Here is a 70,480-nt window from a genome sequence, read left to right on the forward strand (position 1 = left end):
TATGATTTGCTCGTTATAGATCAGTTTTTTAATCTTTTAGTTAAACTACGGCTCTGCTTCCTGGTCTGGACCCTGTCATGAATGATGGTATGCGGCTAAACATGTCATCACTGGTCAGATCAGGCAGGGGACCACAGAAAATTACGGAGTCCGACATTGTTTTAGTAAACTCGCACACCGAAGCAACACCAACTTTAGTGACCGCCGATCGGCATAACCGGGTGTCATTACCGCCAGCGTGAATAACAGTTTTACTGTATTTATGCTTATCCTTAGCCAGCAGTTTCAGGTAGGATTTGATGTTGCCCATTCTGGCCCCTGGCAGGCATTTGACTATGGTCCCTGGTGTCTCTAGTGCCACGTTTCTGACTATAGAGCTCCCAATCACCAGGGTCGGCTTCTCAGCGGGTGTGTCGCTGAGTGGGGAAAATCTGTTAGAAACGCAGACGGGTTGGTGGTGGCCTTGGGGCTGGAATCTAGAGCTATGCTTCATGCGTATTGTCTCCCAGCCGGCCATGTTACCCAGCACCTTGGGTACTGCTGGAGGACCACTACGTGAAGCTAATCTCTGTGGCTCCGCGCTAGCTAAGGGACAGCTATCTGCTGGTTTTTCAACACCATGGATCCAGGTCTCCAATTTTGTCACCCTCGTCTCCAAAGCTACAAAAACACTACATTTATTACACGCAACCTTATCTCTAAAGGAAGCAGAGGAATAACTAAACATCAGACACAGAGAGCAGGAGAGAGGAGTAGATTTAGACAGAGATGGAGAAGCTGATGGCTAGCGACCACTTACCATGCCGAGATAAGCAAACTGTGTGACACACGAGGAATTCCCAATTGTGAAGTGCAGAAACACAGAATGTGTTTTAAATGTGCTTATGTGTTAGAAACAGAAGATGTCACGGCAAAGAAATTTAAAATAAAATCGAGAGAGTCTGGAACACCAAACCACAATCCACACCGCAGCAACAGAAAACAGGAAACAGGAAGTTACGCAATATGCCTTACTGCAACCTAAACATCAGACACAGAGAGCAGGAGAGAGGAGGAAACTGACCGTAGTCAAATGCCTGCCATGGGCCAGAACGGGCGACATCAAGTACTACTTGAGACCCCTGGCTAACACATAGAGTAAACTATTTCAAGCTTTTATTTCTTGTGATTTTGATGATTATGGCTTACATGTGAAGAAAAACCCAAACTTTTTGTCTTACAAAATTAGAATAAGATAAGATAAGAAATCCTTTATTGTCCCAATGGGGGAATTCGGGTATGACAGTGGTAAAGTCACAGAGATACACACTGTTTATAGGTGTCGAAAAACAAGCTGATCTAATCTAAAGTGAGTTCTAAAGCGGCAGAAGGTTAGGTTTATCAGAAACGGCAAAAATAAAAGTATCAAAATAAATGCCAGAGTAAATATTGCACAATTATTGATAATATGGCATACTCAGGTAAGAAAAAAAAATATTCAAGCTCACTTTGGAAATGGACACCAGTCTATGTATTCTTCAGAACAATATTAAACAATATGCAAAATGCATGATAGTGCAGCAGCATTTCAAAGTAGCTAAGGCGTGTGTACAAGTATGAAGAACGACCCTGATTGGTCAGAAAATGGATAAACGGCAGAATAGAGAATGAGTAGAGCAGAAAATTAGCCCTGACGTTCCCACTTTCAGTAGCCAAGAATGTCAGAAGGTTCTTCCAGGCTGATTTCAAAAACATAGGCATGAGTCTTAATAAAAATTATCTAGTTTTTGACAAACAAAAATATGCCGCAATTGTTTGGATATCCAATTTTCAAAGCAAATAGTTCTGTTTTTTCCATCACTTTAAAATGTACTCAAAGTGCAACCTGCTAATGTCAATACCTTGTTTTTTAGCTTCACAACTAGTTCATCTCTTACTACAACTATCATTATTGATCAGAGGATTCTTCCCTTTCTGTCTTTAACACACAGCCACACTGCTGATTACAGCATAAAGTGTGTGTGACCCATTTCATCAGTTGCCCCAGAAACATGTTCAAGGTTCAAAGGGTATGTGGTCGATGCAGATGTGCAGCTGAACTACAGACGGGGTTAACAATGTACAAGTTAAAATCTCCAAGAAATAACATGCTCTACCATTTGATGAGTGAGATTAAAAAGCCTGTAATTCAAAAAGAAAAGGGCCATTTGGGACCAGGGGGCTCATAAATCTAAATAATTACAATAAGTGCATTTTCCAAAATGAAACAGCACTCAAATATAGTAAATGAGCCATTTTCCCTCAGAACAGATGTACTGCAAGACATCCACCACCACCTGACAGGCGTGGTGTGAGAAAGACAGAGCAATATGGAGGACAAGGGACACAGATTAGAGGAGAAACAAAGCAATTGTTGACCTGTTGAAGGTAAAAGTAGTTCTAGAAGCAGCTCTGGTTAAGCAGTGGAATCACTTTAGTCAACCTGTAAGCTGATCCCACCATATGAGCTACAGATCTTTGCTGCTCCTCCAGAGTTACCACAGGCCTCTTGGTTAACCAAAGGGGAGAGCAGGGGTTCCCTAACCTTTGTTTAAACTCCTCAACAACACCCTCCCTGACTTGTCTGCCGTGTTCCTCGGTCTTCACGATGACGCTGGTTGTTCTCTAATGTTCGCCAACGAGCCTCTGAGGCGAGAAACCGAACAGCTGCATTCGTACTGAGATAAATTACAAAGTGGATTTTCACTTCTGAAGGTCTTCCCTTGCAAACTTTTCAGATATTTATTTGTCAAAAATGTTTTGAAATCATGCATCCCTTCCTTCCCACGTTACAATTACGTGGTGGCCTGGTGGTTAGAGCATTGTGCTTGTGTCCTGACCCTCGACCCCACTGCTCCCGAATGGGGATGGGTTAAATGCAGAGAACAAACTTCATTGGAACGTATGTTGCGGTGGCAATAAAGGTTGTTATTACGTGGTTTGGTCTATGATGTGAATTCTTAAGAAACTACATTAACCTTTGGTGTGACAACATGATATTTGAAAGGTTCAGTGGGAATGATAATAGCTAGATCTGAAGAGGTAGAAGGCTGAACACCTTATTCTAACGAACACACCCGATGCTGCGTTGTTGACACGCCATCATTCCCAACTCACCACACGCCACAGTCACCAGCCTTTTAACGTCTGTTTTTATCACTGTTGTGCACCTTAGTGTTGGCCTCCTTGTCTGCAGAAGCTGCGTTCTGTGTAGACTTTGCACGTTCACGTTGTGTATGTGATGATCTTCTTGTTTATTCTGCTTTCCTCCCACAATCCAACAGCATGCGTGTTTTTCTTCACGAATTCTTCCCTCCTCTAAGTGGCCTCTGGCTGGCAGGGCAATGTTGACTCACTCTTTGCTCTCGCAGTGGCTGGCCAGGGTGATGTCTGAAGCTGCGAGGGCTCCAGCGCTGTGGGTTCTGCAGAGACGGCCCGTCTCTTGACACGCTGAGGCTCACTGAGGGCTGCTTGAGTCTGAACAGGCGATCCTTAGAGATCACAGTTAAAAGTCCAGTCACAAATAAAGCAAACTTCCAAGTGATGCAACAATAAACCAAACTAACAGACGTGTCATGAAAGAAAGGGGCTAAAAAAAATCTCCCAGCTCTTTTTATTACAGTTAATTACAGTTTTATTACAGTTTTATTACAGGTTTTTTTTTTTTGAGAGTGTGCTGGTACAAGGTTTGTGAAATAAAACCAACTGATCTGGATTCTAGCAACTGTCCCCACACTGCTTACACCTGAATGGTGATAGTCAAGTGTCTTTATAGGGCGAGTCCAGTTACACGGAATGTGCTGCAGCTTTTTGGGGGCATGAACTGAGGCGCTGAGAGAAAGCCACTAGCTAACAGGAAACAGAACAGAACCCAAGAACCAGAACACAGACAGAGGCAAAACCAATCTCCAGGGTCCATGATACAGAAAAAGGTTTTAATATTCAAAATGGAACATATTTCCAGTTAGATTGAGTTATATGTGTTTACCCCAATTCGTACTTTACTTATTCTTACTTAGTTCTTATTTTAGTCTGTTTTAGCCTGAGTTTGTTGAGAACCTCTTTCTAACGGACTGATTCAAGAATGAAGTAGTTGTTAAGGGTGCTTTCAGAGATGTTTTGTTTCTTGTTTTTAATCCTCACAGATTTTTTCATAGGAAAACCAAATGCTCTCTAACCCTTCAATTACATTAAGGGCAGAATAATTTAGGAAAAAAAACAGTTCACTAATAATGATATTCTGTGGACCCTTCATGAGAGGCAGTCATTGAAACTAGTCTGACAGTTAAATCACAAATTGGAGAAGTTGAGGAGTCAGCCGTCTGTAGAGTGGTCCAGTTGTTAGCCGGGAAAGTGTTGATACAGAAGTTTGAACTTTTGCTTTTCAAGTAAAAAAAAAAAAGACAATAAATTATAAATTGTCGAGAAGTGAATAATAAATTATTTATGTGTACTTCTAAGGGTTTGTATTTTAATAAATGAGTGACAGTACTGTAAAACTTCTACCTGTAACCATGTACATCGCTTTGATAGCTAGTTAGTCTGCTCTCTGAGCACGGTTTCTGTGACGCTCCACGCCGCACATGTCTCTTTTGCTGTGTTCACAATGATTATTTAAAGCGGCCATGTTGGATTTTCAGGTTGGAGACGGTGGGACGGGGCTATTCAGGGGATATTCTCTTTGATTTGACAGACAGTAAACTTTACCGTGAGATCGTGCTTTGTCCATGTTAACAAACTAAAGAAGTTACACAAAGGACTTCTACTTAAACTCCCGCCCCATTAGAACCTCTTTTAAATAGAGTGAACCAACAGGTTCAAAAAGAGGAAATGTATTACCTAATTTTCACCATTGATTAAATTCCTCAGTCTGTTCATTTTTTGATGGTTTAATAATCAGTGTGACTGTATATTTTGTTGTCATTTGAAGGTACTTTTACCATAATCCCCTTGTACTTTTGTTGTTTTCCATTTTTGAAGATTTCCACCTGCCAGATTCAGCAGCCTAAATGTTGCCCACCTGTGTCGACGGTCTGCTCAGGGGTGGTTAGAAGCTGCTGCGAAGCTTCGCGATGCTTGTCCAGCTCGATCTGCAGCTGCCGGATCAGATCGTCCTTGGCGTCCAGCTCCAGCTCCAGCTCATCGATGAGAGCGTCCCTCTGACGGAGCTCCTCGATCTTCAGCTGCAGAGCCAGCTGAAGGTCCCGCAGGGTGCCCCGGCTCCTCGGCACGGCCATGGATGGAAACTTGGAGATGACACAAAGGAAAGGTTTTCTCGGAAATTCGACAAAGAAGCATCTTACAACTAAGTTCAGGCAGACAAACTCACCATCAGTCCATTCATTTCACTGAATCAGAAATACTCTCACCCCTTAATCTTGGTAACATTTCATCACATTACAAACTTGTGATGTAACCATGTGCTTGCACAAAGTATTGATTCAGAGGCACGCTTTGATTAAGTAAAAAAAATATTAAAAATAATGAAAATCAAAAACAAATGTGTCATTTTCGCTTTAATTGTACAACGCTGAACTACTCTGTGTTGTTCTATATTAAAAGACATTAACGTACAGTTATCTCTCGTTTCTAAACATTATCTCATAACACGCTTTCCATTTGGAATACTAGGGATTTATTATTTCATACTCACTGTTTCAGTCAAATATCCCTGCTCTTTTCTTCCAGGATGTCCAAGGAGTCCCAACTAGATGCCGATCCAGTTCTCAGCCTGTTTTTCAGGCTGAAGAATCAAGTAACAAATTAGGTATCATCAGCCAAATCTCGCTGCTCTGCTGAAGCGCCGGCAGCCGCGAGAGATCAGGGTCAGGATGAGACGAGCTTGTGAGCGGCAGAGGAGCGCAGCAGAGGAGAGCTTCTACAAAATAAAAGCCACTGCATGCTTTTATTTTGGAAAAGATATAGAACAAAGAATACAAAACAAACAGAAGCAATTGTTTAGGATATAATAGAAGTGACTACTTGCTCCTTAATTACTCCTTAACTACTTGCTCCTTACACACACACATACATATACATACATATATATATATATATATATATATATATATATATATATATATATATATATATATATATATATATATATATATATAAAACCAATACACACAAAAATGTGTTTGTCTTTTCAAAACTATGTAATCACAATCTTGTGTCGTTTTAGTTTTTGAACCCGAAGAGATTTAATACAAATATTAATACAAATATTAAATAATACACAAAAGTGCTGCACCCTTTAATGAAATTTTGTCCAGCCAAGCCTTTTTTCCATTTCAGGGTTTCAAAATATATTCTGAACAAATAGTTGGGCCCTTGCTAGTTAAAAAGGAAAGGTCGTATTTAGTAAATCCAGCCTCAGAAGAAAACACCTTCAACTAGATATTTATTTATTTGTTAAGTATTTTTGTTTCAATACTGTTTTGATTATTATTAAAACCTAATTTAATTATCATTAGTAGTAGTAGTTGTAGTAGTAGTAGTAGTAGTAGTAGTAGTAATAGTAGTAGTCAGCAAAGAAGAAGATGTGTCCATGGGCAGAGAGAGAAGAGGAACTGACAGTCTAGGACTGAGAGTAGGGACTTTGAATGTTGGGACTATGACAGGAGAAGCTTGAGGGTTGGCTGACATGATGCAGAGGAGGAAGGCGTGTATACACTTAGAGCAGGACTCAAGCTGTTCTACCATGGTGTACATGGGAAAAGAAATGGCGTAGGAGTAATCTTGACAGAGGGGTTTGTCAAGAAGGTTCTGCAGGTGAAAGCATGTCAGATAGGGTCATGAGTCTGAAGTTAGAAATTGATGGTGTGACGTTCAATGTATGCCTGTGGGGCATAGCCGCTTATTTGCAAGTTCAGTTAACGTGAGTTGGCAACCCCATGCGATGTGCACAGTGAGAAAACGTCGCTGTGCACCTTCCGTGTCTTGCTCCCAATGTGATAGTTCTTTGATTTGTTTAAAATTTAGTACAAAATTTCAAGTCTCTAGTGTGGACGCAATATGTCTAGTTTGACAACTTACCTATTTAGACTGGTGAGAGGTAACCGATTGTTCTACAAGACAATGAAATCTAAGAGATATTTTAGAGTTGTATATGGAGTTGAATAGATAGATAGATAGATAGATAGATAGATAGATAGATAGATAGATAGATAGATAGATAGATAGATAGATAGATAGATAGATAGATAGATAGATAGATAGATAGATAGATAGATAGATAGATAGATAGATAGATAGATAGATAGATAGATAGATAGATAGATAGATAGATAGATAGATAGATAGATAGACCACTGACATCACAATCACCTTCCTGCAGTGTTTTGTGCAGTCTGATTGAACGAATTTTGATCCATGGCAGGGTTTTTTTTATTTATTTATCAGATTTGTATTCACAACGGACATTTTAAAAGTTTTCTGTTGAAAAAGACTGCCAACAAAACATTCAGTTTGTTCTCTTCCCGTATGTGTTGTTGTGTTACTGTGCTTCACCGCTGGGGGCAGCAGCGCGCCACCATGCACGTGGAAACGCTTCTTCTTCTTCTTCTTCTTTGTCTTCCAGTTCAGCCCCTTCCACACAACAGCGATGGCGACAGAAACTAACCCAGAAACAGGCAAGCTGGAGTTGTATCCTTTTATTTCACACGTGGAATGTAACGGTGGGGTTGCCTGAGAGTTTAAGGTTAACTTCACTTAAATGTTTGCAGTTTAAAGGCGGGTGTCTATGTTCCGTTTAATAAATAGTTCTGTTCTGGTAGTCTGGACTGCTTCTGAATGGAGGAACTGTTTCTCACTGTCTGAGCAAACTTTGCCTGTTTTAAGCCAGTTAGGATCTAAATGCCAGAATAACGTGAGATAGTTTTTAGCGCGATCTGTCAGAAGTTTATATACACTGAGATTACCTATATTGCCTGTAAACAATCTGGGATTATCCCAGGAAAGCCCAGAACACTGACCCACTGTCACTAATAGGGATGGGTTTACATCTGAAAACAGTCATGTCATTTTGAGATGATGAAAGCCAATTGTGTGTGTCTCAGAATATGTATACTTATATATACATATTATGAAAAAGTGAAATGGTGTGACGTCCTAAATGATTATATGCAGGTTTAAACCAGACATCATCCTGGTCAGGACGGAGACATGTTCTGCTCTCTCAACTGCAGTCTCACTTGTAGAATTAGACCTTTTACAGATTACAAATCTATATTAGTAAAATAAATTTACTGTCTCGTCTTATTTTTTAAAGCATGTTTAATGCAGTCAGAATGTTTAGTTATTAATTAAGTGCTTCTAAGCTAAAAGCACTCAATGAACAGTCCTTACTTCCATTATCGTCCAGCGTTGGTGGAAACCTTTGCACACGGTAATCTTTAGGTTGGCCTGATGTCGTCCAGTCTTCCTTGACCGACCGAAGCTTCCTGGACGTCCCCTTCCCATCGTCCCGCGAGGCCACCATTGCCCTGCGGTCGCTGTCCCCCGACCGGGAGCCGAGGAGAGGTGGCATCAGCAAGCAGCTGAGCGTGTCTGGTAGCACGCTGTCTGTGTGAGAGCTCCGAGCCGTTTCTGTCTCGTTTCAGCCGCTGGCCGGCTTGGCGCCCGTCTGACTGGAACGTCTGTCGCTGTGTTTTCAGCAGGTGGAGCGCAGACGAAGCTCGGATCCTCAGAGTGTCCGTCAACTCGTTCCTGGACCATCTGTCGCTGGTTGTGGAGACCATGGAGGACTTCGGGCCTCCCGTCGACCTGTGACTCAGGACTCAGAGATGTTGGGTGCTCTCAGTTTTCCCTCTTGGGAAATGAATGGATTCAGCATATTTGACAAAAGACACGTTGAACTCTGCTGGATTTTTCAAAACAATGGGATCCGACTTGCAGTTTTTAATTCAGAGAGCCATTTCAGAGATGCTGCTTCTCACTAAGTTGTGTCTTTCAGTGAGTATTTATTTTGGATTTTCTTTTAACCAAAAAGCCCGGCGGAAATACGAGAGGAGTTTTTGTTTGAGGTTTGAATTAATATACTGGTGAAGTTCCAAATTCCTGTGGAATGTATTTCATAAAATGTTGGACATGGTGAGTTTTGTAAAGATATTTCACCAGTTTGTGATTTCTAAATAAAAAAAGAAAATTCAACGTTTAGCTATTATTGAAGCAGTCTGCCTTGATCAAAGGTAGATGTTGAATGAAAGTCAATCCAGGGTAGACAAAATGCTTGCCCGACTGACAAGGCAGTTGCAACTGCAATAAAGGTGTAATAAACCATGCGTAAACTAACACTTTGAATCTGAATCCATTACACCACTGTGTCACTTCTGGTAGATGTAACACTTGCTCCTGCCTCACTTTTCTTTATCAAAGTTCTCCAATCAGATTTCATTTTGTGTTTTTTTTTTTTTAACAAGATGCTGAAAATAAATTATTATTTACCTTCACCATCTAACAGACAGGAGAGTTGTGAACCCCAATAAAAAGAAATCCTAACCAAATTGATAAAATTCTTAGTATAGAATGCAGACGTTGATATATGTTTAAAAAAAAACAAGAAATAAAATAGGTAAGCATAAGAGTATTAAATCTCAGAGTAAAACAAATTCACAAGCAGCTTTGGAGGACAGCTAAAGCCCAGTTTCATCCTGGCCTTGATCAGAAGACTTTTAAGGGTTTAGACCTGAAAGGTTGTAGATCATGTGGTTTTTGACGTTGTCTGTGAAACCAGATTAGATCTTTTTTTGAATTTGCATTTGAAGCCACCAAAGAAACACGAGAGCAGAGGCAACATGAACACAGGACAGGGTCTTGGAAAACAGTCTTGCCACAGTAGTTTGGACCAGTCGGAGCCAGAAGACCGGATCTTGGCTTCAAGAGTAATAGAGAGTGATGCCACGGTGTCGGCATGGTGAGACAAACGCATCAACTACCGGTTGTTGCTGAGCGGATAACCAAGGGAGCATTTTAGCTAAACTACTTGTGTAGAAATAGCTGGACGGGTTGAAAAACGTAACAATTCAAAGTGGATTTTCAAAGATAAATTCAAGGCCATCAGTTTTGTTGCTAAATAACTCCAGCATGTTTCTCGCAGACAGCTGCATGGATATTTCTACATAACAATGGTAGGACTGCACATATCTTTTATCACGGTAGGAAAAATGTGTCCCAAACAGATTTCATGGGCCACTATTATCATTACTGTGTGTATATTGTTCTTTCTGTCACTGGCAGTGTTGTTTTTGGCGACAAAGACTGAACTTTTTTCCCACAAAACTTTATTTTCTAAATTTTAGCCAGGGCTGGGTGTGTGTAAAAGAAGAAGAAAAAAAAGGCTTCCTTCTGGCACTCCTGCTCCTTGGTCTGATCAGTTTCTGTCTTTTCAACAGAAAAAAAAAATAAATCAATCAAAGCGAAACCTCTGCGATTTGTCTCTCCAAATGAGAATTGTAACATTAAACTTTTTTTTTTTTTTTTTCATCCTTCAAATCAGAAATGTGAAATTCTGTACAAGAGTCATGGACGTTACAGAAAGTAGATGTAAACTGATAAATAATGTTTGATCAAATTGGCTAGAAGTCAGCTAAAACTAATGATGTCAATTCAACATCCATTTTGATCCCCTTCCCAGCTGCTTTTTATTCCTCTGAGTTCTCCTTCAACTGTTGCGATGAAAAGAGTTCATTTTTTTAGCTTGATTTAGAATAAGTAGTTTCTCTTCTCCATAAGCTCTTCTCTAGAAGGCCAGCAGATGGCGCTGTGTACAAACACTTTCGGCAAACATCAGCTTTTCAGTATGGAAATCCCGACTGAATGGAAAAGAAATCAGCGCCAAGTTTCTGCAGACAACCAAATATTGATCGTTTTAATACTTGCCAGGTTTAACAAAATTTCTGAACTTTACATTTTGCTGGTGTTTTATACTTTTTTTGGAATGAACTTTACATTGCATGGTGTGGAGGCTGGCATCTAGGCCTCAAAAAGCATCAACACCTTTCAGAGAGAGAAAGAGAGAGAGCATTGTGCTCATAACTCTGCTCCCTTCAGCGGTCCAAAGATGATAACTATAAGAAGACATCAGCTAGCTGGTTGTAAATGGTGTGGCTGCAGGTGCAGAAATGCTCCAGCTCCCGGCTCTCACCTGCTTGGTCATTATTTCAGTCTTCTAGCAGGGCTCCACCATGCTGTGAAATGCACAGATGCTCACCAAAAGTAACCCAACACATATTTTGGGATGTTTCCCTGTTAGCAGCAGTACCCAAGACTTAACATCTCTGGACACGCTTCTCAATTCAGATGTGCCACGTAAACAGAGCAGGGTTTATGTTGGAATATTTAAATGATGCAGAAGAAAAGCTGTTTCTGGTTTCCTTCTGCGTGGACACTTATTTATGGTACACCACACGCACTGAGCACACTGTTCAAAAGGCCAGAATGAGCCACACATAAATTATACTGACAACAGGCTGGGCCAGTGCTGCTCCTTCGGTACCAGGAGGAGCCAAGGCTAGAAAAAGCTTTTTTTTCCCTTTCTTTTTTTTTTTTTTTTTTTGCTCTCTGGGTCTTTTGTCTTAGGTTCCTGTATCTTGTCTGAGCTGTAGCCAGAAGAACCCAGCGCTGATATTTAGTGACATTTTCCAGCTAAATTCTAATTAATAATTGATTCTTATGTAGTTGTAGTATGATATTTACAGAACTATTTAAATATAAAAACCTTCCCCTGGAGTAAAGGACCAGAGACAGACGTTTGAAGAGCAAAACACTTTGGACCAGGATTGTACTTCCCTGTCTTGTTCATTCTGTAGGATTTTTAGATTCGATTTTTAAGAATTGCTGTGTTAGTTCCAAAGAGAGCCCAACAGATTTACTTTCACAAGTCATTACTGCTTGTGCCATACTGCTCCACTTGATATATATGCAAAAAACTTTATTAGATATTATTCTGGGATTCTTTCAAATTCAATGGACACTAGATTAATATTTACTTTTAGCTTCCATTTTCCTGTTTTATTTAGTCTAAATTTTCCTATAGTTTATTCCAACTGTTTTTTTTTTGTTGCTTTTTTTCTGTCTGTATTTTCCAATATTTTAATCATGTAAAGCACTTTGCATTGTCCTTGTACTGAAATGTGGCATATAAATAAATTTGCCTTACCTTGATGGCCGCACACTATCCAGCAGAATGTAATGCGTGCAATTCAAGTATTTTGATTGGACTAACCGAGCTTGGGGCCAGAGGATTTGTGCCCCACGGATATACTGAGAGCGCGTTGGGCATGCGCGCCGCAGTTTCAGGTGTTCATTAGTTAAACAAACATTGTTATATAGACACAGATGTTCCCAACAGAATTTTATTGGTAAGGGAATCGGTCTTTTTTACAATATTGCTCTGTAAAAATGATCATGTCTCGCTGATTATTGCGAACATAGAGCTCCACAGCGACACCTGGTGGGGCCTGGCCCCAGATGCAGAGATGCCACAGTTAGAGATACTCGTGTCTATGCATTCACCCTCACTGCCCTCATCCTCGCCATTCTCACTCTCTCCTGGAAACCTTTCCTACAGCTCATCCTCTTCATCGCCACTTAATTCTAATTCATTATATTTTCACTATATCAACCTAAATGTGCTGTTTTGGTGACCCCATAATTAATCATTCTTGCCTCGAGACAACTTGTGCAGTTTCCAATAGTGGGCCGTTGTTGCGTTTCCAATCAATTAATCAGCTAATATGTCGCTTTAGAAAGAAAAAACGAAGTGTTCCTCTGCTATCAGTGTCAGTATACGTACACCAGACATAAAACAGTCAGGTGTGATGGATAGAGGTTTTCCTCCATTCTCACCCATTACTGCACAGTTCCTCTACCCGCTCCTCCAACCCGATCCGTCCTCTCCTTTCCCAAAATGCCCTGAAAGTTAGTTGATGTGTTAAAGCACTGTCATTGGTTCCCTATGCGCTTTCTGTTTTTAGTACTGTAAATTGTGTCATTTACAAGGATGTACAGTGAAGTTTTTGCTAAAGGCAACACGGAACCGTAATGGTTGAAAGGGAGGACATAATGACAACATAGCTCGCTCTGACTTGGGGATTGTTATAGATTGGTATGTTTATTGGTCTATTATTTATTTGATTTTCGTTCATTCGACGTATTTTATTGTGAAAGGATAAGCTGTCTTCCTCTGAGAAGCATGCAGTTTGGATGAAAAACCTTGTGGGTTAACAGAGGAGTGAGGTTCCAGCCAGCTCACACGCTGTTCCACCAGTCAGCTTTGATACGGTGCTTTAACACGGCATGTTTTTCTTATCCCATCATTCCAGGTCATAAGACCGGATCATTCGCCGGGGGGGAAAAAAAGATGCCGCTCCCCTTTGAGGGAGGGTGACGATCACATGCTTTTTTTTTTTTTTTCTCCCACAGTGACCAGAATCCATTAGCTCCGTTACATGCTGTGGAACCCAGGTAGAAGTGGTGAGGAGGATCTTTCATAGTAAAAATAGACCAAACCCTAGGAGGTTTCACCTTAAACCACAATTATCTCATTTATTATGTTCTTAACCTCTGACAACATAAATGTGCAATCCTGAAGTAATACTTGAGATCACCTGCTGGTCAATGACTGCATCATATTCAATTGGCTCTTTTATCATATTCATTTGATTATTAACCCTTTTATCTCTGCCTCCAATCAAACCTGTCAGTGACCTGTCACGTGATCAAGATGGCCACTCTCGCTGCTGACTTTTTTTTTTCCCAGCAGCCCTTCACTCAGAGGCCTTTGGCTCTGGTCATCACGGCCCACTGTCCTGAACGTTTGAGGTGTTTACCTGCGGCCACACTTGACTTCAATGAATGGGTGAATTAAAAAGCTTCTGCTACTCCTAATGGAGACTAAACACAATTATTTGAATCAGTAGTGTTATACGGAGGACCAGGGTTGTGGACCACTGCCCTAAATCACAGCAGTTGCTCACTAATAATATAAGGAGAGATGTTTATAGGCAAATATCTGGATGTTTTACTGCCAGAGACCTTAAAATGCTAAATGTGTTAAACACAAATCACAATTGGGTGTAAAAATGTTTTCCTCTTAAATCCTCCAAAAAACGTTTGTTGGTTAATTATTAAATTGCCCCGGCCCCTGGTATGACCAGAGGTGGGTAGAGTACCCCAAAACTGTCCTCAATGAAAAGTAGCACAACTTCAAGATATTTCTAGTCGAGTGAAAGTAAAAAGTAGCAATCGAAGAAAGGACTAAAGAGTGTGACAATTTTTTTTGATAAAATGGTTTCTCTAGTACTGAGAATCATAAGCTCCGATTTAATATTTAAAAATGTAATCATAACAAAGTCGGGCCTGTTCCTGGTGTGACTCCGACAGGGCTGCCCATTGTCACCAACCCTGTGTGTGCTGTTCATGATCTCAGGATCTCATGTTTGTTTTTTGCAGATGATTTGCTTCTGTTGGCTTCTTCAGGACACAACCTCCAGCGTGCACACCATCGGAGCACGCCCACAAATAACATAATTGCAGTATAAATTTCTCTCAGGGTGGCTTCCTCCCACAGTCCAAAAACCTGTTAGGCACATTGGTGTCTCTAAATTGCCCTTATATATAAGTGTGTGCTTAGCCTGTGATGAACTAGCGATTTATCCATGGTGTACCCTGCCTCGCACCCAATGACCGCTGGGGTTAGACCCCCCCACACACACACACACACACACACAGGACCCTGCAAGGTCAAGCAGATATAGAGATTGGATGGATAGACAGAGTGGTCTTGGGCCTAAATAAATCTCAGTTGCCTTGTTTTTTATATTTTTCTGACCAAAACGTGCTCTGGATTATAACGCACACTAAATATTCTTCCCATGTGTGTAATATCACTCCACCCCTTCACGTCCACAGCTCTCTATCCATTTCTGTAGGGAGGACAGAGTAGTTGGGACTACACTGCCGTTTCTAACATAAAGCCAAAATAAACGTAACTTTTATATTGAATTGACTTACTAGGTTTATTGTTGCTAGCGCGTACTCCGAGTGCAGGCTGTCTAAAGGCTCCCAAGAGGGATGATATTTCTCCAATTTTAGCTTCCCTTCATTGGCTTCCTGTTAATAATCAAGCTCCATCATATATCAGAGCTCTGATTACCCCGTATGTTCCTAACAGAGCACTTAGTTCTCAGACTGCAGGTCTGCTGGTGGTTCCTAGAGTCTCTAAAAGTAGAATGGGAGGCAGATCCTTCAGCTATCAGGCTCCTCTCCTGTGGAACCAACTCCCAGTTTTGGTCCGTGAGGCAGACACCCCGTCTACTTTTAAGACTAATCTTAAAACTTCCTTAAAAAAAAAACAAAAAAAAAAACTTTCCTTTTTGACAAAGCTTATAGTTAGAGTGGCTCATGTTACCCTGAGCTACCTCTATAGTTATGCTGCTATAGGCTTAGGCTACTGGAGGACATTAGGGCCTATTTTTCTCACTCTACTGATTTCTACTGTTCTCCGGCTTTGCATGACTGTCGTCATTTCAGCTTTTAAATTTTTGCTCTCTCTCTTTTTCTTCATAGAAGGTACACCTGGTCTGGCGTTCTGTTAACTGTGACATCATCCAGAGAAGACGGCTCACCCGCTAATACCATCTAATGTAGAACAGATTACTGGATCAATGTGTGCTTCTGTGCTTTTTTGTCTCTCTTGTTGTGTCTCTGCTCTGTCTTCTGTAACCCCAGTCGGTCGAGGCAGATGACCGTTCATACTGAGCCCGGTTCTGCTGGAGGTTTTTCATTCCCGTTAATGGGAGGTTTTTCTTTCCACTGTCGCTTCATGCTTGCTCAATATGAGGGATTGCAGCTAAGCCATGGACAATGCAGACGACTCTCCCTGTGGCTCTACGCTTCTCCAGGAGTGAATGCTGCTTGTCGGTGTCAGGGTTTTGTTTACCGATGAACTCAGGACGCACACACGGAACTAAAAGTTTGAGTCTTTATTGAAAGAAGTATGCTGGGTGATGAGTGATGAAGACTGGAGGTTCAGGACTGCAGAAAGTCAGGGATGTAGATGATGGCAGGAGCTGATGGCCCGGAGACAGAGTCCACACTTGCTAGGTGCTGCTCGGCTAGCAGGTCTCATAGCACTCAGGTTAGCAGTTCATTGTAGACACCAGGGCACAGAGCTGAGCTTCACCAGGGCGGCTAGTCAGGTTAGCAGAACTTGAGAGACACCAGGACACAGAGCAGAACCTCTCCAGGAACAAACAGTGACCGAACAGTCTTTAGAGTGACTGGCAGGACTAACCTTACCAACAGGAGCAAAACAAAGCTTCCAAGGCAAAACGGGGACTGGCATGGAGAGGTGTGGAATGATGACGGCCCAGTGCTGAACTGAAGGCAGAGGGAGGTTTAAATAGAGCACTAACAGGTGAAACAAGGGTCTGGCTAATTAACTGGTAAATGATTATCAGGTGTGACTGACTGCTGAGGAGGTGAAGTGGAAATGACAGAAAATAACTGATGACTGAAAACTAACAAATAAAGTCAAACCTAACCCAAAAGAGATGAAAAAATGAAAGTAACAGAAAAACAAAGCCAAACCAAAACTCAACCATGACAGTCGGGACTTTGATGAAATCAACTGGTTCCCTTATGTAGGACATTTTTGACCAATCTGTATAATCTGATTGAACTTGACTTTGTAAAGTGCCTTGAGATGACATGTTTCATGAATTGGCGCTATATAAATAAAATTGAATTGAATTGAATATACTCAGGCGCACTGTGCGCATACTGTGAGCTTGGTGGACTCAGCGGACGTTTTACCCTTCATAGCTGAGCCTACTGTTGCCCACATTTCATGTGGCGATTCCCAGACTTTCTGCCAGAGGGACAAAATGGCAGAAGAGATGGTAAAATGTGTGATTAGCTAGCTGAGCTCCTAGAGCCGTTTCTTTTCCAGCATCATTCATCTCACCTGTCAGTGAGAACAGAGGGACTGTGATGCTGTTGGGTCTTACGACCGCCTGCTTGGAGCAGCTCAGTGTATCAAGACTTCTTGCCTCTGAGAAGTTTATAGTGTGACACGGCATACTCGGTCGTAAAAATTGAGCTCTGCACGTAGTACCTGTATGCGCAGTCTGCGCGAACCTCCATGGAGTGAACTACTGCCGAGAACGTGGAGGCCTTTATATGATCAGGTAGTGACACAGTGTACCGTAATGCTCAGAATGTCCATTCAGCAAAGCGACTTCATTGTTTACCAAAGTCAGACTTGCACATTCCAACAGAATTTTAGAACATTGTACCACAAAAAAAGGTCAGTAAGCACAACTTCAGGATTGAAAGTGCGCCTTATAGTCCAAAAAATACGGCACTAGTAATAATAATAATAATAATAATTCAGAAATATATAGGTAAAAAAAAGTCTATCACAACTTTTAATGTATTGGTATAAGCTCAAAGCATGCATGTTTAGCCTTTTGTATGATGTCTACAAATATTTATTGTTCATTTGCCCATCACTACTTAATTTTAAATTAGCCACATTAGAGAAATGCGAAAACAAAATCCATTTATCCGTTTTATTTGGTTCATGAAGCATACACTAATGAGAACATCATACAGGCAAACGGATGATGCAGGAGACATGATTAAATGAAACACATCCAGCATGACACTCAAGCTAACAGTCTAGTTGGGACGGCCTAAAAACAACACTCAAAGCCCGTTTTGTTTCTGCATCACGGTGCGGTCCAGAGCAGACGGCGTGCGACGGAAGGCATCACTCTTAGGAGCTTTTCTTCTCCTCGAACATCAGATTTGCTGTTGCTTTCTTAGCTGTGGAGAAATCACAAAGGATAATATTTAAAACCCTGCAGTTCTTATCAGTGGAGTCTGTTGGTAAGGATTTCCAACTCAAAACAAATATTGAGCAACAACTTCACTCAGCTCCATTTTAGATATCTGGAATCCAGATTTACAGATTTACAGTTTACACTGTCTGCTTATTCCTTATCCCCCAAAGTCCAAACCAGTAATTCCTGACTGAAACAACAATTACAGGATTTTTTTTTTTTTTTCCAAAAAGGGGAAAAAATAGGGATCCTAGGGAACAGCTGCTGTGTGACCTGATCATTGGCTGAAAACCAGCCCTAAATGTGGCGTCTTGTTCAGAAAACCTATTTTATACAAGCCAGAGAGTTATACATGCTGCTTAAAGACAGAGAACCTTTGCTTTTCACTCAAAATAAATCATTTGATTCATTGTTTGTACTTTTCCAGAGTGAACGTGCCAATTTGAAAGTTTAAACAATCTTTTGATTCATAGAAGCCCAAACCCTCAAATCAAAATCAAATGTATTAGTACTCTCGTTGTCAATAAATATAAAAAATGTGGATATATGGTCAGTGTTAGGGAGGCCTTTTATGGGAGGCCCCTGAGCGTTTGGGGGCCCTGAGCAGCAGCTTAGTTCACCAAGCCGGCTCTGATCGTACCGTTCAGGAAGGAAATGGGTTCTGTGTGCGAGAGATAAACAAGTTTTGGTGTGAAGTTTGCAAATCACCCCACAACAAAAACAGAGATGGTGTGGAGATGTTATGCGTGTTATGAAAATGATGATTGTCAATTTTGTTTTACAAATACTCATGAAAAGTCTCATTTGCATCTAGCCAACTCCCTTTCTTCTGATCCCCGTAAAGAAAACCTAACGCAACCAGTTGCCTTCAGAAGAAGCCTAATTATTAACTAGAAGCTTCAACGTGTAGTCTGACCTCAGTGTACGTCCAGCTGTTCTGAGAAGGCCTCAGAGAACAAAGCTGAGCATCATGGAGGCCAAGGAACCCAGCAGACAGGTGAGGGAGGATGTTCTGGTTCAGTTTAATGCAGGCTCAGGTTCTACAACGATCTCCTAAGCTTCGAACATCTCCCAGAGCTCTGTTCACTCCATCATCTGGACACGGAGAGAGGGCGGACCGCCTGCTGATCTACCAAGACATGGACGCCCACCCAAATGAACAGGCTGAGACCCGGGAGGAGGTGATTCTGGGGGAGCTGCAGAAATCCACTGCTCAGGTGGGACAATTTGTTGACAAGCATGCCCTCCACACACTTGGCCTTAATGAAAGAGTGCCAATAAGAAGCTAGTGCTTAGAGGAAACCGTGCAGCAGACAGGGCAAACGTGTAGAAGGTGACTTTGTCAGATGAGAGGAAAACGGAACCTTTTGCTGACTTGCAAATGCTGTGTGGCAGAAAATCAACACATCATGGCCACTGTGAAACATTGTGGTAGCAGTAGCGTGCTGCGGGGATGTTGTTTTTTTGTTTTAAATAAAGCATAAGGAAGCTGGTCAGAGTTGATGTGGAGCTGCATGGAGCTCAATACAGGACCTACCCAGAGGACAGCCAGGTAGACGCCTCAAACGTTTTGAGACTGGGGCAGGGGGTTCACCTTAAACAACCCCCGACATACAGCCAGAGCTACAATGGAATGGTTTACGTCAATGTTTATCTGTGGGTTTGAACGGTCCAGTCAAAGTCCACCTGTACATCCAGATCAGAATCTCTGGGACAATTTGAAAATGGGGCAGGATGTTGAAGTGTGAATGTATGCAAGGCACTGTCGCAACATCTTACAAAACGAAGGGGGGTCTTCACAGTGTAATTTAGAAAATATGACAATGCCAAAAACATGCCTCCTGACCAAGAGGAACAGTGAGAAGAAAGGAAGGAGTAGAAAAGTTTTCAGCAGTCATTTTCTATACGTACCCTCATCTTTGAATTTGTCGGCTGCCTCTGACGCCCTGTCCTTAATGTTTTTCACCGCGTCGTCGATCTTGACCTCGTGCTTGAGGAAGAGCGGCCGAATGATGCGTTGGTAGATCAGGATGGAGCCATTAGAGGGGGTAGGAGCCATGCACCACACCAGGAAGGCACACTGGGAATGAAGAAAGAGATGCTCCAGTCAGCCAGTAGACGGGATGCCTCGATGGAGAGCAACGGAACAAACGAACGGGAGGCACAGGATTACCTTTCCGATATAGTAGAAAGGGAACCAGGAGAGGAAGATGTCGGCAAAGAACTCCGCCACACTGAAGAGTCCGTACACCACCCAGTAGGTCAGCCACTTTGTATCGTCGTCTTTGGTCGCACTTTCAATCGCCTTAATCCTGCCGGGAGACACGAGACGTGAAAATGTTCTCTCAGCCAAATTCAGTTTTAGTCTGCTTTTTTTTATTCTTGTATTTTACATCAATAAACAGATTTGCATCAAATTTAATTGATCTGTTTACCCTGTTAAGCCCCTTTCAGGTTGTTTTTTTTTTTTTTGTTCCATGATCTATGTGTGTTCTTTTGCACGTCCTAATCAACTGAAAGCTCCAGACATGGATGGGGAGGGGTGGGATTTGACCAAACCAATGTTACACCCCTGATCCAACTCTGGAGGTCGCCACAAAGTCGGAATCTTTATGAACTAATCTCTATATTAGGTTTTCTTTTCCCTTTTACTTCTTATGTCGGCCTACCTGTACAGCATAACGGTTTTTAAAGCGATTTATGAATTAACGATGATGATGATAATGATGTCTACAGGTCAGAGTCTGGGTTTTCAATTCCTTTATGCATTATTTTTTCCCCCCTCCAGTGAAAGTTTCATGAATCATTATTTTGTAAATGATTACAGAATTTCCCTGCATCATTCTCTACTGTCCTATTGTTGCATCTGCAGGTGTTGGGGGGGACAGTCGTGCGCCCGCACATCTAAGCTGTCGAGGGTGTTGGATTTCGTTATCACGCGTCACGGTTTAATCAGATTGGATGAGGACCGACACAAAAAGCACTGATTGGCCTCGGACGCAGGGAGCCGCACCCCGAGGAGAATCTGATCGACCAATGAGAGACCGACGTGAAGTTGCGTGAAGGCCAACAGTATAAGAAGATGCATACACGCTCATCTGTCCAGTGTTCCTCGCCAATGACATTTATGGTTGGACAAAAAAAATAACCCCAAATAAACCCAACATAGAACAGGAATTTAAATAAAAAAAAAACAGATGTGAAAATTACTCTATTTTGTAATTTTTTTTTACTATCTACATTTTTTTCCAGCCAATTTGACGGAGCTGCGCCCTAGCGTTATCTAAACAGCGTGCTCCGTTTAGATAACAGAGCATGCTCCATGATCGCATGGTTAATGCAGAACTTGGAGCTTGAAAGGGCCTTTAGTCTACTAGCTGATAAAGTCATATTTCAGAATGTTTACACGCAGACGATTCATTACCCTCACGTTGAATAACACGCTATTCCAGTTCCTGTTTTTGCATGAGCCGCATTCTAAAAGTTCGGTTTTATTCGCCAAGTAGGGCGGCCTGGTTAACGGCTCATCGCTACGCGTTTCCATTTGTTGCCATGCACCGCAGGGATATTCGCGGCCAAACCATTACATCCGTATTCTTCAGGTCAAAGAGTAATACTCTACCGTCCCCAAGTGTGTTTTTTTTTTGTTTTTTTTACCCATGAGCATCATGTTTTTGCATGTTTAGCATCAGTTACAAGAAATGCATAAGAGCTGTCAAGCGCCAGAGTAATTGCTATTAAAAAAAAAAAAAACATAATAAGGATAATGCCTTTTCACACATCTCTTTACAACCACGAACTTCGAGGCACTGCAGCGCACGAAAGGAGCCAACAAACGTGCTGCCGTTTGCATAACGGAAAGCATTTCTGTTTGCCGTGGAGCGTGGAACCTGTACGACTGGTAGGGCCGGTGCAGTGATTAAACATCGTTTGATGAAGCTCAATCTGGACGCGTCAGCAGCAAGTAACTGCAGGTCCACACCTCACATGACGTTTTAGGCAAAGATCCCTGAAAACAAGGCGCGGATCAACAAATCGATACTAGGCAATCGTTTTTAATACATTCCAGGAGGGTTTTCCCTGATCCACGTCACATTACAGGCTCTGCTTTGATTAGAGAGGAAGTTTATAACCATTCATCAGGAGCTTGAGCGTCATTATATTTGTTGCAAATTCTCTTTGGTTACTCAGAGCGATTATACAAAAAAAACTGAACACTGCAAAAAACGGAACTAGAAATAGGTAAAATATTCTTTAAAATGAGTGTATTTGTCCTTGATTTAAGCAGGTAAATAAGATGATTCGCCAATGGAATAAGATGTTTGCACTTTAAATAGGAACAATTCATCTCCATCATCTTATTTTAGGTGCAGGATGTCTAATTATCTTATTTTAGGGCTCAAAATACTCATTCCGTTGGCAGATAATCTTATTTACCTGCTCAAATCAAGGATTAAAACACTAACTTTAAGAACATTTCACTTATTTTTAGATCCGTTTTTGCAGTGAAGGAATTAAAGAACAAAATCTGGGAGCACCTTTAATTTTAGTATGGGGTTTCTCTCATGCATAAGGTGTCTTAATTATACCAAACAGGCTAAAATATACAAATACCCCCAACATTAAGAGTCCATCATTTTCCAACTGGGTCGAGGTCGAGGCTTTGGGAAGGTCATTCTAGTCGGTTAATGTTAGACAGCTACACCCATGCAAACATCAGTCTCTACGTCTTGCTTCCTTCTGAGCAAGGCAAACATTAATATATAGCCCTAAAGTGCATGTTTTTGTACATTAATAAATACAATACACTAGATTGCCAGAGGTGTTCGCTCACCTACCGTGACTCGCATACGAACTTAAGGAAACCCTGTTCTTATTCCATTGGGTTCAATTGGTTGATCCACCCTTAGCAGCTAGAACAGCTTTCACTCTTCTGGGAAGGCGGTGCCCACAAGGTTCTGGAGTGTTTTTGGGAATTTTTTAAATCACCATTTTCCCAGAAGCTCAATCGTGAGGTCAGACGAGAAAGGCCTGGCTCCTAGTTTCCACTCTAATTCATCCCAAAGGCGTTCTACTGCCAGTGTTGTAGTACTCGAGTCTGAGACTCGAACTCGAGTCCGAGTCATTAGCTAAATTTAGAGACTCGTGACTTGACTTGGACTTGAGCACTGATGACTCGAACTTGGACTCGGACTCCTACATTCAGATCATTCTGACTCGGAAATTGAGAAAAAGACTAAACTTTTTTTTATCATTAGGCTATAACTTTAATATGTCATTAGAATATTATTTGGTGTATGATTTTAATATCTAAATTATTAGTCCAATGTGGTGGAGTGTGGATTTTTTTTTTAGTTTAAAAACATGTAGGCTATGCTTACTTTAGTGCAGAGCTTGGACTCGACTTGATCAATAAGGACTTGACTCGGATTTTTTTTAATGACTTGGACTTGAACACTGGAGACTCGAACCTGGACTTGGACTCGAGGCATAGTGACTTGACTACAACACTGTCTACCGCGTTGAAGTCAACGCCATCATGGCCGAGCGCTTCGCGGCTGTCGTTAACGATCGCTTTCATTTTGTTAGAAAAGCGCTGACAGTTGACTGTGGAGTAAGTGAGGAAGTTTCACTTGTTGTACAGGTAGGTAGCATCCTTCCAGACAACCACGCTGGAGTCCATGGAGCTCCTAAGAGGGACCCGTTCTTCCAGAAACGGTCGTAGAACCAGCTTGCGTGCCTGGGGGCTTGATTTTTTTTTAAACGCCTGTGGCCTTTAAAATGACTGGAACACCTAGACTTGATTATTTGGATGCGTAAGCGAATACCTTTGGCAATGTAATGTATATTACAGGCTACAATCATTTTTATTGCTATTTTGTGTGAGCATTATTAATGATACTGTACTCAGGTTAAATGTTTGAAAAATAAATAAATAATGTCTATAGCAGTAAAAAAAAAACATATGTATGAACAGATTCCAACATTATGTTGGTGTGGTCTTAAAGCGAGGCTGCTCAGAGTGGAGCCAGGGCTGGAGAAAGGCTCTAGAAATAGTGTGATGACGTATGGCAGTGACTGTATTTATTTAGGGTTGCTTGTGTTTATACTGGGAGGGGCTGCTGGCCAGAACAGTAGTTAGAAAAATCAAACCCTTACGATATGTAGGCTGGGTAAAGGAAGCCGATGAGGTTACACAGCAGGGAGGCCCCGTAACCGATGACGAGGTAAACTGCGATCACAGCTATGACTCCTGGAAGGGAGGAAGGAAGGAAGGAAAGAAGGAGAGGAGACATCACACCATGCTTGCCTTATGTTTGCAACAATGTCTTCCACAAAATGAACGCCGCAGCCTCGTCTAACCACCGCGTTTATCTAAAGAAACCACTGAATCTGCATCTAGATCGTTGCTAAAAAAAAAAAAAAAAAAAAAAAGAATATCTCCGGATCTGCGATGACGTTCCGCTTCCGTCTTTTTTGTTCCCCTGCCAGCATCCCTGAAGCACTCACCGGCAGCGATGTACGTCCTGTTTACTCCGGTTCTGGCTTCGACTTTGCCCAGAGCATCTGTCATGAGGTTCTTCTCGTGAAGGAACTTGTCAAATCTCTCCTTGAGACCCTGCGCCATGGCTGCGCTACCTCCTTCAGCGATGGGGATGAATTAGGAAATGATCGTTGATGGTGGCGCCACACCCCTGTAACCCAACACAGCCCAACCCGCAGCGATGGGGAGGGGCCGGACAGGCCGCTTAATCAAGCGCCGTGGCGCACGCCTGCTTCCGGTCTGGCCCTGCAAAATAAAAGCACGGCCGCTTGGAGGCCATATTCTCTGACCACCGTGTTTTGTGACTCTGTGGTTTATTCTGCGAGGCGCTGTTGCGTTTTCATAGCTTGACTCGACCTAAAGCAGATGAGGTTACGCCAAAGGTTACGCCAGCAATGCGAACGTACGTCAATTAATATCCGGTGCTTCCTCCAAAACCCAAGGAAGTCCACTTTAAAATCGTTTCAGGCGTTTACCCCTCAAAGGAATTCCTTAGACTTCGATTTGCTATTGATGATAACACTTGTTTATTTTGTGACGGTGATATTGAGTCAACTGAACATCTTTTTAATGATATGTGTGTATTGCAAAGCTTTGTGGGATGATGTGCACTACTGGCTTTTCCCTAAAATTCCAAACTTAACTGAATTTTCTATAAAATACATTGTTTTTTGAAACTCTGAGAAAAGAAAAGATATTTGAAAGATTACTAAATGTAATAATTATCATGGGTAAGTTTTTCATTCACAAATGTTTTCTTAAAGTCAAACCATCTTTCCCCACTTTTCACAAGGAACTCTGCCACCTCTTCTTATCTCTGAAATTCATGGACAAAAAAGAAGATGCAGAACTGTATAATATGGTAAACAATTTGAAACTAATGGAAACCCCTAATTATTATTATTATTATTATTATTATTATTATTATTATTATTATTATTATTATTATTATTATTATTATTATTATTATTTCGTCCTCTCTGTAAGTATGAAAGCAATTTGGTTTGGCTTCTTCAGGTTTTTCAGATTTGTGTACATGATGCTGACTCTATGTTTGTTGTATATGATGTTAATAAAGAAAAAAAAAGAAAAAATATCCGGTGCCAGGTTTTTGCCAAAAACTTCCCTGGGCTCCTAAACTACTAATAAAAATAATTGTTACGTCACAGGTTCAATATTACGTTTAATTTCATTTACGCAGTAAAAAGCCACCAGTAACAGTTTTGTTAGAATATTTGTTCTTTTACATTACATTACAGGGCGGTCACGCAATATGTGGTAGCAGCTGTCATATTCGGTGACCTCTATATTTCTTTAATAATCATAATGACGCAGGGACTTTTTCTGACAAAAACCTGGGACCAGACATTAATTAACATTTATCCTCTTTTGCCCAGACCATAATGGGGACGAGGGGGGGTTGGGGGTTGGTTGATTGATTGATCAATGAAACAGGGCCTTCCTGCTGAATCAGTGATGGGTATTCTGCTTGCGCAATGTTATTTCAAACACACGTAAGCTGTGTCATTCGCGGCCACTCTAAACGAGTGTTATTTAGCTGGTCAGAGGGCAAAAGGAGCTCTTTGGGTTTTAAAAGTTGCTGACCCCTGATGGATGGATCGATCTTTCCGAGCAGTCCACCAAAAAGCCAATCAGGGCTTTGACTGGTGGAGCTGTTAGCAACTGGTGCAGCCAAATCGACAAGGAGGCCTGCTTAATTTTTTTACTAAAAAACAAAACGAAAACAAAACAAAGAAACATAAAGATTGCCAGGCCTGGAGATACATAATGTTGTGATCCGATTGAACCAAAACAGTATCATGGCTGGAGGCCGGCAGCATCGCTATTGTAAAGCAAGGTGGTGTCGGCATCATGCAGTGGGGGTGTTATTAAGACGCAGCAATTAAGTGTCATCTTGTCAAAAAAGGTTGTGATTTTACAACTAGGCGCTGATTTTGATTTAGATGATTTAGATAAACGCATATTTATGTGTTAGAATGGCCTAGTCAAATTCAACACCTGAATCTAATTAGAAATCTGTCTCAAGACATAAAATCTAATGCTAAACACCCTTAATCCAACCTCAATAATTTTTTTTGTATATTTGCAAGAAATGTTGAGAGCAATGTAAAAAAAAAGTACTTCTGTTTTACAAATTTGGACCATTTTGTGTGGACCAGTCCCATAAAATCCTGATACGGTCCAGGTAAGATTGTGGCTGTAATTTCACAAAATGTGGAATTAGTTTGCGGGATGTGAAAGGCAGTGTGGTCTGAAATACCTTCACAGTGAGCACAGCAGTGCATTAATATGAGATCAATAGTCAGTAAAGTAATGTTTAGCTCTGGAATCCAGTAGCTGAAAACAAAAACCCAAGTGAGGAAGATCCTCCTCCAAACTGCCTGGTTTTGCTTCTATCAGCAGTTCATACTGGTGATCCCTATTGTATGTACCGGGAACATGAGTGTGGAAGGTTTTCAGAACTATTTAGGAATATTTATTCTTATTATGTAGCCATATTGAAATTTCAGTGAGGCACTGGCTCTCAATGCACACATAACACACAGACACAAACCCAAAATACCCACGGAAAAATGAAGAATGAGCATTCCTTGAGAAGAACTCCAGAAATGAGTAAGGTTAAGCTGTACAACTGAGGAGAACGATTTATCAAAATGGCGACACAGTGTGCAATTATCAATAGATAATAGTTAAAAAGCAAAGAAGAGAAGAGAAGCAGCTGTCGATTCATAGAGTAAAGTAAAAATACTGTGCAATTTGCATGAATGTTTGTCTGTTGAATGCTTTTGATTAAAAACCCAATAAGTGACATTTCCACTTCCTTTTTCATCTGTCTTTTACAGCTTTACGTGACCACTAGGGGGTGCTGTGAACTGCTGTTGTTTACTCCATCCAAACCTCCAGCGCCTCTGTTCAGGGGTCCGTTCTTCGTACGTCGCTAACTCAGTTAGCAGGATTTCATTGTTGACGATTTGGCATGATCTTGGATCGTTTGGTTCTTCGAAAGACATCCTGCACTTGTTGTCATAGCAACATGTGCGCCAGCTTAAGCCTGCTCCAGAGTAGGCTTATTTCATGTAAACAAGATTAGATCACGGCTGTATAAGCGGAGGAGAAAGGGAAGTCTGCCGTAGCCATGTCCATTTTTACGACATTAACCTGTTGCGGAAGGTGCAAGAATAATTTGCAGAGTTTTTCGAATTAATCGCGTATTGCGCAATAGACAGGATCCTTTAGCGCAGAGCGACAGTGTAATTGTAGAGAGATTTTTCTTGGTGGCTGTTATAAACAGACAAACACATCATTTAACAGTGGCTTTTAAAGAGAAAAAAGTGATGTTGGAGCCATAAATCTAAAATATTTAAGTTATTTGTATGATGGTTTGCTTTTTATTTTTATCATATTCAGTAAGAAGATTTGTTCGGGCCATTTTATTGTGAAGTTTAGTTTACTTTGAAAGGCGTGCTTCCTGTCGAGCCGTATATTGTATTAGAAAAAACTATGGATGGATTATCTAGACACGGAGCAATACAGTTTTACTGTGTAAACTGTGGATGACTTGGAAAAGGAAAATTTTAATTTTTTATGGATAAAGATTTTTTTTTGTTAAATTTCCCAGTTTGCACGCGTCCTTTACTTCCCGTGTCTAAGGAATGACACTGAAATTTTGACATAACAAGTGCATTTTTAAAATAAAGTATAATAATTAAAGGCTACCATTTTGTAGAATATTCTTGTATTTCACTTTTACTTGTCCCCATGTTCTAGTGGGTTCTGTGGAGGCTCTGATATAAAAGAACAAAGTAAATATGAGATTTTATAAAATGATAAAATTCATACTGTAGAAAGTGATAGAAACATGGACAGTATTTATGCATTAATTTGTCTGCTGCTTTTTGCCAGCCCTCTCTCCTGGCTTTAACAGATTTTGAGGTGTTTTACTTAATGACTCAAATTCGGCATAACCTTCCATTAAAGCTCTTGTTCTGCTTGGGGGAAAACCTGTGGGCGTTCTTTAGCCATGCTGAACAGCCAATAGCAGCGCTGCTGATCATTGTTTCTACTATCGATACATTTCCCCTTTTAAACAAACACATGAACGCGCAGTTGTCTCAGATAACTCAATCCAGTCATACTAATCGTAAACAACAGGTGTGTTCGAAGAACCCAGTTAGCCGGATCATGATTAGCCGGATGAAATCATCTTGGATGTGTCATTTGATCTTGGATGTTTTAAGCAACATACGAAGAACGGACCTCAGATCTTTTCACAACAAAAGCAAAAATTCTTGACACAAATGACCATACCCTTTAATAGCAGTTTGTTTGTATATAAGACTGAGTATGGCGCCAACAGGTGATGGCCACTAAAATACAACACAGAGGCCTTTGTTGCATCCAAGCAGGAGTTAGTTTAGGCCATGACTCAGCTAGTTTTGCATATCTTCAAAATATTATGCAAAATATCTTCCGCACATTTCCACTCCAGTAGTAAAGTTGAGAAAATGTGTGCGACAAATTGAAAAAATACTATATTTTGAGTAAAAGCTATTGCTGTATGTAGGATGGCAAAACATTTTAATGTGTTTCAAAACAGACATGTTCAAATTCAACAGACCTGTTCTCTCAACAGGCCTGACAGCCCTACAAAAAGAAAATCAAAGAGAACAAATAGGAGCCAAAAATAACCTTATTGATGTATACATACGTGTGTGTGTGTCTTTTTGTACTTGCAGCTGAACGAGAAAGTTTTATTTTCTTATTTTACTACTAAAGTGAGGACTTTGATGTAAAGAGAGGACCTTTTTTTTATGGGGTTCCATTAGTGCCAAAATTATGTTTATGCGTCTTCTGACGTGTTCATGTGTCCATGTATGTGTCTATGTAAGGTGTGTATGTATCCTGCTTATGTAATGGAAGCTGCATAAATTATGTTTATGCGTCTTTTGAGGTGTTCATGTGTCCATGTATGTGTCTATGTAAGGTGTATATGTATCCTGCTTATGTAATGGAAGCTGCATAAATTATGTTTATGCGTCTTCTGACGTGTTCATGTGAAGCTGCATAAATTATGTTTATGCGTCTTCTGACGTGTTCATGTGTCCATGTATGTGTCTATGTAAGGTGTATATGTATCCTGCTTATGTAATGGAAGCTGCATAAATTATGCTTATGCGTCTTCTGACGTGTTCATGTGAAGCTGCATAAATTATGTTTATGCGTCTTCTGACGTGTTCATGTGTCCATGTATGTGTCTATGTAAGGTGTATATGTATCCTGCTTATGGAATCACTTTATGTTGTTTGACCTTGTTGTTGAACCTGTAATCACGTGATCTCGGTTTGCTGTCGTTTTCCCCGTCATCTCCTCTGCTGTTGCAACCTGTCATCTTCCCTGTCGTTCTCCCCGTTATCGGGCCGTGTTGTCACCTGACGTCGTCATGCATTGCTTTTACACTGTGGGTTTCCTGCTGCCGTCAACCTTTAATTTTTAATCTTTAATGTCACAACAGTAATAACTCCCTCATTGTTCCCAATTAGCTCCGACAAACGCCTTGGTTCTTCACTTTCTGATCGGTGCAGTCATGATAAAACTACGTACACTTTTTCCGGTTCAACGGAGATTTCAAAATAAGAGTCTTTGACACAAACGCTTTCAGTCAGCAAAGCTGACCTTCAATGAGCACCACCATGCTTCCTGTATTTACTTTTAAAATCCATATATTTCCCTAAAGAACAAAAATATTTTCAACAATCCATACCTAGAACCCACCATTCTTTGCTAAAACGTTTCAATCACTTTCATGGAAAAATTAATATTTAAAGACACAATTTTCACAATTTTTCAATGGTTTTACTTGAAATTGACAATTCAAAGAAACATGAACACATAAATGAAAACAACCAAACTACATGAATGAACACATGAATGCAAACAACCAAACTACATCAATGAACACAAGAATCCAAACAACCAAACTACATCAATGAACACATGAATGCAAACAACCAAACTACATCAATGAACACAAGAATCCAAACAACATCAATGAACACATGAATGAAAACAACCCAACTGTATAAATGGCAACTTTTATTAGATTAATCCAAATGTAGGGGACTGCAATATTCCAGACTCCATATACTGCACAAACAGTGCATAGGTAGGGTGAATAGGCAGCCGCAGGACCACCCCACAAGTATTTGCCTCTGGGAAGATGCGGTTGTTCCCGTCCTCATGGTGCAAAAACTCAATGGTTGGAGAGGTGTTGAAGCCCAGCGGTGGGATGTTGTCTATGCCTGAAGCAAACGTTAATATTTGCCCCAGGGTCACTGGCCTCGTTCCCTCTGGAAGACATTTGAGAGATAACTACAAATAAAAGTTGTAAAATTAACAATCCAATGACTTTGTTTCCTGGGGTGGGCAAAGTTTTATGTGTTGAATGTATTGTAATGTGTATACAATGGAACCAAATCTATTAGAACTTTGTTCAATTATTAGATCTTTGTTCATTCAGCACTAAAACTACAAACAACACAATGCAGTAATAGTGAGTGAAAATGTAGTTAGAACAAAACTGCTAAAACACAACCTGATTGATGGCCAAGGGCCCAAAGACAGTGCTGTGCAAAAATTAAAAGGAGCTATAAGTAAGATACTTAAAGTAAAAAATCAGCCTAAATCATTGTCATTCGTTACCCAGGATGGAACTAACATTCCCAATAAACAAATCTAGAGGTAGGTTACGGAACTACTTTGGTTTAGCGTGTAGTCCGTGTTTACTGACTGGTTCCAGAGCCAATCATATTAGAGTTGCCAAAACAGAGTGCATCCTTTGTAATTTTATTTTGGCAAAAGAGCAGCAGCATGCAAACATGTTAGCAAGTAAGAGAAGCAGACCAGAAATAGAACAGAATACGACATCATTTACTTACTGTATATCATTGAAGTAAAAATTCTGGGGTTTTACAGCAGCAATGTTCGTATTTTAAAATCGGCAAGTTACTTATAGCTCCTTTAAGTCCTTTGAATGCATCATACAGTAGTTATGACATACCATCCACCTCTAACAGCCAATCATTCCAGAAGATGGTCGTCTGGTTCTCCAACCTCCTCTTGTTACTCCCTGGCAGAGAGAGTTGCACGCTGAAGAGCTTTTGCATGTCCTGGAGGCTCACCGTTTTAAGTCCTCCGACAAAAATAGGTTTTATTGCCTCATGGTGGTTCTCAATGGCGTTGGCAACTCCCAATGTTTGCAATCCATCAATAAATCTGTACAGAGACACAAGTTTTATTTAGAAACAAATCAACTTAAATCAGATAAATGTTAGACTGGGGTCAGTCCTACATTACCTACAGTGCACATAATGTTATTGTACATTTAAAAAAAGCATTTTTAGGTTTGCCCCTACACTCCTAACAAATATTGTTACCACTTTACAATAAGGCTCCCTTTATAGATAGCTAATACATTGTTTGTAGATATGTCATTAATTCCTCTATAAAACACACCATACATCATTCAGCGTTTATCATGCATTAAGGACAAAAAAGAGCCACAACTGACTTGTTTCGATTACAAGGCAGTATCTTACCCTGAAATGTTTAATATGAACAATTCTGGATTAAATGTATATAGTTGAACAAATTGGGCTCACAGTTTTGTCTCTTGCTCGCTCCTAATTCATAACAATTATGAATGAATTATAAAGTTTTTACTAGTTCATGCATGGTTCTGATATCATGACAATAAGTAGGGCTTATAAAAGATGTGCAAAAATCCATCCAAAGCATTGTGTGTTTTTTGGAACTCAGTGGGGCTGGTTATCGATTCAAATTTCATATTTGATTCCAAATTTCAGAATAGATTTTCAATTCAATCTGAACTAAAATTATCCATCCATTTTCCAACCCTCATGGGGTTGCGGGGGTTGCTGGTGCCTATCTCCGGCGTTCACTAGGCAAGAGGCGGGATACACCCTTAACAGGTTGCCAGTCTGTCGGAGAGCAACACAGAGACAAACAACCATTCATGCACACACTCACACCTAAGGACAATTTAGAGAAGTCAATTAACCTAACAGTCATGTTTTTGGACTGTGGGAGGAAGCCAGAGTACCTGGAGAGATCCCACGCATGCACAGGGAGAACAGCAAACTCCATGCAGAAAGACCCAGGGTTGAATTTGAACCCAGAACCTTCGGGCTGCATGGCAACAGTGCTACCCACTGCACCACTGTGCAGCCCCAACTATAAAATATTTTTTAGCCGTTAACTGAATTTTATGACTACTTATGGAATGTACTATTATCATATTAACATTTAACTGCAAATAAATAAAGTAATAGAAGTAAAAGACGACTTTAAGGACCAAACCCAATCCCTGATTGTTGTGAAGATTGTTTTCACAAAGATGCTGTGCAGCACAAAAGCCAAACGGATCCAGAAAGAGAAAAGGACACCACAAATACATACAGGTCTAATTTCTATTCAGTACAAAGTTACTTTATTAAACCGCAAATAAAAAAATTTGATCCTAAGTTGATGCATTATTAAAAATATGACATTAAAAATTCACCTCCTGGACTGGAGTGACACGGCTCCTGTGACGCATATTGCATCCAAACGTCAGACCACTAGATGGAGCTTGCTGCAATTTTTTATTCCTGCTGATGTCTCAGAGCAAGAGAGCTAATAAAGTAACATGGTTGTAGAGGCTAAGCAGACGCTTAAAGCCACTGGAGTGTTTTAAACCGGAATCTTATGATTGACGCGCATTTGCCGGGCGGGGTGGGATGGTAAATAGGAAATGTCCAGATGCTGTTCTTGCAGTTAAAAAAGCCCATTTATTCCCAACTTTGCTTGCTTACAAAACAAAAAACGATACAAACGGACAGCTGTGGGTTGACAGCGTTTCCCCCGCCAAGCGGTCAAAACCGATTTACCTTTCCGGTGAATCCCCCCCCCAGCATAGACACATCATTTCCTTTCTTATATTAACTTTTGCACAAATTGGCTTCAACAATGGTTGTTAAGCTAAAGTTGGCTGTCGTGTGTGCTTTACTGATACAATACTACAGCTCCCACATACTTGGCCATGCTGTGTGCAGACTGAACCACACTGACTAGCCGAGGACTTTTGAGCTTTACATTCAAGCGTACCTGTTGTCTACATTTCTTGTGACAAATTCCTATAACGGCCACACTTTTTGTCAGCGGGACGAATCGGGGGAAAGGATGTCAAAACGTTTAATCAGCTTAACTAGTTGAGCCATTTCTTTTCCAGCAGGCACCACCGCACATGGTTAGAATTAATCAATCTTTTGGTATTAATGTAAGGATCGATTCATAATTGAAAAAGAAATATATATATTTTTTTAATGAGCGCTAGAAGTCAGTGTGCGCAATTAGAATCAAAGGTGCATCTACGAAATACCTGCTTGAAGAAGGTGATTCTTTATGCACTTTGATATACTGATAAATCTTGTTATCTAACCATTATTTTTAGTAAACATCTGATTTAATTTTGACATGAAAGCGGTTCGTCATCATTTTTAAATTAAAAACATCCAATGGAGGAAATGTTTTTTTAAGGCTCAACAATAACCTAGCTCTGTATAGGTATGTTTGCTTTGGCATGGTGCCTGTTCTGTTCAGCTAAAGGACAGCAACACTGCCACAATTAATACCTGTCAACATAGGGGCAAGCTTCCAATTTACTTCACTTTCAGATATCAGCAGATCAAATCAATACAGTACAAATGTTGGTTAGAATGTGCAAGTAAGTGGTAAACAAATACAAAAGCTTCTATAAATATGGTTATTTGTAATAAATAAATATTAAATAAAAAACAAAAATATCCAAACTATACTAACTGTTCCTTGGCAACTTTGGTTCGCCCCTCAACATAGGCCCTTGCCACGTCCTCAATGAAGACCCTTTTCTGGTCCATGTTCAGGATCAAGCATGTGCACCCAAGCATGCTCAAAGCCCCAGAGGCTTCCATGACTTCATCCTGGGTCTCTGCCAATGTTTCTGCATCCAAGATCTAGGTATCAAAGATAGAACAAATTAAAATCGATCCTGCAGAAAAGTGCTCTAGGCCTGACAAACCTTTTTTTTTAAAACAGCTTTTGACATCTTCAGAAACAAACTTCTGTAAAACAGTTGTGTTTTGACTGCAAGAACCAAGGCCTTTTAGCAGCCTTTTTCACCCCTCCTCAATACTATAATAAGTTCCAGCGTCTTGTTATCAATAGTATCAGGGTGTCCCGCAGCGCTATCTTGGCGTTCACGCTACCGCCTCGCCAACATTCCAAAAAAAATGTTTATTTGACGTTAACACACGTTTTTTGTTGTTGCTGCTGCTGCTGCTTTCGCACGTGCATATCGTGAATGGCAGGGAAAAAACACATGGATACGCCCTCCCCCTCGCTTGTCGTCCCCCCCCCCCCCGCGCAAAACTTGTCATCTTGCCTAACCCCACCCCCAACTCACCGCCTTGCCTAAGAAAATTCCTGCGGGAAACACTGAGTATAATATGATTGATATATTTTACAAAGATGATATTCACCTTCTGCAGCTTCTCCTTCAAGTCGTAATCATCCACCTCGTCCAGGTTGACAGGGGGTGTTGGGCGACAACCTAGTGCGGTATACAAGCGGCTTGAGAAGAAGCGTGGTCGTATGCCTCCGTGGACAAGGGCCACGCTGACCATTTTGCCAAGCAGCGTGTAGTCACCATTTTCTACTCCTGCAAACAAAATACCCCAATGACAAAAGAAGCATTTAAGTTATCTATGCTTTTTAAACAGATGGTTGCTGTCATTAACTTTAACGGGGTCCACCATACAGTTCATATAACCATGTTATTGCTTACCCTGTGACACTAAGGACAGATTTTTTGAGTCTTCTGGCCCACTGAAATATTTACTATCCCTGATAGCGACAACCAAGAGACGTAGAAACTCTCTGGAGGGCCCGCCATCATCAACAGCCCCCTCCCCTGTCCCATCACAGTCAACAAATGTGACGTCTAGGCGGTGTGTGGGTGAAAATCTTTGCCTCCGGAACGCCCTGAAGGCACTATCCAAGATGGTCTCTCTCATGACCATGATGCTGTTGGATTGTGGAGGAGGCCCTGGGACTAGCTGGGAGCTCATGTTTTTTAAAATTGCAGTCACATCAAGTCTGTATTATAGGTGGGGGAAAAAATAAAATAAAAGGACTATTAGAAACAGAAAAACTAGCAAAGAAATCATCTGAAAGATAATATGCAAAATCTGGAAGAGTTGTCATTTAGGTGACAAACAGAACTTGAGAGATTACCATTTATTACTAGAATTCATTAGGACCATTAGCAACCTTTACTCACTCTGGTTCTTCTTCTGTAACCAGAACTGCCACTCTAGAAGAAAGTAATTTTTTTCTGTTGTCATTACACACACCACATTAATTTAATCATATTTCAGCAGCATAAAAAAAGTCACCAAGACATGTATGGACATGGATTTACAACAAATGTCACCTTATCAACTGTTAAGGAAAATCAAATTAGCCACAGCACGTTTCAATTCTTTATTTATTCCTCTTACTCTGTCACTGGAGCCATCTCCTCTCTTTCCAAATCATCATAATTTGACCATATGACAAAGCTGCAGAAAACAGAACAATAGCAATTTATTAGATCTCCACTACAAACAAAAGAGTGAGCTGAATTAGTGTGACCAAAGAAAATTAACAAATGAGTTAAAAACAGAGTCAATGAGCAACCCCAATAGTTAGTGAACTAAATAATATCAAGGGACTGAAAGCACGTCAAGGCTTAGACAACCATTTTTACAAACTGTACATTCTCATGCCACAAGTAGGGAATACAAGTAGTTTTCAATCCTTCTAGTTGTTTCCTTGCTTCCATACACCTCACTTAATAAAATTGTAGATGAACAGACTATAGCTGCACTGCTGGGGAAGTATTACAATCATTTGATTAACATGTGCTGGCGGAAACGTGCGTCTAAATCATGGGCTCAATCCAAATACCCTTATAGAGCAAGCACTCTTTAGCCAAAGTGGAAGTGTATTAGCAGTCTCCACGATCAGGGCTGTCCAAATAGTGCAGTCAGTATGGAAGAAGGAATAAAAAGGAGCCTGTATGCTCCCTCCTACTTTTGCCTAGGAGCACTGCAATGACGTTTCCTAGGGTTCCCTGTGACAAGGAAAGGAACTTCGGACTACTGCGCTGATATTGGGCAGCCTTCAAATCGGACTTCATTACGTCAGAAAAAGACATGTGGATTTTGCGAGTCAGATCCAGGCCTACAGTCTTCCAAAAATGAACGACAAAGTCTGTGCTCTTATCTACTAACATTTTTTATTATTTCCATGAGGTGGGCTGCACTTCTACATCATGTTCTGCAAAGGATCCTTAAGGCTCCGTAGTGGCGGTAAGGGATATTAAATTCATGGTGCATCCAAAAGACATTTTCAGGAGTCATAAAAATGTGTACTTACTCCTCACTCTGGACTTCTGATCCCCCACCACATGACACCTCACCTGTATGCGATGCCTACATGTTTTGAAAGAAAGTTTTGTCATTTTCTTCTCTAAAAGAAATTCATTCATTCATTCATAGGTCTAGTGCTCCCTACTGTCAGTTACATTAGCTGGAACAACTGTTTGAAATGTTGCATGCACGTTTTAATAAACAAGACTGCAAAACCATATTCAGTGTTCTGTGGTTCCCTTAAAGTGTCACTTCTGGCATGTTTGGGGCATATGTACTAACCTGGATTGACTCATAAATTGCCACAGCAAGATCGTCATCATCTTCGCTGCAGAGAAAACAAAAAGGTGTTAATAAAGGACATCACAAAAAACCTTTATCGTGACTAAAAGCTTTATAACAAATAAAATGGTGAATCCAGCCAGGTATTAATCAAATAAAACCAAAAAGTAATGGTAATCCTGGAATTCAAAATAGCCCACAAAAACAAAAAAGGAACAAATGACAAACTTTCATATCATTCACACAAACTAGTTTGATGCCAGCACAACCAAACTTATCCCACCACAGTTGTTTCCACCACAAATGCATTGCACATTTAGAATAGTAACAGAGGTGATTTAAAAAAGAAGCCCACTGTACTGCTATGAAATTCCCACGTGCACACTGTGAGAAAGGACACATACAGCTGTTGGGTGGTGCCAGAAAGAACTTTGTTATTGCAATTGTACTTTCCAATGATATTTGACCTCAGCAGTTGATCCCTGCCCTCTGCATCCCTTATGGAGCAGTGGGCACCTTCTCAGTACTAAGGATCTTGCTCAGGGACCCATAGTGGCAGTCTGCAGGGTTTGAGCCAGGCTCTTGGGTCCTTCTCATAATGCAAAGTTAATGCTCCAACCACTACCATCCCACCACCATGTAAAATATAAATAAATACATTCTTAGCCGTTCTTTGATGTTAGATGGATTAACAGGAAACAGGGATACAAAACAATTCTTGCATCTTACCTTTCAACAGCCAGACACACTGAGAATGAAGAACACGATATACATGTGATGGTTTGCATGTCATACTGATGCTTTCAGTTTAGAGAATGTCTATCAATATAGGGCTGCATTTATAACCCAAGTACAACTTTACTGTTACCATGATTAACTTAATACCATACAGGAGTTTTGTTAGAGTAATTTACATTTATCTACTTTTAGCTTTTGTGGTGTACAAAAAGGCAGTGTTCTGAAATATTTTACAGTGTTCTATACATTTTGTATTGTCTGGGAAGAAACTGTCTGGCCTCAATTCCTGATTTATAGGTTGCAAAATCAGTTGACAAAAAAAGTTTTAGATTTTCATTACATTTATAATATGGCATCACTTTACTGTATTGACAATGCCTTTTGTTAAAAAAAAAAAAAAAAAATCAGCCTGCTGTCCTGATTTATTTTTTTATTTTCTTATCAGCTTGTCACCTCTCAGTTACCAGCCACTATCCAATCATTTCAGGCATCTGTCAGATAAACTCTACTTGCTGCCAATAATGACTGTCAACTCTGCTCACCTGCTTACATATACCTGCTTCAGCCAACTCATCATTGCCAGAATGTCACTTCTCTTCTGGTCCCGTGTTATCTCAACTCGTCCAGTGTTACTTGCCCTGCCTCTAACAGCTGCTATGTGCTCAGGTAGCTGGGCTCTTCTGTTAAAAGTCGCCTGTGTCTGCATGCTGCAGTTCTGATCGTTTCCCCGTTCCAGCTGCTTGCTTTGCTTGTTTTTGGTGTTCCCCGGTCCACATCGCCTGTTCTAGTCTGTCATTTTCGCATCTTCTGTTCCTGCTCATCTCTGAGTTCAGCCATAACTCATCTGTCACGTCTGGTTCTGCTTGCCTGCCTCAGCTGTCACTAATCATCCTCACAATAAACCTTTTTTAAAAATGCGTAACGAGCTGTCAGGCTAAATATCGGGTTCACCAGCATTATTCATTTAACCTGCAAGATTAGTTAAATTTTTTATCTTTATAAAATAAAGGGTTTTGAAATGGCTGTGTGCTAAGAGTGCTTACACATAAAAGCTGCAGGATGTCAGCCCTACAAGAAAGGGGTTTTACAAATGTGTACTACTGGATCACTGAGAACGTGTACTTACTCTTCAGTTGGTACTCCTGAGCCAACATTAACATGCACCTCTGCTGTATTTGATGCCTGAGAAAATATGAAATAAATGTTTAGTCATTTAATTTTTATACCAATACTTTCTAACTAAACTTGTGTCTTGGTGTTACACAATTACTAAAAATTAGTGCTTAAAAGTGAAAGAGTAATACATCACTGCAACAAAATGTCATATACACCATTATTTTACTTTGACTTTACAACAATTATGTTATTTCCTTTAAATGTCAACTGTGACTTTTTCTTTGGTTAAGGCAGTAAACTAACCTGGAGTGAGTCATCCGTTGGTATGTCCTGATCATTTTTTGGGCTGCGGAGACAAAAACAATGTTAGAACAGGAACTTAAAAGCAGTACCATATATTTTCCAAAACTGTTCTTTATGCCCTTGTAATGGTAACAGATGTGGTGGAAAAAACGTGATGATTGTTTTACTGCTATGAAATTGTAAAATGAGTTCACTATGAAAGGATGCATAATGATCTATAAGGTGTTTGTTGTAGAAAATCAAGGGTCACAACAAAGGTTTTTTGGATTTAAACCAAATCACGCCATCTGCCCAATTTATCTGAGCCTGTAGGTCGAGATGAGAATACTTAATTTATTAAGCCATTATCATATTAGTAGAAAAAGGTCTACAAATGACAATGATTTATCACAGTAAGTATTGTCCACCAAAATGTATTTTGACATGCCTAACCTCAAGAACATCTGTACCAATCAACCTAATTTATTCTGCAAGTTATATAGTACAAGTACATCCCATGTATATGCCTAAAATTAAACTGTAGATTGTGCTAATGTAACAAAATCCCCATTTGCTAACAAATGTAAGAATGTGGGTCAAGTCAAAGCCGCTCATAATTATATTGCCTGACATTATATCTACCATGTTTCCAGATGTTTTGGAAGGTCACAAAGTAGAAAGTCCACTCCACAGCCCAGGCAGTTCTGCATCACATGAGATGTCTGACAGTGCAGCAGGATAAAAAGTAAGATGCGCATTAAATTGTAAGCCATACTATATGTAGTTACGTGTCTTTTACATATGTAATGCAATTACCTCCATCACAGGGGGAATCAAAGTGAGCTCTTTCTGTAACGGGATTATATATAGCGGGGCCCGCTTTACATGTTCGTGGTGCCGTAGGAATGGGATGCTATACCCAGATGGGGGGATTTGTATTTCTTTCAAGGACTTGCTACGGTCACCGGTTGCCAGCACAAAGCCGCCTGCTTCTTTAAGTGGAGGGAAGCTCTCATATAGCCGCTCTGTGAGGTAGGTGTGACCACCTTGGTTATCCAAAAAGGTGACAATTTTTTTGCCTATCCCACATGACTTGTAGAAATTAGCCTCTTCTGTTTTAGGAACACGATCCACACCCGGCTCTGGCAAGCAGACAAAAACGTGGTTCCATGGAACCATTTTTTTGCTTCTGTCTTGACTTCCTCTAAATCCACGAGTCATAGTGCTGTTTCGGCGAAAAAGCCTCGCAAGATCCGCCTGAACTGCATCTCCTCTTGACCCTTGGAAACTAGTGTGGTAAGGAGAGTAACGTTCAAGGGCTTGCTGATGAGTTGAAGGGGCCAAAGTCGTTGGATGTGCTAGGTTTGAAAATGTTAAGGGACAGTTATTGTATGAGCTGGATGGTAAGGGGGACATTGGTGATGGAGGAGGCTGAAAGTTTGGTCTGGTTGCAGTTGTTTGGTTTGTTGAGCTTGTAGCTGTGGAAGGATTTGGGGTTAATCTGACTGGAGATGGTGCTTGGTTTGTTTCTAGTCTCTCAGCAAGCAGCATTGTGGTTTGTTGTATCTGCTGCAGCATAATCCGCAGATCCTCACTGCTTCTGAAAATTAAGAAAATTCATTAGTCCAGTCAATCACAAAAAAAAAAATCCAAAACTGCTTGGATTATATTGTACATTTATCAATTAAACCCTACCCCCCCCCCCCCATTATCTGCAAATAACTTTATGGCCAATTTGGGATATGATTGTTTTTGACCTGGTAGAGTGCATTTATGCAGTTAGCACTGGGAAGAGACAGACGAGCTTCATTTTTCTCACAGATTATCTGCCTCATTATACACTCAACATAATGTTAATTTTGTACTTTAAAATTTCATAAAAATACAATGCACATCTAAGGCTATGCAAACACATGTTTGTTATAAAAACAACAGCTTAAAACAATTAAAACAACATGAACGTTCTACTAACATTTGATGCGCGTTGTTTCCTTCCATCTTGTGGGGAAATTAAAGTCCTAAATCTGTTTTTCTGAAAAACAAACTTTGAAGAAAAACAATAATACATTACAAAACTTGCTATACAAAGTTAAAGCAAATACACGAGGGTGACTTGTATCCTAAACATAAATCCTGTCAGAATATTCTATTACTTTTAACTCCACTAAGATTATTTAAACACACTGGACCATTTGTTATAGTAGCTATAGTTTAAAAAAAAAGAAGGTAAAATTAGTTAAACATTCAACGAGTTGTGGTTGATGAAAATTGATTCTGCACGTGGTCAACACAATACACTGAGCTGAGCTGTCGTCCGCCCCAAGATGGCGCACCTAAATCCCGTCAGCGCCTATAGGCGAAAGCGGTCGATGCGGGGTCTACTCTTACGACAGAAACGTACATCCGACGATTTGGAATGCTTCTGTGTGCAACCAGCAGCACAACAAGTATTAGACATTTACATTCCAAAAATAAACTAACTAAAAGTACGCTCTAAATCACCCGTTTTGTCGTGTAGTAGAGAACAGTACTGTTTCTGCCTACCCGCGGGACCCGGATGTAGCGCTGACGTCACGCGTAAGGCTACCACAGGCGCAAACGTATCCAGAAATGGTGGAAGTGCGCATGCGCGGGCAAAACGTGGAAAATAGCAAGGAACAGGCGCGCGTTGTCACTACCCGATAGATTTGCTGCAGCGAGGTGTACTTGGATTCGCTCCATCAGGACCTTTGTGCATGCGCAAACAGAATAACTTTCGACAGCACCTGCGATGACAGAGCGGGGCGTGGAACACTATCTCACCAGAGTTGCAAAATGGTTCAAAATAACTTTGTTTAGAGTTCAGCTCGGATTTTATTTACAGCGCTGTGTAGCATTGCTGTGCGCGCTGAGTCCAGATGCCGTGCGCGAATGCGCTCCTGCGCAGTTTAGATAAATCACTGGTTACAGCTCATTAAAGTTATTTTCTAATACATATTTTTCGTACAAAATAATGGCAATTTTTTTAAAGCGAACCATGGCATTTCTGTAGGAAATTAAAGACATACTTTCTGGTACCTTTCAAACTAATACAACGCATTCAACGGTGACGCCATAGTTTATGCTCGTGCATGCGCAAATAAGCATACGGTACAGATAGGCCTTTGAGAGTGACAACGTGGAAAATTGTCAAGATAACCAAACCCTCTTGTACTTCAATAAATATTGTCCTATGCCACTAAACTTTACAAATAATTACTTAGCCCATTGATATATATATATATATATATATATATATATATATATATATATATATATATATATATATATATATATATATATATATATATATATATATATATATATATATATATATATATATACACACCCACACATTACTTATAACGTGTTACTTTACACATTACTTTAATATGTTAATTCGTCTTTTTTATATTATGTAACTTAACTGGACATTAATACACAACTATCTACATCACCTTAGTTCATCTAATAAAATTGTTTAAAAAGTTTTTCGAGTTTTCCTTACCTTGGTTCTGGACCGACCTTCCTCTAAAGTAAAATGAAGTCCGTTGTACACCTGGAGGTCGCAAACAATTCTGGTCGCGCGCGGCGCGCTGTTTCACCCCTTTTATCTTCTTCTTCTTCTTCTTCTTCTTGATTTTTTTATTGGCGGTTGGCAAAAAACGTTTAGGTTAGCCATACCGCCACCAACTGGTATGGAGTGTTGCATGACAAAAAAAAAAAAAAAAACTATATCATATTATACAACCTACTCTGTTTCAAAAACTCAAATATGACCTGGTATCCCCTGCTTCCTGATTCCTTTTGCAATAAATCAACAATATCAAGTTTAATTTTCATGTTACTAAGTTTACTTGTCAACCTGTTTCTCTGAATCCAATATTTATTACAATTCAAAATGACATGTTCCACAGTTTCATCTTCCCCACAGTCACATTTCCCTGTCTAATGTTTCCTTATCAAAAATAATGATCTATTCAATCCAGTGTGTCCCATTCTAAGCCGTGAAATAATTATCTCTTCCTCTCTGTTACTCTCATTTGTCCAATTCTCTTTTGTATTTTATAAAGCCACCTTCCTTTCTTTTCTTCATCCCATAACTTTTGCCACCTATCTTTGGCTTTTTGTTTAATTATACCCTTTATTTCTGTTATACCAAAACTAACATTAATATCTACCCTTACCTTATTTGTACTCTCCTTAGCCATCCTGTCTGCCATTTCATTTCCTTTAATCTCGTTATGTGCCGGAACCCAAACAATATTTACTCTGTAAAGCGTTTGTTGTATTTCAATTAATATATCAGGTCTACTGTCTGACTGATTATTTTGCAAACTGACTAATGATGAACTAGAATCTGAGCAAATGATAGATTTTAATGGTCTTACCTCTTCCACCCATTGAACTGCTAAAAGCAAAGCTAGCATTTCTCCTGTATATACTGAAACTCCATCACTAATCCTTTTTCCTACCTTAATATGAAACTGTGGTATGATAAATAGCCTAGCCTAATAGCTGTATATTTTGATGCATCTGTATATAATGAAGCTGAAGCGCAAGTTCAATCGAAGAAACTCATCGCCTGCCTCCATTCAGAGTCCGATCCGCCTCTGATGTGAGCCAATCAGCTACGAACCACACCTCCATGAAGCCAATCAGCATCATCTTAAAAGCAACTTCAAATCCACGTCTCAGCCTGCTAACCAGCAAGCGCAAATGGATTGCATGTCGGATTTCGAATCAGATGTCCTATTCATCCCACCCCCAACCCCTTCTCCACAATCGTAGCTGAGTTCATCTAGTTCCAAGACGTTCTCAACCCATCAGAGTGTTTTCTCCCTTCAGTCTTCATCACTCCCTATCGCCTGTTATTGGTCCGGCAGAAGACCACCATGTTGGGCCTGGTTCTGCCAGAGGTTTCTTCCCAAAGGGGAGTTTTTCCTCTCCACAGTCGCTTCAAGCTTGCTCATCATGGACAGTTCATGCAAACCTGCGTTTATCAAGTTGGACATCTAGCTTAAACAGATCACCATATGGACTGAACAAACTTCTTCTATCTCCACTCCACCACCAGTTTCAGACCTGGGGGGGAACATCCCTGTTCTCATACATCTACTTATGCACATTCAAGTATAATTCAGCATTAATGTTCCTGCCGAGGTCTGAGCGCCAAAGAGTTAAAATATTGTGTCAATAAAATCCTTCTAATTGCCATTTCTTTCTCTTTGAGTTTTTCAGATTGAATTTGTATATAATTATAATATTTTTTAAGTGTTCTTGTGCTATATATTTATTCATAATTTGATATTTATCTTTTTCCTTCTTTTCTAATAATGAAAGATCAACTTTAGCATCAGGAAGTATCCAAGGTGGTATTGCTGTTAACGGAACTGTCTGACATATATCTAACTGATTTAAATTAATTTCAATAACTTTATTTTTTATTACTCATCCAAAGCTCTTTAATTTTTTCTTTTCCTTTTCCCATCCAGGTTTAAGCACCTCTAATGTTGGATGATCCTTCCTTTGCCCCTGTAAACTTTACCAGTAGTTTAATGATAATTGATCCCTTCTAACTTTAAGAGGCATTTCTCCCATTTCAACCTGTAATGCTACTGTTGATGATGTTTTAAAAGCTCCAGTACATATTCTTAAAGCCTGATGTTGAATAATATTTAACTTATGGAGGTTTGTATCTGCTGCTGAGTTATAGACTATACATCCATAGTCAAGTACTGACCTGATTAACCCAGTATAAATTGCTTTTAATGATTTTTTTATCAACTCCCCACTCTGTTCCAACTAAACACCTCTTTATATTTAGTACCTATCTACATTTATCGATTATTTTCTTAATGTGCACACCCCATGTCATTCTTTCATCAAACCACATCCCAAGAAATTTAAATTGTTTAACTCTTTCCAAATCCTGACCATATAATTTTGAGTTAGCTTTTCCATCAACTCTTTTCCTTGTAAAAAACATTATTTTAGTTTTCTTTACTGAAAATTTAAAACCCCATTTATATGACAATTTTTCTACAACTTCAATTGCTCCCTGAAGTTTCTTTACAATAAATTCTAAATTTCTTCCCCTTTTCCACATTGCTCCATCATCTGCTAATAATGAAAATCACATTCCACCCTCTATTTCTTTAAACATATAATTAACTTTTACTGAAAATAATAACGGACTTACTATACTTCCCTGTGGTGTCCCGTTTTCTATTTTCAAACTCTCAGAATAATCCTTCCCTATCCTCACTTGTATTTATCTTTCTTCTAGAACATTTTTAATCAATCTAAACATATGACCATTTATACCCATTCTTCTAATTTTAATTAATAACCCTTCCCTCCACATCATATCATCCGCTCTCTCAATGTCAAAAAATACTGCCACAACTCTCTCTTTATTCACCTGTGCCTTTTTGATTTCATGCTCTAAACATAAAACTGGATCCATTGTACCTCTACCTCTCCTGAAACCACTCTGATAAGACAATATAAGTCCCTTGCTCTCCATATAATATATTAATCTTTCATTTATCATTCTCTCCATTATTTTACATAAGTTGGATGTTAAAGCTATCAGCCGACAATTTCCTGGTTTTGTCTCATTTTTCCCTGGTTTTCTAATTGGAACAATCACGGCTTCCTTCCAACTCTTTGGCAATTCCCCATCTTCCCATACCCTATTATACATTTCCAATAAAATATTTTTAGAAGTTTCACTTAAATTACTAATCATAACATAATAAATTTGATCTTTTCCTGGAGCTGATAACTTTTATTTTTTAAAAGCCCTATTCAGTTCTGTTATTGTAAACGACATTTTCAACGGTTCGTTTGTAACTTCTATTTGCTGTAATAAATACTTGTTCTCTAAAATAATCTTTTCTCTTCCTTTTTTTCCTTCTTCACTAATATTTTCAGAGCTATGAATTTTAACAAAAGTATTTACTAACATTTTTGCTTTTTCTCTGTCGGTAACTGCTGTTGTTTCTCCGTCATTTAATATTGGATATCCACTCACTCTTTTAATCCCATTCATCATTTTAATTGTTGCCCACACCTTAGAAATATCTGTCTCAATTCCTACTGAATTACAGAAACTCCTCCAATATCTCTTTTTGCATTTTTAATAATTCTTCTTACATTTGCTTGTAATTTCTTGTAGTTATTCAGATTCTGAAAGTTGTGATTTCTTTTTAATAATTTGAAAGCTTTATTTCGTTTCTTGATAATCTCCCTACATTCTGATGTCCACCAGGGCACCAACCTTCTTTTCCTTCCCCCACCTTTCTTTCTGCCTGATTCACAGACATGAATACGTAGACGCCGCGTCCTCGGGTGAGAGGCGTGCTGACAGAGCGGCCATCTTAGGTCAGACCAAGCTGCAGTCAGAAAGATTACGCGTCTATTCAGGATGATTTTGTAATGTATTTGATTCTAAGATGCTTTATATTTTTTGTTGATAAAAAAGTCATATTATGAGAACTAAGGGGGATCATTTCCAGAATAGTCACAGTTCGCAGAAATATTTTGGTCCTGCTGTAATAGGGCCTGGTAAGATTCTTTTAACAATTTTTTATTCTTTAAAGTCGGGAGAACAAGGCCAAAGGTATACGAAAAATAATCCCGTAATATTGCAAAAATAAATATATTACGAATATAAAGTATATTTTGAGATTAAAGTCCCTCTAATACTATTTAGGTGTCTGAATCTAATGTAGCAGTATGTATGTAGCAGATTTGCTACATATAACACACAGCATAGGCAGACCTCGCCCAACGAGGCGTCTATCTATGTATATAATGTACTATGCAACAGAACATTTGCAAGACGATTGGAGGGGGGCGGCAATACGATTTTTGTATCCAGTCTGCCAGACAAGTAGATAATAGAGTAGGTGATTCCTCAGAGTACCATTAGGTGGCGGTAGTTCATATCTTTAGTTCTTTGGGCAGATTTCCTTGGCACAACAACAAAAACGAAGAAGAAGAAGGTGTGAAGGAGCGACGGAGTCGGAAAATAAGGGCGCTTATCCTCAAGAATATAACAGCATGGACAGGTATCGCTTCACAGTTTTAATAGACAACTTTGTTGCTCTAGTGCAAGCAAAAGCCCTAAACTGACGGAATTAGTTATTAGCAACTCGCCACAAAGTAATACATAGCTCGTTTATATACTGTATCAATACATGCACCTAGTTTTTCATTTCGACCCACTGAGACTTTTCCTGTTTGCAAAATTGTTGGGGTGGGATAGGAGTGGCTCTGAATGGGGATACATATTAACTGCTACAGCAGCGCAAGGGCTCTTAATAGCTGTTGTGTGCAATAGACCGGAGAAGGGGTTCTGTTGGAGGAAAAGACAAGCCCAAACATGCCACCAGATGTTAAGAACAAGCCCCAAAACCATAAAGCAAGAAAGTTACAAGCGACTTAAGAAAAAATAGAGCGGAAAATCTCTTGAAACCGGGGTTCGCTGCACTGCTGCTGTTCCCCCTGGGTTTCACTGAACGCGGGAGCGGTGCGGCTGCGCCAATCCATCTTGGCTGGTCGTTGCAGCTCTAGTCAATCAGAATGTTTTCAAGCATCTTGCCACAGTAAATTTTTTAAGCATTGCAGAATGGCCGACGCTCGCCGCTTCTCTAAATTAGGCGGGTGTTTAATTTTTGCCGCGCAGAATCCATGTCAATGTGGAAAGGAGCGAAATCGAGCTGCACTACACAACGCTCTGTTTGAGGAATGCATCCAGAAAAGCAGGGGAACGTCACACCAATGTACGAGACTTGATGACAATTTCTCTTTCATTTAAAACCTACAGGTACACTACTGTTGCGAAATGATGCAATACCACTGATCTCTATTGTGCACTAGATTGATAATAGCCCGCTGTTAGAACGAGTCGCTTTGAAGCCACCAGCCGCCATATTGGTACTCCCTTTTTTCCTCCAGTAACTAGGGAATATGTGCTCTATAGCATCGAATAACGATGATTTTCTCATGTTCAGGGAGGGGGGGTTAAAACTTTTAAAATGTCAAATACCATATACTTTTATGTTATGTACTAAAACTAATATGTGTGTTATGTACTATGACTAATATGAATAACAAGTAAAATATTTAGGCATATAATTTACTAGTAGTTGATAGTGTTAGTGCATCCAATGACTGTAGAATTACCCGCTACTTCCTTCTACTCGCTACTCTCACAACCGTAAACATGCATTTTTGTTGCAGCATTTAGTTGCAACAACAAGCAGTTTTCTAGCTGTGATAAGACGTTTCACAGGTAATTTTACAGTTAGTGGATGTACTAACACTATCAACTACTGAGAAAGTCATGTGCTTAAATATTTTGCACGTAATATATATATATATATATATATATATATATATATATATATATATATATATATATATATATGTATGTATATATATATATATATATATATATATATAATATATATATATATATATATATATATATATATATATATATGTATGTATGTATGTATGTATGTATGTATGTATATATATATATATATATATATATATATATATATATATATATTATGTATATATGTATATGTATATATATATATGTATGTATGTATATATATATATATATATATATATATATATATATATATATATATATATATATATATATATATATATATATATATATATATATTGCCTATTACAGAGCTTTAGATTGTAACTGGATTTTCTCTTTTGCATTCTTTTGTCAGGGAGCTTTTGTTCCATATCTACGAACAATGTAAGCGGATATGTGAAGACTTTGAAGGAAACCCTTCTCAAATTGACCTTGATTATCTTCGGTGTCGCTACGAGGACCTACATGCTATTGTAGTCAGATGTGTAAATTTTGGCGTTTTTTCTGACATGGAGGACATCATGAACAGCATGCAATGTGTGCTACGGTCTTTGGAAGAAAAACAACCAATGCAAGGATTCAAGGCTGCCAAGATCCGTACCGGCAACAGAGGACGTCCTTTGTGGGACATTTCCGGAGAACAACTCCAGTTTCTCTTAGAATTTAATTTTACTGTGAGAGAAATCGCAAAGTTATTTGGTGTAAGCTACAGAACTGTAAGACGACGGATGACGGAAAATGGATTGTCTGTTCGCATGCACTACAGTGACATCTCAAGAGACGACCTCATCAAGGTGGTATCTGATTTCATTCAACAGTTTCCCAATTCTGGGATAAAAACTGTTAGCGGATATCTCAACAGCATGGGATTGAGGTGGGTGTTGCTACAATAAATACATTAATTTACATACTTATTTAGATGTCATTTTCTTATTTAGATTATATTTTCATATGAAATATTAATATTTATTATTGTGGTTGGTAAGGGTTCAAAGAGCAAGAGTCATCGACACCTTAAGACATGTTGATCCTGTTGGTATCATATGTCGTGGACTTGGTATCAATATTGTTCCAAGAAGAGTCTACTCTGTGCCATTTCCAATGGCCCTTTGGCACATTGATGGAAATCACAAGTTAATCAGGTTAGTCTGGTCAAACATATTGCATGTCAACATTTAAAATAAATCAATATGGACTTTGCAAATTGTGTACTTCTTTTTTAGGTGGAAAATTGTGATACATGGTGGAATTGATGGATACAGCAGAAAGATCGTGTATCTCACAGCAAGCGACAATAATAAATCCACAACTGTCCTTAATGCCTTTCTTGGTGCTGTGGAACAGTTCGGGATTCCTAAAAAGGTTCGCAGTGACAAAGGAGGGGAGAATATCGAGGTAGCACGCTTCATGCTTGAACATCCTCAAAGAGGTAGAGATATCCCTGATAATTTTTTTCAGTTTTAATAGCATGACCCAATTAGATGTAATACCAAATTTGCCCATTTTTATTATATTTTGACACCCTCAGCTTTGGCCCTCAAAGTATCGCTTCACCCTGTGAGATCACTGCATATATAAACAGATGAGTGTTTTCCACATCAGGCTCACAATACCATCAAAAATACATGTTCAATTAATTTATATAGCGCCAATCCACAACATGTCATCTCAAGGTCCATTCCAAAAGTCAAATTCCATCAAATCCTCCAGGTTGGTCAGAGAGTTTCCTCTCTAAGGAAACCCAGCAGGTTGCATCAAGTCTCTCCAAGCCACTGAGCTATATAATACACTGGAGTGCTAATCACCGTCTTTTTGAACGAGTCGCTTTGAAGCCACCAGCCGCCATATTGGTACTCCCTATTTCCCCCCAGTAACTAGGGAATATGTGCGCTACAGCATCGAATAACGAGGATTTTCTCATGTTCAGGGGGGCTTAAGACTTTTAAAATGTCAAATACCATATCGTTTTATGTTATGTTCTAAAAATATCAAGTACTGAGAAAGTCATGTGCTGAAATATTTTGCATTTTATTCATTTAAATATATATGTTTAACATTTATAAATATATAAGTAACAATATACAAAAACATATATTTACATATGTGTATACATATATATACATATATACATATACACATACTTATATATAAATATATATATATATATATATATATATATATATATATATATATATATATATATATATATATATATATATATATTAGGGCTGGGCAAGTTAACGCGTTAATTCCGCGTTAATTCATTAGACTATTAACGGCGATATTTATTTTATCGCGCATTAACGCATGTTGCTCACATGCTTTCAGTCAGTGTCAGTCAGCAGGCGCGCTGACTGCAGCGCGCTGTCACGGCAGCACTCTCCCGCTCCCCCTCCCCTCTCGTACATGGCTCAGCGGCGCCAGACAATCAGCACGCAGGCTCAGCCTGGCCCACCCACTCAGCTCTCACACAAACTTAACACACAAACAGCTGAGAGAGACCGCAGCAGCGAAAAAACATGAACAAGGGAAGTAGCACCGTTTGGCTTTATTTTAATACCGTAAATGAAATCAAGCTGTATGTTTTGTAAAAAGCCGGTTCATTTCAGTGGAAACACAGCAAATTTATCTAAGCATGTGAAAAAACATGAAAACGTCGAGCCCCAGAAATGGAGAGAGGAGACGAAACTTCTCTCACTGCCCCGACAGACCCACAGACTGACGTCTCTGACTGAGGCGTTTCAGTCCTCCAGGGAACATCCAGGTAGATCAGTGGATGGATGGATGGATGGATGGATGGATGGATGGATGGATGGATGGATGGATGGATGGATGGATGTTACTGGAGCCCACACATAACATGTAATTAAGACCATGAAAGAACCCAGTACATATATTAAAAAGTGTTATTTAAGATAAGATAACATTAGCTAATCCTTTTTTTATCCCACGACGGGGAAATTTATAGGATTAAAGCAACAGGCAGGTGCACACAACACAGACAAAATTACATAAGGATTGAAATATATAAGAGGTGGATTAGCGAAAAAACACTGAACATAACATTATTATTATTATTATTATTATTATTATTATTATTATTATTATTATTATTAGTATTATTATTATTATTATTTAATTGTAATAGTAAAATAAAAACCACAAAACCCAAAAGGTCAACAGTTTCATGATACATCAAGCTTAGGGACTGGCTAATATACAGCAGGTCAAAAAAGGCCATATTTTGGCTGCAGTGCTTGTTCTCTTATGAAGAAAAGATCAACTAGTGCACTAAATTCAATAGATGGGTTGAAAATATCCAGTATAAAATAAGTGCTACAAATGTTACAACACTTTTGTTCATATGGCAGCAGAACATTAAAATAAAAGTGCTCTTTACACTACTTTTGAATTCATTCTTGGAGTTTGTAAATACAATGCGATTAATCGCGATTAATCGCGATTAAATATTTTAATCGTTGCCCAGCCCTAATATATATATATATATATATTTAATATGAGTAACACGTAAAATATTTCTGCACCTAATTTCCTAGTAGTTGATAGTGTTAGTACATCCACTGACTGTAGAATTACCTGTGAAACGTTTTCACTCAGCCAGAAAACTGCTTGTTGTTGCAACCAAATCCTGTGGGATTCTGTGAGAGTAGGGAGTAGCAAGATGGCGGCCAGTGACTTCAGTTTTTCGGCAAAATCAGCGCTCCAGTGTATTATATAGCTCAGTGCTCCAAGCAGCATTCACTCCTCCTGAAAGAGCGTAGAGCCACAGTGGACAGTCCTCTGCATGTTGCAATACGCTGATTCAAATAATGCTGGAAATTCCCCAGGAGTAATAAAACAAATCTTAGTTGGATTGCACATTTTGAAAAAAAGTATTTCAAACAAATTTATACACTTCAAAATTATAGTTTTCTATAATTATATATAATATAGTTTTCTATGATGAATATGGCAATCAGAATATCTGATTGCCATATTCTGATTGCTTAGAATCTTTTATCATGTTTGGACTTTTGTTTGTACATGTTATCGTTGGTGATGAGCTTCAACTCTTTCAGTTTGAAAATTTGTTCACACCTTTTCTATTTGACTTAAGTTGGGACTGTAGCTGGGCAACACCCAAAAAATATTGACAGCAAGAAGAAATGTATTTTTAAATACTAAACTATTACCTGTCAAAAGGTATGAGTTGTGAATGTCCTACCCATTTGTTGTGACAGAAATTGTTCTATGGATATGTCTATTTGTCATGCATTTCACCTTTCACTTTGTGTTTTGTCACAGGTGCAAGGAGTTTCATCACTGGACGAAGTGTCCATAATCAAAGAATAGAGAGGTTATGGAGAGACGTTTGGGGTGCTGTCACCATCAACTACCATTCGGCATTTAACTATCTTTCTGAATCAACTGCTTTTAGTGTAGATAACGAGATAGACCAGATTTGCTTGCATTATGTGATTCTTCCTAGAATCAACAGAGATTTACAACTTTTTAAGCAAGCATGGGATCGCCACTCCTTATCAACAGAGCGTGGACGTTCACCTCAGCAGCTATGGATTGAGGGCCAGCTTAGGTGGACAGATCCAATCTCCAACCCTGGATTTGAAGAGGTCTGCAAAAGATATTTTTGCTTCACGAGTTATGTATTGCCATAAGATATTTCACTGATTGGGAAAATAGTCATTTTGGCTAAGAATGACTTGAAAACTAATTTTCAAGCCATTCTTAGTACTTGTCTATTGGTTGTAAGTTTGATCTATTGCTAAAAATATATAATACTTTGCTGAGTAACTGTTTTATTTTACGTAGGTCAACCTTGAGGACTATGGCATTGATTGGGAGGGACCAATGACCTTTGATGGTGATGGGACAGTAGATGTACCAGAGACACCTGAGGGTCTGAAAAACCTAGTGTTTTCACATCTGGATGGAAGAATTGATCCTCTTCGCCCAAGTTTGTGCTTTGGAATAGACATTTTGTTGGAAGCTTTGGGTGCTGCACATCACCTGGTTCCTGATGTTTAACTTTGTGATTGTGTCAAAGGTCCCACTGATTGTGGTGAAGGAGGAAAAGTTTTAAATATTTGACTCATTAAAAATGTGAAGGTATGTTTTGCGTGCTACTGTTTAGTCGTTTTTAGCTTGCCATATATTAAACAAAGACAGATGGTTTTACTTCAGAGTTCATTATGTGTTTAAAATGTTGATGCAATGCAAAAAGGGAATTTATATACCATTAAAACAAATCTGAGGCAAAAGGTAATCAAAGCAAGTGAAATTGTGTATACATGCAGGAATGTTATCCCAGTTACTAAGATTTCTTGAATTTACATTACAATGTAGAGTCAGAGAATTAAAAAAAATAACTCTTAGAACAAGATAAATTATGTAACAGTTCCAAATCTTAGGATATTTTGATCTTGGTGAGACTCAAGTCATTTGTAGGGATCGGTGCAGGGAGATTTTATTCAATCTTTTAAATAACACTTGTTTCTGTGGTGCTAATTTGCTACAGAGCTACTCACCTGTTACCTATTTTAGGGGTTTATCTTGTAGTAAGCTGTTATGTAGGAGTTTTCTGAATTTATTTATTGGAAATATTGGAGTTTTTTTTAAGGTTTTCTTCCTGAAAGTAAGGGTAGCATTTTACTACGTATGGTGGAGTATGGGTTGTTTAAACTCTCCATTTAATTTTAGCAATAAATGTATACGGTTTAATATTAAATACATAAAAGCATGGTTTGGGAGCACCAGTGCCTCAGGAGGAAGGACTTTATCCTGTAACCAGTGGATTGCTGGTTTTATCCTCCTCTCAGTGCTCTCTAAGTGGATAGTATGCAACCTACTGCTTCCTTTAAAGGGGGTGGGTTAAAATCCAGGGAACAAATTTATTCCCGAGAGGGACAATATTTTTTAAAACTATATTTTCTTTCTGCTGTATAATCAAGCATCATCTATAGTTGGGATTGTAAATATCAACAGATGAAAAAATTAGAAATTACTAATTCACTGGCGCTCGTTTGAATGCTCATTAAAGTTCAGCTTTGCAGCAAACGGAGGCGTTTGTGTCAAAGACTCTTATTTTGAAATCTCCGTTGAACCGGAAGAAGTGTGTACGTAGTTTTATCATGACTGCACCGATCAGAAAGTGAAGAACCAAGGCGTTTGTCGGAGCTAATTGGGAACAATGAGGGAGTTATTACTGTTGTGACATTAAAGATTAAAAATTAAAGGTTGACGGCAGCAGGAAACCCACAGTGTAAAAGCAATGCATGACGACGTCAGGTGACAACACGGCCCGATAACGGGGAGAACGACAGGGAAGTCGACAGGTTGCAACAACAGGGAAGATGACAGGTTGCAACAACAGGGAAGTCGACAGGTTGCAACAGCAGAGGAGATGACGGGGAAAACGACAGCAAACCGAGATCACGTGATTACAGGTTCAACAACAAGGTCAAACAACATAAAGTGATTCCATAAGCAGGATACATATACACCTTACATAGACACATACATGGACACATGAACACGTCAGAAGACGCATAAGCATAATTTATGCAGCTTCCATTACATAAGCAGGATACATATACACCTTACATAGACACATACATGGACACATGAACACGTCAGAAGACGCATAAACATAATTTATGCAGCTTCACATGAACACGTCAGAAGACGCATAAACATAATTTATGCAGCTTCCATTACATAAGCAGGATACATATACACCTTACATAGACACATACATGGACACATGAACACCTCAAAAGACGCATAAACATAATTTATGCAGCTTCCATTACATAAGCAGGATACATACACACCTTACATAGACACATACATGGACACATGAACACGTCAGAAGACGCATAAACATAATTTTGGCACTAATGGAACCCCATATTTTTTTTCAGTCCTCACTTTTTTTCCTGGGCTAAGAGTTAGGTTTAGGTTTTAAGGTGTCAATTGTGTATGTGTATGTTTGTGCTTATGTCGTTTCACAGCACTGTAGCTGACTACTCAGTGATGGGTGCATTGGGTTCATCAGAGGGACAGCATGGAGGAAGACCCTGTCTCGGTTGATGATGTTATCTGCAGAGCTGATTGGCCTTGTCCTGTTTCCTGGCTAAGCCAAACCACACAGTGATGGATGAACACAGGACAGACTGAATGATGGCGGATGACCAGCAGCTCCTGTAGAAGGTTGTGTATATTTTTTTTGAGTTGTCGCAAGAAGTCCACTCTCTGCTGGGCCTTCTTCTGAACAGTGTCCATGTGTGAGGACCATCATGGGTCCTGAGAAAGGTTGGTTTTAGGAACCAGAAGTGATCCACAGCAGACAGTTTTGTTGAGAATGATGATGGGAAGAGGCAGGGGTGTTCTCCAGAACACCACCATCTCAACTGTCCTATAATTATAATCCCATAATTATCCTAATAGTCATGTTTTTGGACTATGGGAGGAAGCAGAGATCCAGAGAGAACCAACACACATACACAGGAAGAACATGCAAACTCCATGCAGAAAGGACCCAGTACCTTCTTTGCTGCAAGGCTAACTAATTTGAACTAACTGCGCCACCGTGGATCCAATATGAACAATAAAAGCTGATTTTAATCTTTGATTTCTAAAGTCCTTTTGGATGGGTGGCAAATAACTAAGAAACAAGAAAACAAGTCCAATCGATGTTTATCCAGCCCTTACAAATAAATGGGACAATGATTTGGAATTGTTCAGCAGACTTAAGAAATAAAGCAATTTGTAGTTATTGAGTCAGCCATGAACTCTTGTGCAAACCATAATATTATAGAGTCACATGTGAGGCCATTTGTTCGACAACTGAAGCTTGGCCAAAATGGGTCAGGCAACAGGACAACATTCCCAAACACAGGAGCACATCTACAACAAAACGGTTGACGTTATAACAAAAAACTTGAAGTGTTGCAATGGCCTAGTCAAAGTAGAGTCCCCAGCATGACTATATACTGAGGTTGGACTTTAAGTTAGTTGTGCAGAAACAAATATCAATACACTTAATATAGTAATATCATCTTTATTGTCATAGAAACATACATTACAACGAAATTTGTTCTCTGCTTTTAACCCATCACCCTTGGGGAGCAGTGGGCTGCCATGTGCAGCACCCAGGGAGCAATCTGGGGTTAAGGGTCTTGCTCAGGGACTCAGAGTGCAGGTGCTGGGGATCGAACCGGGTACTTGCATCCTTCTCTGAGTGCTAACCACTAGGCTGACACTCCCTATACACTGAGATGCAGCTCGGTAGGCAATTTGGGGTTAAGTGCCTTGCCCAGGGGCACTTAACATCGACACATGGCAAGGGGAGGCTGGAATCGAACCCACAACCTTCTGATTGCCAGACGACTACTCAACCCATCAAGCCAGAGTCACCCCCACCACAGGTTCAATGTTAGGATTAAAAGTGGGCCAAAAGTCCTCCACAACAGATTGTGGAATTCAAAAAAACCTGAGAGTGATTGCTACTATACCAAGTTCTACAGGCTAATTAAACTTAGACTGTTCCTAATTGTTTAAAAGAAACTTCCCAGTTCTACTTCATTATTCTCCGGCACATTCGGGGTTAGATTTAAATAATTTCACAGCCTGATGATGATGGCCGACAATTGTTGATAGGTCCTGACAAACCAACAGGGGCTGTACCTTTACTTTTCCATGAGTCAACAGTAGGTACAGTATGTACACCAGAGAGAGAGAGAGAGAGAGAGAGAGAGAGAGAGAGAGAGAGAGAGAGAGAGAGAGAGAGAGAGAGAGAGAGAGAGAGAGACTGCTTGTCCTAAGTGGCTGGCAGCCAGTGGAAAATGGCTGCATACACAAGGTTCACACAGCGGCATCACTCGCACCTGTTGAGATTAAACACGGTAAGCTGCTTATGTTGAGAATAGTAACAATAAGAAGTGGAGCAGTCTGAGAGGAGCAGACATTGGAGGTTGGAAAGGCAGCAGCTGTTTCATCCTGCCTGGACCTACCTTTCTATCCTTTTTTGGTTGAATCAACTTCCTCAGGATTTCACGGAAAACGTAAGTCTTCACCTTTTTTTTCTTACGGGATTTATTTGTGCAAGAGATCAGAAAGTACCGTTACCATAAGGACTGAGTCTCATCAGCCGGGCTGCCAGACAGGCCAGCATCCCACCGGCTGGATTTCATTTCATCTCTGTCAAAGAAAAGCTTCATTTGCTTACAAATGTTTTGCATTTTGTTAGTAGTGTTGAATTTAATTAAGAGAATATAATATCCTAGAGGTCATTCAGATATAGGCTAACTGATCTTGAATTAAAAGGGTAATCATGACTTAAACTTAAATCCGAAACATGTTTGAGATCTGGAAATGTCTTTATACCCTGTAAAGAATACACAGATAATACCAAGCAGATAAAACCACCAGCACAGACAATAGAACTTCTAAACTCAACACAACATACATCCAAGAACGCTGGCAGGATGTCCACGCTGTTTGTTCAGTCACACCACAATGAACACGTGTGTTTTTGGCTTTCGGGTATTGATTTACAGCCAGAGAGAAAATGCTAAAAGCTTTATGTTTGCTGTGATTCATCTTGCAGTTGACGTAACTGTGTTGGATTTAAGAATGAGCAGAAGGGGGAGGAGACGGAGCAGCAAGAGGAGGAAGAGCTCCAGCAGCAGTAAACGTGAGTGGGAGCTGTTCTCGGAGGCTTGGCCACCGGCAGCTTAATCATGTGCTTAGCTGGCTCACGTTTTTTCTGCACCTGCAAGCCCTGAATTCAGCACAACAGTCCCATGCCAGGACTTCTTCTGAAGAAGGGAAATGAGCTGTTATTAACCTGTCGTAGGCTACATCGTGTACCTGAACAGGTTGTGGGTTCAGAGATTTGGTGTAAATTTGGTGTATGCACCTCCACCCATTTATTTATGTTTTCCCCTGATTTGACCCCAAATAGAAAAAAAAAATATCACACTAATATCACTAAATATGAAATAGATGTTTTAAATGCAGATTTTCTATAACATGGTAAGTAATTCTCAGGCTCTTTGTTGCTGTTAAATGAATGTCACGTTGAAAATTTCACAGTTTATCTTAGGAGTAACATAATGGCACACTGATCAAATGTTGACATTTAAAAATCCAGAAAATGTACACAGAGGGATGTTTTCATCTTTTAAACTCACCATATAGATAAACATCACATGGAATTAACTCTCCGTTAAATAATATTCTATCTGATTTATGTTTTTGTAATCTTTTGACTTTCGTGATTTATAGAACATAACACCTATAAAAAAAGACTTCCATTTAAAAGGCTCACTAGCTTATGCAGTGCCCTACAAAGATATCCAAACCCCTTGAACTTTGTAACATTTTATTATGTTACGACCACATTCTTCAAAGTATTTAATATATGAATTCATGAGCTAGACCAACACAATGGGTGTTTGGACAATATTGTATCAGTTTTATCAATGAGGATGGGGGGCATAGAAAATGATTTGCCGTGTTTTATCTTCTCAGTTATAACTCATCTCAGATGTGTCAATAAAGCAACACAAAGCTGAATTTGCCATCAAAACAAGCACATAAATGTGCACTGAAATCGAAAAGCATACGTGTCGTTCTGTTGTAACAAACAATGTCTGGAGTGATTTTTATTGAGCTGCCTTTTACTCTGATACCCCTAAATAAACCAAATGACCTCAGAAGGCTAAATAATTATTACACATAGAGTCCAACTGTGTGTGATTTCATCTTGGTAGGATTTTTGTCTTTCATATGAAGGCCCCAGAGGTTTGTTAAAGAACACTAGTAATGAACTCTGTTAACCTTTAACATCTCTGCGCTGTCTCATTGGCGCATTTCCAGTGAAAAGTATCAGAACGGGCATCTAAATATTTCAGAACGGTGGGAATTGACATGCAGAAGCAGGAACATTTTCTCATTTCTTGAGAAGTTCCATTTCTGGAGATACATTTTTTTTTTTCTGACAGCTGCGATATTAAGTCCTATTTCATATTTGCCACAGACCATTTAGGGGCTGCAGCACCCAAATGGAGCCCCACAGTGTTCTGGTCAGCTGAGACCAACATGCCTGCATGTAAAACAACAAATGGCCGATAACTAAAACTGCACATCACAACGAAAGACACATCCCCACATATGATTTCAGTTAATTGCATCATACAATTAAGCAAAAGAAAATTGCACAGACAAAGAACATGATGACCTTGTTTTAGAATTTTGTGGCAGTACCTTTACCAGCAATCATGACCAAAAAGGCATTTCTGTTCTATTCAGTAAGATGTCTGCATTTTGCAACAGGTAGTTTGTCCTCTTCTTCCTGAGAAACTGTCTTGGGTTTGACAGGGATGTCCTCACACTATACAGTTCTTAGATCTGTACATGCATGTTCAAGTTTTTACTTTTCAGGACAAATGAAGCACAAGTAACTCTTTCCATACGTTGAAAAACAATCATCGGTCTGCATGTGGACTTGATTCAGACGAACCCCGATTATACATTATGGCAGTTTAAATTTGTTTGAAACCTTGTTTGAATTGAGATCATTACTAAGTGGACGCCTCTCTATGTTTTGGTTAATTTCTTCACACCATACATTAGGATAAAATGAGCAAATATTATTTTTTTCCTTTCTTTTCAGAAAGCTCCTCCACATTTATCTTTCAAAACCAGAGCAACAATACCTCAGTCAGCAATAAAAAAGACAGAGCTGAGAAGAACGAAGAAAACTCTCTTCAGATAGAGAGGGATCTGTCCGGATTTGAAGATCAACAATATGGCTACTCTCCACCCAGCCAAAAAAGATGTAAACAACATTTAAACATGGCTGAATTTCAGGAACAAAGGAACGTGTATACAGAAACTACAGAGGTTGAAGAGAAAGGGGTGAAGACAGTAACGCCAGTGTCCGTCAATGTTGTGGAAAAGTCCTCCCAAAAGGTCAACTACCCTGATTCACACGAACCCGTATCTGAAAATCCAACCAAGTCGCTTACACCAGCAACAAACATCTTCAATGTTAACTGCTCTGGGTCACAAGTGAAAGTTGAAATCCAAGAAATTCTGCAAGGGAATCCCTATGGCATCAAGACCACGTGTGTTTTTGTGAATGAAAACAAGGGTTTTGATATGATTATCAAGCGGGAATGCGAGGGAATGCAAATGCCTGACCATCAGCGACTGGAACACCTGACGAAAAATGTGACCAGTCGCAATGGAAATCAGGAAATAAACTACAGATTCACATTTGGCAGCATTACCGAACAAACAAGGGAAAGAAGCGATTCGAGCTCCGTCTGCTCGCCAAACCTTGGCGGCGATCCAAATTACTGTCGTTGTTGCAGTGATTATGTCCAACAGAACCTAGCTAAACGTTTATCGGGTCCACCGTTACTGCTAGACCTTGATCCTCAAGAGAAGGAGAAATACGCCTTCGGTGGGGATCAGTTCTGCCGTTTTCCAACGCCCCGAATCTTTGCAGACATTGAATACAACGCTTTACAGGACCTGACGAATGACCTAGCTTCCCTTGGGATAAGAGGTCCAGCAGAAACCGTGTCCCCGTTCTCTGTACTGGAGAAGGAAACTGAAGATAGAAACCGTTCCTTTGATCAGTTTTCTGAATCGGATAACTACGAGCCCACGTTCATGAGGCGCTCCATGTCTACCAACAGGTCCAGCTTCATCAAAGAGTTCATCTACTGCCAGAAGAGGAAGTCCTGGATCAGAAACAACAGCATCGCCACCGTGGAGCACAAAGAATGTTTGTTACTGAGGAAAAGAAGGCAGACGTTTCCTGGGACGTCACTCAGTCCAGAACTGATCCATGAGGATGTTCAGTTGCCGTACAACAAGTCGATTTCGTCTTTCATCATGAGCTCACTTCCTTTCCAAACGGAGAGGACTGGAAAAAACAAACGGTTTGATGACAGTTTTCCTACATATATGAGAAAAAGCTGTGGTTCTTCACAAAGCGGCGGGAGTTCTAAAACTTGCTCAGACTATTCAGAAACCCAAGGAGAACTTCCTGGCATGGGGCTTGACAAAGAAATGAGCTTGGAACTTCATGCAGAAGAGATTATTCAAGGAGGCCTTGCTATACAAGTCATTCCTCCATCCTGCAGTGGCTCAGAGGAACACATCCTTCAGACGGACCCTGTAGTAGTTGCTGAGGACAGAGATGAGAAAAGTTTCACAGAAAGGGATCCTGCCTCATCCTTGTCAGAACGTGATAAGTGCCCGCTCATGATCGTACCTGCTGGTGCTCCTCAGCACAACTTCCTGCAGATAGATTCCACAGGTAGTTGTAGCAGAAGTTGTCTGCAGAAGTCTGTTGACCGATGTGGGTCACCGCCAGAGGAGACGGATATGAAATCCTTAAAAAAACACGACGTTGCCATGGAAATCGAGTCCAACCCGCCTGAACAGTCAGTTAGCGGCACTCCACTTCTGCTAACGACCGATGAGACGAACAATCAGAAGGTGCCTAAAGGAAGAAATCCAGAAGATTCCAACAAAGCAGCGGACGGTTTATTATGTGCCGTCAAAGCATCTGCGGACATGGTACTCAATGCAAGAGAGCTGCCTGTTAAAGCTGGCAAGGCAGAGGCACCCACTGTGTACAGATGTAAGTTAGCTCACTTTTTGTCCATTTAATTCAACCAGATAAAACTGTTCAAAATAAAAACTTACCTGGTGTGACCTATTATGACTACTTCCAGCAAACTCGGAGGCTAAAGAGCATCTAAAGCCCGCGCCTCACAAAGACAGAGACAGCACAGACCACTGGGCCAGGAAGAGAAAACTCTTCAAGGAGAGCAGGCAGTGGAGTTCTACTGGTGGAAGTTCAATTACCAGTGATATTACAGAGGAATCAGGTAACTATTATTTATGACTAGTTATTATAATCTTATTGGGTCCAGTCATAGATTATTGACTGGACTGGAAAAAGAGGGATTCCTCCTTTTAAGTTGGCCTTCCGTCTCTGGCTCAAATGGAGGAGTTCAAGTATCTCGTTCATGAGTAGTAAGAAGAAGCAGGAGGTGGACAGATAGACTGCCGTAATTTGGTTTACCATGATGAAGAAAGAACTAAGCAAAAAAAGTTAAGCCTTCGATTCCAAGTCTAAATATACTATACTGGTTATATATACTATACTATATATAACCAGAGACATTATTCTCCCGTAACTGCAGGCACTAGTTTTGGATTTCTTGCAGCATGTTCTTGACGCATCTTCTGGGCAAAATGTTTTTTCCTGTGTGGTATCTGACAGCTATTATATACAAATGCTTCAAAAAGTGGAGCCTGTGTAGGGGCTTCCCAATTCTTCTGCATTTGAGGTCTTGTGAGCTATGATATGCCCTGGCCAAAAAGAGCTTTTTTTCTTGCGATTTCAACCTTAGTGTGCTTGCGTAGCACTTAGCCTTAGCCTCCGAACATCACTGTTGACAGACCAGCTGTCTGTTGTTCACTGTCAAATTATAGAACAGCTCCAGTTTTATGTTCCGTTCCGGTTCGTCAGGCTTCGGCCGGGTCAAGCTCCACAATTCCAATCATACAAAAAGGGGAAAAGGACCAACATTAAAATACATATTTTTAATATACACAATAAAGCTTACTGTTTTATTTAAATATCGGATGCAAACCTCTTTTCTGCCCCCAAAAAAGGAGATTTTTCATTTCAACATCTAATTCGAAACGTGGTAATCCTTCCCAAATAGATTTGCATTTTGCTTGTAATGATGATGAGCGCATATGCTCTCCTTGTGTTCCAAGGAACTTCAGAGCAGAGCTAGACCACGGATGTAGTAGGCTTTGCTTTGCCCAGACTCATAAAGGCAGTCTGGAACAGAACGGACACAAACAGGAGCAAAGGATGTGGAATGACAGGGTTATACCCACAGCTTCACTGCAAAAATAGAACTAAAAATAAGTAACATTTTCTTAAAATGAATATATTTGCCCTTGATTTGTGTAGGTAAATAAGACTATTTGCCAGTAGAATAAGATTTTTGCACCTAAAATAAGAACAATTCATCTCCATCATCTTATTTCAAGTGCAGTATATCTAATTATCTTATTTTAGGGGTAAGAATACTCATTCCGTTGGCAAATAATCTTATTTACCTGCTCAGATCAAAGGCAAATACATTCGTATCAAGAAAATGTTACTTATTTTTAGTTTTCTTTTTGCAGTATTGATCACAAAGCAGCAGAAGACAGCGGATGGTCGAACAGATGGATTAATTGAACTGAGTTGATCACTGTCACTAAATCTGAATTAGATTGATCTGACTTCATTTTCATAGAACTGGAGCGAGCTGAGCTTGGAAGGAATTGTTCACATCTGAACTGAGCCCAAGTCTGTCGCTGCTACATCCACCTAGTTCTGGTATCAAAAGACAGGGCCCATGAAATTTTTTAAAATAAAACTGACAACGCAGATACTTTCACCCATCTCAAATGAACCTATGAGGTTGGTTGCCTGAAATGTGTTTAGTGGGGAAGTTGCCAGTCAGCTGTTACTCTTAAGTTGTGTACCCTCTGCAGTCACATTCATAACGTGTTATAGGTGCTTGATACCGCATTAAGCACTGAAATGTAATCCATCTCTTTCTAGTATCAGAAGACACACTTTCTACAAACGTGACAGTTCAAGACAATGAAGACAGGGGCTTTTACGCCGAGACATTCCAGTCCTCAGCATGGATTTATCAGGGGGACGACATAGGCTCGGGTGCCATTTGTCCCAACCTCACAGACAGAACGCGAGCTATCTCAAGTAAGCCAGTGGCGTAAATGCTTAAGAAAACTGTTACTCATTCTAGGTTATTTTGATCTCTGTTGAAACAATAATTTAGTGTCATTAATAGAGTGAGAAATGCTTAACTGTTTTATTCAGACAAGCCTTTACTTAACATATTTGCTATTTTTAAATACTTTGTTCCTTGTGAAGCAGTTTGTGATGTGTATTCTGTGAAAGGCACTGTGGAAATAACATTTTACTTACTTACTTTTTCCTAAAATCTTTTTATTCTGTTCCTAGTTCGAGAGAGGACAGTTCAAATAAACAAAGGGACAGGAGAATATCCCTGGGGCTTTCGAATACAGTTTTCCAAACCCATTGTTGTAACAGAAGTTGACACAAGTAAGTGAAACCCTAATTCTAACCCACATTCTCAGTTTAGAATGTTTTGAGTCAACAGAATAACTCATAGTGGAGTAATTCATAAAATGTAGACTGCAGGTGTCCCATGTTGTGCCAAATGTTTATGCAGTAAGTATTTCTGTTGCTTAAAAATGCATGCATGTTTTAAGATAGATATCCAGAACAATGTTATTCAATTGGCTATTGTGTAGCTAAATGAAATAATGTTATTTGATGTTTAATAAAATAACCTTTGGTCTGTCAAGTATTACCATGCGAATACAAACCCAATTTTGTGTTAGTATTAGGACAATAGATGAAACAGTGACTCGAGCTCTGGCGCTCTCAAACACCAAACTTTGCTCACATATGGAATAAATTCACAACGTCTCTTCAAATATAAGACTTTATCAGTAGAAATAATTCAAGTTAAACATACTTCAATCCACAACTCTGTAACTTGGCTAGTGAAATCTTATTACAACCACTAAGCAAAATTAAGATGAAAGAAAACAAATGAACTGTGTGCAGACAAAAAAGGACAATATATATATATATATATATATATATATATATATATATATATATATATATATATATATATATATACTGCTCCCGATGAGCCGCAGGTGTGGGACACGCCCCCACAATCACAAACATCACCTGTGAGAAAGACTCAGAACCAGAGCAGTCAGACAGCACCCTGACATATATATATAAAACATATTAGTGTTCTCACTTACAACCGTTTATCCCAAAATCATTTAAATAGGATTATTTGTGTGATGTCTTTGCTTTCAGATGGAGCAGCTGAGGAAGCAGGATTAATGGTGGGCGACTACGTCCTTGCCGTTAATGGAATTGATGTCACCAGCATTCCTCATTCTGAGGCAGCAAATCTAGCAAGACAAGGTATGATATGCTGTCAGGTTAATCACCAATACCCAAACTAACATTTGTGACATTCAAAGATGTCTTTGAAATTTGCACTGCATTTGAGTTTTTTCCTTCATTATGAATAATGTGTATTGAGATAAAGGGTTTAGCATTATAATGTTTTTTTTGTTCATTGTTTTTTTTCCTCCATATTTAGTTATTGCCAAAACATTTTCCACTTAAAAGAGCTCTAAGTAAGATATTTACTGTAAAATGTACCTAACTCATTGTCATTTGTAATCTGAGATATAAGTAACATTCCCTAAAAACAATCAGTCCTCTCCATCAACAATGTTTTATGTCACATTTTTCTCCTTTCAAACCTAGAGGTACGGTTCGGAACTACTTCAGTTCAGAGTGTAGCCTGTGTTTACTTACTGGTTCCTCAGGAAATCTTAAGATTTTCCAGGGTTCCAACACAAAGCGCAGCATTTGGTATTTTATCTTGGCAAAAGAGCAGCCGCCTACTAAAATGGAAGCCAGTAAGAGAAGCGGACCAGAAATAGAACAGAATACACACACTTATCCTGTGGAAGTAAAAATACAGTGCAACAAAACAACATTTAAAAATTGCATATTACATTGTTGTGATTGGCAAATTGTGATAGCGATTTGAGCCCCAAGGTGTCAGTATTACTCCTTTAAATTGGATTGATATATTAGTGCTTCCAAATGCATAGATGGCTTTAGTCAAATTAATCCGAAAGTAGGTCAAACTGGTTTCATATAGAGCTATTCCTAGTTTTAGCATTCCAAGATGAGTGAATCTTCATCAGTGCAGACAAACGGTCTGCATAGCATAGCGTGATATTAGTTAAGTTATTCTTTCATCACACATGTAACATTTATATATATTCCATATGTGCAACATATATGCTGCCTCAGAGTTGTGTCACTCAGGCAGGATTTTTTTTTTTATCATGTTAAGAAGAACAAAGCAGCCTGGCTTAGATCACATTATACATGACACAGTAACAGATCCAAAGACAGGTGATTCAGAAGTGCATTTATTTTCCTCTGCCATTAAAACATTATACTTTGATAGGGGCTAGAATTATTAATAGCTAATGTCTAACACTAATAAAGGTTGTTATGTGTATTGTAGGTCCAGATATTCTCACATTGACTATTGGATCAGACATTGCTCGGGGTCCTAACATACCTAGGCCACCATGTCGGGGTTACCTCCACAAGCGTACCCAATCTGGTCTTATTAAAGGCTGGAGGAAGAGGTGGTTTGTTCTCACACACGACTGCTGCCTGCACTACTACAAAAACAAACGAGTGAGTATAGGCAGAGAACACAAGCTCTGAAGTTAACAATTTCTATAGAAGTAAAACATGCCTCTGTTTGACATTTTTAATCCAGGACGAAGGCAAGCGGCAGCCTTTATCATCAGCAAAGCTGGAAGGGGCTGAGGTCGGGCCAGATGATTCCCTGGGAAAGCCATTTGTTTTCAAGTGCCGGCCTCAGTATGGGAGTCGGGTGTACTTTCTCTGTGCCACTTCCAATCAGGAAAGGAAAAGGTAACATTAACAAAATAAATTGTTCTACAAAATCTTACATTTTGTTTGCCTTTGCTTTAATATCTTATTCAAGGATGCATGAATTTAAGCCTGATGTGTTGTTTTAGTTCCATTTATGCACTCCTATCCTTAATTTCCTGAAGATTTTTTTATTATTATTTTGATCTTTGTGGCTGTAGGTGGTTGGAAGCTATGGAAAGAGCTATTCATCCCATTACACAGGTACACCAAACTCCATTACAAATCCCCTTGGATTGCATATTACTGTAACTTTTATACTTCTCACTGGGGATCATCCTTTACATTAATTCTGAGATAATTAGTACGTTTTCTGTTTCAGAACCATGTGTGGGTTGATGTAACGAAACACAATTCCAATATGCCACCACTGGCTGTGAAAAACCCAGACTGTCTTGGACTGCTTAACAAAATGGACAAAAGTAAAGACACATGGATACAGCACTACTGCATTCTCAAAGATGCTTGTCTCTACTTGTACAGCGGCATCAGGGCAACCCATGCTCATGGTAGGAATCTATGTAAGGCAACAGGCCTGAAGCTACATCACCAGAGCTTCCTTTGGTGTTGAACATTGTCATTCAAACCATCTTTTACTGGATTGTTAAACATGTGCACAGAATTCATTACCCCACTAGTTTATGCAGAAATGGCTTCATTAATGTGCATCACACCCAGGTCCTCTCTTCTGCCAGAGACTTGGGCTGTCATGAATTAGCATTAGTAGATGGCCGATTTGGCAGATTGGTTAATGCAAATCAAACCATCTAATTACTGGGCATTTAGCTATTTCTGATTCTAATATGGAATTCATTGTAGCAATAGAATATTAATTCCTGTTTTCTAGGAGCATTTACATTTTTCACAACATGGCACTGATTAATTGAATTATTGATATATTTACTAGAATGCGCTGCTATCTCTGCCTTCAGGGGGGATCTACCTTCAAGGTTATGCAGTGCGGGAGCAGGCTTATGGATCCAAAAAGTCCACAATTGAACTGAAACCTCCATCTGATGAGTTTAAGACCTTCTACTTCTGTGCAGACAATTCAGCTGAAAATAAGCGGTAAGAAGATGACTTTTTAGACCTTTAGGTCCATGTGGCAAAGCCCATTATAGAACTTAATCAATCAGTTAACACAATAGTAGTACTCACGTTTGACATTCGGACCTGTTTGGTTGTAACAACAATAAACTCAGTGGCCACTTTTACATAAATCCTTCATACCCCTCATTCAGACACTCATAAGTTTATACCTCTTCCTACCCCCATTTTGAATATAACCTTACGCTGTTATGCTGTGAATACTGTGTAATACCAATTGATTATATATGTTGTTACATTTGCTTGTTCTTTTACTTTTTTTATTTTCTAATTCTGTTTGAAATAAACAATCAATCAATCAAGCAATCAAGCAATCAATCAATCAATCAATCAATCAGATGTGCCTCTGAAAAAGACTATCTACGGTTAAGCCCCATGGAATATTGAAAACTATTTATATCCTTCTCAATAAACCAAGAAACATCTTTACTGGAATTACATCAATGAAACCCTTCTTATAATTATTGACCAGCTTTTTATAAAAAATTTTCTTATATTTTCATCATCTTTCCCTGATGATGATGATTTGCCTTTGATGATGAGGTCCAAATCTTTAAGGTTGGCAGGCTTCCTTGCCATCGTCATAATCTTTAGCTCTTTTCACATATTATCCTTCAAATTTAAGTCAGGACTCTGGCTGTGCCACTCCAAAAATATTAATATTACTTCAAGTAATCAGAAATACTGCAGCTCCATGCAGAAAAACACCTGGTCTATGGTTCTACAGAAGCAGCACTGCTCCTTTTGAAGTGGTAATCAATAGCAAAGGATCAGTAATTAGTCTGAGCCTTCTCCCCAACACCTTAGGGTCAACATTTCTTGTCTACTCACAGGTTTGTATGAAACCTTGAGCCACAGTTGAAAGCATCCTGTGTCTTAGTGTGACCATGTGGAATGGGAGCTGCGTGGCACAAGAGAGGAAGGATCTAACACAGGTAGTGAGGACAGTACGGGGGATTGTGGGGTGTAATCTACAAGATCTAGACACGGTTTATGTGACAAAAGTCCAGAAAAGGGCCAGATGTATTGCCACAGGTCCCACCCACCGGGGCAATGCATTGTTTGTCACACTTCCGTCTGGTAATTGATTCAGAAACATCAAAACAAAAAACTAATAGACTTAAAAACAGCTTCTTTCCCACAGCTGTGAAGGCTACCGTCCCCTTCTGAGAATCAAATAAACCACCAGCCCAGTTCATAGTCTGGTACATGGTCACAAATATTCTAAATCCAATGAGAATTATTCCAATGGTTCTGACATGCTAATGTCTATTTTCACACTTCAATTTTTCAGGGAATGTCTGTTTGGACATCCATGCAAATTGCACAGTTCTATAACTTGAAGATTTGAATTAATTGCACAGTATTTTACATCATTCAGTGAATTGACTGCTACTAGTCTTTTTGTCTGGAGTGTAACTTGAAAATGTGCATGTTTGATAATGACTATTAGCACACTTTTTAACTTCTCAGTAAACATCCATTTGATAGACTCATGCAACCTCACAGTAATCCACATCATCTGTAAAGGAACCACTATCTGCGTTTTTGACACAAACATGAATCTTATTAGAGCCTAATAACTATGCAATCAACTATTTGAAACCTTTCTTTTTTTAAGTGTGAAAACATTGTCTTGTTGTGTCTGCATGTAATTTATGTGCATTTTGAGCCAGTCTCTCACCAAAGTTTCATTATGGTAATACATAATGACAATAAAGATTCTTGATTCCTGCTGTCCCAGTCCTCCATGAAACACAGTCTGATCTGCATCTGCAAATCTTACATATCCTTAAAGGAATATAAAGCCCAACACTGTGCAAGTGTTTCTAGGTCTAATTTTATGTTACTTACTATCATTGTCTTGGCCAGGTTAATAAAAGACATGAATGAATGAGT

At 39.5% G+C, this 70,480-nt stretch overlaps 5 protein-coding genes and 3 long non-coding RNA genes across 11 annotated transcripts in view; 4 read left to right on the plus strand and 4 right to left on the minus strand.

Annotated features, from left to right (window-relative positions):
- The first annotated feature begins 7,565 nt into the window (after positions 1-7,565).
- Positions 7,566-9,314, plus strand: LOC105917041 (EKC/KEOPS complex subunit Lage3). 2 transcript variants are annotated; one of them, XM_012851718.3, is made up of 3 exons: positions 7,566-7,665; positions 8,459-8,587; positions 8,676-9,314. In XM_012851718.3, exons 1-3 carry the CDS (start codon positions 7,625-7,627, stop codon positions 8,788-8,790), a joined length of 285 nt encoding a protein of 94 aa, XP_012707172.1. In that variant the 5' UTR covers positions 7,566-7,624; the 3' UTR covers positions 8,791-9,314. The 2 variants fall into 2 exon arrangements, with proteins under 2 accessions (XP_012707172.1, XP_012707173.1); XM_012851719.3 differs by having other exon boundaries at positions 8,679-9,314.
- An 8,266-nt stretch (positions 9,315-17,580) lies between these two features.
- Positions 17,581-24,600, minus strand: reep5 (receptor accessory protein 5). Its single transcript, XM_012851741.2, has 5 exons — positions 24,378-24,600; positions 24,027-24,120; positions 20,041-20,179; positions 19,779-19,947; positions 17,581-17,850 (listed from the first exon to the last, which is right to left on the minus strand). The coding sequence occupies exons 1-5, from the start codon at positions 24,493-24,495 to the stop codon at positions 17,801-17,803; spliced, it is 570 nt and encodes a 189-aa protein (XP_012707195.2). The 5' UTR covers positions 24,496-24,600; the 3' UTR covers positions 17,581-17,800.
- Positions 24,601-29,233: 4,633 nt separating this feature from the next.
- LOC118562167 lies at positions 29,234-29,470 on the plus strand. Its single transcript, XR_004930480.1, has 2 exons — positions 29,234-29,288; positions 29,384-29,470. It is a non-coding gene; the product is annotated as an uncharacterized LOC118562167 (long non-coding RNA).
- Positions 29,471-30,506: 1,036 nt separating this feature from the next.
- On the minus strand, positions 30,507-39,479 carry LOC118562148 (G2/M phase-specific E3 ubiquitin-protein ligase-like). The gene is made up of 12 exons (XM_036134412.1): positions 39,378-39,479; positions 39,085-39,140; positions 37,950-37,968; positions 37,221-37,266; positions 36,946-37,001; positions 36,027-36,086; positions 35,807-35,839; positions 35,312-35,622; positions 35,007-35,185; positions 34,309-34,481; positions 31,490-31,704; positions 30,507-30,779 (listed from the first exon to the last, which is right to left on the minus strand). The coding sequence occupies exons 1-12, from the start codon at positions 39,467-39,469 to the stop codon at positions 30,529-30,531; spliced, it is 1,491 nt and encodes a 496-aa protein (XP_035990305.1). The 5' UTR covers positions 39,470-39,479; the 3' UTR covers positions 30,507-30,528.
- A 319-nt stretch (positions 39,480-39,798) lies between these two features.
- On the minus strand, positions 39,799-41,525 carry LOC110366820. The gene is made up of 3 exons (XR_002427002.2): positions 41,329-41,525; positions 40,173-40,956; positions 39,799-40,078 (listed from the first exon to the last, which is right to left on the minus strand). It is a non-coding gene; the product is annotated as an uncharacterized LOC110366820 (long non-coding RNA).
- Positions 41,526-47,239: 5,714 nt separating this feature from the next.
- LOC105920722 lies at positions 47,240-53,982 on the plus strand. 2 transcript variants are annotated; one of them, XM_036134406.1, is made up of 7 exons: positions 47,240-47,452; positions 48,070-48,210; positions 49,142-49,660; positions 49,773-49,928; positions 50,010-50,215; positions 53,092-53,417; positions 53,617-53,982. In XM_036134406.1, the coding sequence occupies exons 1-7, from the start codon at positions 47,445-47,447 to the stop codon at positions 53,830-53,832; spliced, it is 1,572 nt and encodes a 523-aa protein (XP_035990299.1). In that variant the 5' UTR covers positions 47,240-47,444; the 3' UTR covers positions 53,833-53,982. The 2 variants fall into 2 exon arrangements, with proteins under 2 accessions (XP_035990299.1, XP_035990300.1); XM_036134407.1 differs by lacking the exon at positions 48,070-48,210 and having other exon boundaries at positions 47,243-47,452.
- A 1,506-nt stretch (positions 53,983-55,488) lies between these two features.
- LOC118562169 lies at positions 55,489-55,718 on the minus strand. Its single transcript, XR_004930482.1, has 2 exons — positions 55,671-55,718; positions 55,489-55,575 (listed from the first exon to the last, which is right to left on the minus strand). It is a non-coding gene; the product is annotated as an uncharacterized LOC118562169 (long non-coding RNA).
- Positions 55,719-57,646: 1,928 nt separating this feature from the next.
- The window catches only part of pdzph1 (PDZ and pleckstrin homology domains 1), a 13,345-nt gene continuing 511 nt past the window's right edge, over positions 57,647-70,480 (plus strand). Inside the window, exons 1-12 of one of the 2 annotated variants that reach the window (XM_036134403.1) lie at positions 57,647-57,869; positions 58,415-58,501; positions 60,485-62,470; positions 62,565-62,720; positions 64,466-64,627; positions 64,892-64,993; positions 65,795-65,905; positions 67,035-67,213; positions 67,299-67,456; positions 67,636-67,678; positions 67,797-67,983; positions 68,407-68,542. In XM_036134403.1, coding sequence (XP_035990296.1) covers positions 58,441-58,501; positions 60,485-62,470; positions 62,565-62,720; positions 64,466-64,627; positions 64,892-64,993; positions 65,795-65,905; positions 67,035-67,213; positions 67,299-67,456; positions 67,636-67,678; positions 67,797-67,983; positions 68,407-68,542 — 3,281 coding nt within the window. In that variant the 5' untranslated portion in view covers positions 57,647-57,869; positions 58,415-58,440. Of the gene's footprint in view, positions 57,870-58,387; positions 58,502-60,484; positions 62,471-62,564; positions 62,721-64,465; positions 64,628-64,891; positions 64,994-65,794; positions 65,906-67,034; positions 67,214-67,298; positions 67,457-67,635; positions 67,679-67,796; positions 67,984-68,406; positions 68,543-70,480 lie in introns of those variants that run through there. The other variant, XM_036134402.1, reaches the window with a different exon arrangement.

Source organism: Fundulus heteroclitus, unplaced genomic scaffold (genome assembly GCF_011125445.2).
Source record: "Fundulus heteroclitus isolate FHET01 unplaced genomic scaffold, MU-UCD_Fhet_4.1 scaffold_81, whole genome shotgun sequence".
NCBI classification, from domain to species: domain Eukaryota; kingdom Metazoa; phylum Chordata; class Actinopteri; order Cyprinodontiformes; family Fundulidae; genus Fundulus; species Fundulus heteroclitus.

What these genes read in the sequence shown, in the direction of transcription:
- LOC105917041 (XM_012851718.3), top strand. Translation starts at nt 7,625, where the DNA reads ATGGCGACAGAAACTAACCCAGAAACAGGCAAGCTGGAGTT. An exon ending in GAAACAGGCAAGCTGGAGTT is followed by an intron (nt 7,666 to 8,458) that starts GTATCCTTTTAT and finishes GACCGACCGAAG; the next exon opens with CTTCCTGGACGTCCCCTTCC. An exon ending in TCTGGTAGCACGCTGTCTGT is followed by an intron (nt 8,588 to 8,675) that starts GTGAGAGCTCCG and finishes CTGTGTTTTCAG; the next exon opens with CAGGTGGAGCGCAGACGAAG.
- LOC105920722 (XM_036134406.1), top strand. An exon ending in CTTTCATTTAAAACCTACAG is followed by an intron (nt 48,211 to 49,141) that starts GTACACTACTGT and finishes TTCTTTTGTCAG; the next exon opens with GGAGCTTTTGTTCCATATCT. An exon ending in CTCAACAGCATGGGATTGAG is followed by an intron (nt 49,661 to 49,772) that starts GTGGGTGTTGCT and finishes GTGGTTGGTAAG; the next exon opens with GGTTCAAAGAGCAAGAGTCA.
- reep5 (XM_012851741.2), bottom strand. Translation starts at nt 24,495, where the DNA reads ATGGCGCAGGGTCTCAAGGAGAGATTTGACAAGTTCCTTCACGAGAAG. An exon ending in CTTTACCCAGCCTACATATC is followed by an intron (nt 20,180 to 24,026) that starts GTAAGGGTTTGA and finishes GTCTCCCGGCAG; the next exon opens with GATTAAGGCGATTGAAAGTG. An exon ending in CTTTCTACTATATCGGAAAG is followed by an intron (nt 19,948 to 20,040) that starts GTAATCCTGTGC and finishes CTTCATTCCCAG; the next exon opens with TGTGCCTTCCTGGTGTGGTG.
- LOC118562148 (XM_036134412.1), bottom strand. Translation starts at nt 39,469, where the DNA reads ATGGTACTGCTTTTAAGTTCCTGTTCTAACATTGTTTTTGTCTCCGCA. An exon ending in CAATTTATGAGTCAATCCAG is followed by an intron (nt 37,002 to 37,220) that starts GTTAGTACATAT and finishes CAAAACATGTAG; the next exon opens with GCATCGCATACAGGTGAGGT. An exon ending in ACCAAAGTTGCCAAGGAACA is followed by an intron (nt 31,705 to 34,308) that starts GTTAGTATAGTT and finishes GTCTCTGTACAG; the next exon opens with ATTTATTGATGGATTGCAAA.